The sequence below is a fragment of the Phodopus roborovskii genome, unplaced genomic scaffold (genome assembly GCF_943737965.1).
Source record: "Phodopus roborovskii unplaced genomic scaffold, PHOROB, whole genome shotgun sequence".
NCBI classification, from domain to species: Eukaryota; Metazoa; Chordata; class Mammalia; order Rodentia; family Cricetidae; genus Phodopus; species Phodopus roborovskii.
This window is the reverse complement of record NW_026126611.1, coordinates 6,725,460-6,795,970: the sequence shown is the minus strand read 5'-3', so window position 1 is coordinate 6,795,970 and position 70,511 is coordinate 6,725,460. Positions and strand designations below refer to the sequence as shown.

Here is a 70,511-nt window from a genome sequence, read left to right as displayed (position 1 = left end):
TGACTGATTCTTAACATCCTGGAAAGAAAACTTGGAAAGATCCCCACCTGTAAACCCAGTTTCAAAAGGTGGTATTCTGTTTATTAGTTTCCATTATCTTTTCCTAGGAAAAATAGGGGATAAGTTTCCATCTTCCAGCCCCAAGATTTCAGGGTGAAGAGGAATGTCTGCCTGGAATAGGCTGGGATGCCATTTCCCAGGGATCTAGAGATGCTGAGCAAAGCATGATGCCCTGACTCCACTGTAAAAAAAAAAAAAAAGATGCCATTCTTCTCCTTTGTAAGGACAAAGCTGGCACATTGAAGAGATTGAAATGATTGCGGGACTCCATGGACAAAAGCCCCCCTGAACCAGAACCCATGGTCTCTGGGCCACATTAATGAGAAGGACCTCATTTTCTGCCTTCTCCCTCCTCTGTTTTGTTTGAGACCAAGTCTCCCATATATCCCCAGCTGTCCTAGAACTTGCTTTGTAGACCAGGCTGGCCTCACTCATTAAGATCCACTGGCCTCTGCATCCCAAATACTGGGATTGAAGGCCTGTGCCATGCCAGGCTCCCGGCTCCCCACTCCTGTTTAATAATAATCTATTTGTAATCAGTCACCTAGTAGGGATAGTGGACGGGCCATCCTTGCCATTCTCTAGTGAACTTATCCATTGTGGAGGTGTTCTCATGTCGGTGCTTTGAAATCTGAATTTCCCAAGTCTTAAAGCTTGTTTCTCGGGCTGTCTTGCGCAGCCAGGCACCACAATGGCACAGATTAATGTGCATTTGTTTCTCTGCAGTTCTTAGAAACATCTGTGCCATCTGCTGAAAATACGAAGCTATTCGTACGCCAAGCAGCCTCACCCCTGGTGTCTTTTTAAGTTCCTGCCAAACGGACGGCCGCAAGTGAAGAAGGCGGCTCCACTGCCGAGCAAAACCCAGCAAGAACCCAGTGTCAGGCGCAGACAGCTGCGCACATTCCCGCCCATTCTCTTCCCTGGGCTCCTGCTCTCTCTGCACAGGGAAGCGTGCTCCTGCACTGCGGAGGATGTGAAAGCCAGCACTCAGTTCTCGAGTCGGGCTGGGAACAAGGTAAGAGGGCTCCTGGGGAGCTCCAGAACCACAAAGGCATATCAGCAGGAAGTAAGTCTGAAGGGCATATTCAACTGCAGCTTGTTTCTCTTTTCTTGTGCCGGTTCAGCCTCCTCCCAGCTCAGCACCTGAGAAACACAGGAAACCCATTTGTCCCGCTTTATTGAGCCCATGCCCCTCTGCAGGTACCTAGCGGTCTGGCAGTCATTCCTCAAATGTACAGCTACGAGTCCCTTGCTCTCCACTCCACAACACGGAGGAAGCTCAATAGATATGGCCTGGGTGCGCAGCAGTCCTCAGCCACTAATCCAGTTGCCTTCTCTCGACAGAGCCAGCCAAGCCCTGCCCTCCTGGGCTGTCATGGTAGAGAGGGCCTGGGGTCACCCTGATGCCATTCGCGTTCCTTGGTGGGAGCCGAGGCTAGCATAGCTGTCGGCTCCCCGTGGACTTACTTTGACATGAAGCATCCCAAGATGTTGCCTCGAGGATCTTGTGTTGAACCCACCAAGGTCTTGCTCTTTGGTCCAGTAGTAGGCACAGTTTTTCTTCACGGGTCACAAAAAGCTGAACCTGACTGACCCATGTTTGGGTTGACTTTTGTCTTGCTTTGTCATGTGTGTTATTTTTTCTCTCCTCCAAGTGAAAATGCCAGCAGCCCGAACACCAGCGTACAACTCAAGTGACGCACACTCCTATAGGAGGGCTGTTCTCAGGAAATATACTTCTTTCTGTACGCCATCGGGATCCTGACGTCTGCTTCCTGCCTTTCTCAAGTCCCTGCTGCTGACCGGAGGAAGCTAGGATTATGGCTTCTTACCCGTGGGAGATGTCTTTGTTGTAAGAGAGTGTAAAACCTCTGCTCTGGTCCTCACTCATCTGTTAGAAGACCCAGGGCCCTGCCTGGGCCTCTTCTCCAGCAGTTACGGCAAGCCCAAGGAGTGTTTGATGGCCGCAGATTTCACCACGTAGGCTGGGAAGGGAAGGTTGCCCTAAAAGCTGCAGGTCATAGAGCTTATAGAACTCTTAGACTCTGGTCCATCCTAGGCCCCTAGGAGTTAGCCTTGGCTTCCTTCTGCCCATCAGTCCCCAAATGCTGCACCTAGAGATGGGAGTCTTCCCTTGCTTACAGAGCTTCCTCTCCTGAGATGAGCTTATAAAGCATTCATTTTGGTTTTACCCACACCTCCTAGCAGGTGCTAAGCGGAAAAGCTAACTTTAGCTCCATGGAAGCTGGCAGGAGCGTGGACGCTGAAGAGGACTCGATTCCCACACAGCGGGGGGCTACCTTGCACACCCAAGCCCCCGTTTTCACAGAGAGACCCTTTCTTAAAGGGGGAAGGAAAGTTAAAGTGACTGCCTTCTGACCCAGGCAGAATCACAGCAGCAAATGATTGTGCAGGCGTCCTTAGGAGGAAGGGGAGGTCTGGGTTCGAATGAGATAGGATGGGGGATAAAGGGAGAGAGAGGATGGGGAGAAGGGAAGGGGGCGAGGGGTGGGAGGCAGGGATATTTGTCCAGAGGGAGGAAGGACTGTCCGGATGTAGAGGAGACAGATGTGGCACACGGGCAAACGATGGTTTATAAAGGTAAAAGAGCTTTTGATCGTTGGACTTGGGGAGTCAGGCTCAAGAGGACTAGGGGACCTTGTCCTTGGTGTCTAGCTTTAGGAATGTCACCTGACGGTTTTTAGCATGGCCCAGGGAATGGCGGAGGCAGAGGGCAAGACCATTGAGAGCCACATGCTGGGGTGGGCTAGTGTCCCTTCAGGTGCGATAGTGTTTGTTAGAGAACGGTGCTACCGTTCTCCACACACAGCTCCCAGGAAGAGCTGATGGGTGGGTCAGGCTCACCAAACCAATGAGCTTCTTAAAACTTAAGTCCCACAGACCTGCTCAGGTCCTGGTACGGAATGATGCCGGCCAGTCAGCCACGGTGGCGACAGCCCAGCTCCACCGCATGGTAATGGTCCCTGCAGCAGCTCTGACAGTACAGCTGTCTGTGATGTCAGAGGCACTGAGGCAGGCAGGCAGGCACTCTGCAGGCCAGCAGCCTTGGCCTCAGCAATGCTGACCCAGCCCACCTCGCTTCTTAGGGCATTTCTCATGACGTTGCTGAGACATTCAGATTTGCCCTGTGATGATTCAGTACCGGAGCTTGCCGAAACATTCTGGCGGTGAACAGAAGAAAAGGCAACCAACGTTCCTGATGTGCACTGGAGTCACCCAAAAGACAGGGAGTGGGTGTCCCAGCGTAGACCCGGTTCCTTGGGAGGCTGAGTCAGGAGGACCGCTTGAGTGCAGGAATTTAAGCCAGCCTGGATTGCATAGCAATAGGATGTCTTTAAATAAATAACTTAAGGGAGCGTTGAAAAGATAGTTTCATAATCAGAAGCGCTGTTCTGGAAGAGGGCTTGGGTTAGGTTCCCAGTGCCCACATGGCAGCTGACATGGGATCTCTAACTCCAGTTCCACGGAACCTACGGGCGTCTGTGGCCCCCAGGTGCACGTGGAGCACAAACGGTATATGCAGGTGAAGCATCCACACAGATAAAATAAAATCGAATCAGCCTTCAAACAAACCAAAAGCAGTAGATGGTGGAACGTTCCTGTAAGGCGGAGATGGGAAGATCGCAAGTCTAGAGCCAGCCTGGGCTGTGCCGTGAATTCGGAGCAGCCTGCTTAGAGTGAGTGCTTATCTCGAAGGCTACACAGCAAAGGTGGAGGAAGAAAGCCCAGCCACATGTGAGGCTTGAGGAATGGGGCCACAGGTCATCTTAAAGGGGGAATAAGTGACTCTTAAAAAACAAACGGGCTCTAAATCCAGAGAAGCTCGCTACAGCGTCCCCTGGGCTCTGTGTGGCTTGTTTGGTTTTCCATTTCTTCTCCAGTAGCAAATTCTTCCTGACTGAGATTTCATAACAGTGCATTCCTTCCGGGAAGGACAAGAACTTCAGAAGAAGCCTCTCCTTTGGGAGGAGAGGGGGACATAAACATTTCAAAATCTAATGCTCCCACCGTCTTTGAATTTAGTCTCTTTAAAATATCCGGTCTCTTTTAAAATGGAAAGTTTTTGTAAAGTTCCAAAGTCTCTTCAGAAGTTCAAAGTCTGTCAACTGTGGGCGTCTATAAAATCTAAGGAAGTTAAATACTGTCTTGAAGAGAGAGGGACAAGGGCACAGTCACACTCAAAACTAAATTCCAAAAAGCGTGAATAACTCAGAGTCCAATGTCTGCGATTCACCCACGATCCACTCCAAGGGGCCTGGGTGTCTTCTCCAGCCCCGCCCTCTGCAGCACACACAGCTGTCTTCTGGGCTCCAGCTGCCTCCACTCCCCTGCTGCTGTTCTTGGTGGTCACCCCGTGGTCCTGGCATCTCCAAAGCGCTGGGGTCTTCTGACGCAACTGGGCTGCGCTTTCACCAATAGCCTCTCCTGGGCTCTCTTCATGGTGCCAAGAAGCCTCAGCTTCCCCTAATGAGGCCTGTTATCCAGGGCCTTCAACCGCCCCCGAGGCTGCACCTTCCCTAGTGGCCTCTCCTGCCCCTCACAGTGCCAAGCCTCAGGTGCTCTCCATGACCCCTTTGTACTTTCAAAACCAGTACCTCAGCAGCCAGCACGAGGTACAACCTTTTCCTCTCTGGAACAGCATCTGTGTGCTGACCCTGAGGAAACCCTTCCCAGACGATTTCACTCAGTGATGCGGCTCTGATGTTAATCACCACAGTTTCTCAGCCCCAACTGACCAACATCAAGTGTCTCAGCAAAGCAAAGGTTTTGCGATACTGGCTCTGGTCCCTTGTTGACCACGGCCAATTCTTCAGCTAAGCAGAACCGCAGGTTATTACTTCCAACAGTCTAGAAGCGTCTTTGCTTTCTTCTGGACCCGCATAAGCCAGGCCTCGTCGTCTACGCAGCTTTCACACAGCGGTTATCTTCCGGGCTTCTCCAGAACAGACCACTGAGCTCTCCACACCCGATGGCTTTTCTAAGCTGAAGTCCTCCCCAAAACATGGACAGGTCTGTCACAGCTATGCCCCAGTATCCTGTTGCTGTTGTTGTGGAAACAACATAACCAAAACTACCAGAGGAGAAAAGGAAGATTTGGCTCAAACCTCCACATCACTGTTAACCCTTGAAGGCGGTCAGGACAGGAACTCAAACAGGGCAGGAAGGTAGAGGCAGTAGCTGGTGCAGAGGCCAGGAAGGGGTTCTGCTTACTGGCTTGCTTGCTCAGCCTGCTTATAAAACAAAGACACACCAGCTCAGGGCTAACACACCCACATGGGCCCTCTCCCCCCCCCCCCCCCCATTAATCACGAAACAAGCAAATGCTCTGCAGGATATTAAGGAGGCCTTTTCTCAATTGAGGATTCCTCTTTAGATGACTCTAGCTTGTGTCAGGTTGACAGAAAACTGGTCAGAACAATGAGATGGGGGCAGGGGAAGGTCAGAGGTCATTCTGGTTCTGATCTATGAAAATGTAAGGAGCAGGTTACCATCTACCAACCCAGGTACCACGCCCATAAAGCCTTCTGGTGGGTGTGGGTGTTCACTGGGAGGGGCTGCTTGGTCATAGGAGGAGGGCCTTCTTTAAGTTCATGTGGATTTGTTGTGATATCCTGTTTGTACTCTAGCAAATAAAGCTTGCCTAAAGAGCGGAAGGCGGAGCTAGCCACTAGCTAACCATAGAGGTCTAGACAGACAGGGAGGAGACAGGAGTTAAGGTGGCTGCGGGTCTGCCCCTTTGTCTCTCCGATCTCAGCTTTTAACCCTATATCTGACTCCGGGCTTCTGTTTTTAAGACCGACCGACAAAGTGGTCGCAGCTGCTGAGTAAAAGTTAGGCTGTGCCCTTGCTAGCACAGCGGGCCCTGATGTGGGCGTGGCCTTCGTGCTGCACCAGAGGACAGTGATACACTTCTTACCAGTGCTCTCCAGAATCAGCAGTGCAGACCCCAAACTTGAGCCTACACATGAATATAAGTGTTCTGAAGTAAGATATGTTATAAATAAAGTATATGGTACACTTACTGGTGCAGAAAGCTTTTCCCAGGCGTTCTGTAGCGATAACCTTGCTTCCAGTTGGCAGTTCCGACATGAATGCTCGTTGACATTTTTGTGTTCATTTTAAAATGAGACAAAAGTAGAAAGGGTACACTCAGTGGAACATCATGGGTGAGGTCATAACCTCCCCCAAGTGTTAGTGGCAACTGATCTGGATAACCATTTTTAATACACGTTTTTCTCGTGGTATCCTTGATGGCATGGCTGCTGTATCATTTAACTCCCCTGACCTGTGTTCATCTCCCATGAAAACAGGAATCACAGGCTGAGGCAGGAGGATTGCAGGTTGAAGGCAGGTATTGTCAAATGAGGGCCGGGATTATAGCTCAGCGATAGAGCATTTAGCTAATGTTTACAAAGCCCTAGGCTCATACTTAAGACTAGTGCCTGCACCAAAACGGTAAGTATAAAGCAGCCTGAGATGTAACTGCCCTGCTGAGCAGTCTCCATTTCCAGCGGCACCACTGTCCCTAAAAGGGGAGTGGATGCTATGGGTTCAGCAGCACTTTTCAGTTCCCATGGTAACAGTGCCTGTTAAGACTCCTGAATTGAACTCCCAACTCTCTGGGTTGTTTGGAAATTATTTCAGCATGTTTGAGGTGTGTGTGTGTGTGTGTGTGTGTGTGTGTGTGTGTGTGTGTGTGTGTGTCGGATCCAGTAGCAGTGGAGGCATACGTTTGGGTAGACTATCGACTGTCTAAGACTCGCAGCTGGCACATTCAGTGAGCATGTATGGTGTGTGCCTGCCACCATGATGCTTGGCTTGGGAGGCACCTGTGCTTTGAAGAAGACAGTGCCAGCCTTGCAGTTGCCAACTAGTCTGTCTCTGAGGATGCTGAGTCTCAGCTACCCAACATCTATTATCCCAGAGCCCTGGACAAGGGTTCACACCTGTACCTCTGCTTGTTCCTGTTCCACGGAGCTCCCCACCAAGTCCTACTGTCTCTTGCTGCTGCTTAAAACCCTGTGGTTCTTCTCTCTCACTGACATCTGCAGAGGCCTCTCTCTGAGTTGCCTACCCTCTCTTCCCAGGCCAGTCCACTCAGCAACCAGAGTGGAGTTTTTTTCTTGTTTGTTTTGTTATATATTAAGTAAAATGCTAGCGTTGTAGTATTAAGACCATTTGGCAGCATTTGTGTGAGGGGGAATGGTGATAGGCATCTCTTCATGTTTCTGCATTGCAGAATGAACACTGCCAGCACTTTGTAGCCACACATGGACTGGGCAGCTAACTACAGCTGATCTCTCACAATTCTGGAGAGTAAAGGATGAAATGAGGCTGCCAGCATGGTGAGGGTCTAGCGAAGGCCAGCCGCTCACTTTTCATTGTCCTTTTTATTTAAAAAGCCCTCTAAGATCGCTTATGAGGCCATCCATGAGTGTCACGGTCCAGCCACAGCCTGGGTTCAGGTCCTGAAATGGAAGGGGCATTGGCGCAAAGAAATACCCAACCACCAGACGGGTTTCACATGAGTGGCTGGCCCTGAATCGCTCCAACCGTCTCTATTTATACATCAAAAACAAGTATGTTTTTCCTTAATAACAAGTTTTCTCCATCCTCCAATGTTAACCTCTGGCAAAAACAAGTACGTCAAATGTTTTTCCCAACTTTTACATCAAAACATCTTTAAGCCCAAAACAACACTTACCATTTTGCTAGCTTGGCCAAATACCAAGCCAGGTACATCCTGTATTTACAAAACTAAAGCTGATAAACATAGACACACATTTTCAAGAATAATATCGTTAAAAAAATATTTACAGAAATAGGAGTGATCTGCCTCCAGCCCTGTCAGCACTGACTCCAAACAGCTCCCTGGGTCAGAAGTGACAGCTGGCATCCCTAGAAAAGAAACCTAAGAAGCATCAGCTCCCAAAGAGAAATGTTTGAGAGAAAATGGGATTTCCAGGAATGATCATATCTGTCCCATGCATGATTGACAAAATGACACTAAAACTGCCCAGAGAATCAATGTCAGAGAGAAGAGAGTGTGCAGCCGGTGTGGTCCCAGCAGTATTCTATCCCGAAGTCCATTGGTCCTTGCCAAGTGAGACTGTCCCCATGGGCTTTTGCCTCATCTGGAGACTAGATGGATAAGCACTCATATACTGGTCCGAAACTAGGTGACGGGACTCCCAATGCATGGTGGCAAATTAAACACATATCAGCATGATACATAAAAGAAAGCACGGAATGACTAAGGATGAAAGGGGGAATAACTTCATACAGACTATTGTAAAGAACAAGACTCTAGTGAATGCTGTCTGCCATGCTTTTGGACACTTGGAAATTGAATCATTAGTGGAAAACCTTCCTGAAAAGAAATGCCGAGACAAATGATTTTACTGGTGAGTGACTTCAAGTCTGAAGGGACATCTTCTATTCTTCACATACTTCCAGGAGAGGGGTTGGGTAGAGAAAAACATGGCACACTTGTCCCTGAGCAGCCCAGCTCCCAATGTAAAGCTCTTGGATTGCTACCCAGATAAGACAAGACCCCACCAGGATCCGAAACCAGATCTCACTTCCCGTTTTCTTCCTCTTCCTCCCTCTAGAAACTAGTATTACAATTACAGACTCATCAGTCAAGGTCAGGACTGACTTATGTTTGGGTTTCCTTTTGGGTTAACTTAGCTAACTGAAGACTGTTGAGGGCATGTGCCTTTAGGCCCAGAGGCAGGCAGATCTCTGTGAGTTCAAGGCCAACCTGGTCTACATAATGAGTTCCAGGACAGTCAGGGCTATGTACAAAGTTTCTGTGTTTAAAAAAAAAAAAAACAAGAAATTTATCTTTTTTTTTATTATTATTCTCTCTGGAGAAATTTGACTCGACTCAATAATTTTTATTTCTGTAATGTACTTAGATACACAATTCTAGACAGAGACAAATAGCTACATCGTATACTAGGGTACTGTGATACATGGATAGCGTAATAAAATACAGGAGGGCAGATTATCAAAGGACAAAGCTGCTTGCATTCTAGAAATAACTAAGTACATCTTATATTCCATCAGAATAACAACAACCCACAGGACAATGAACATTTTTCTGAGGAGACTCTGAATCAGTGTCCAGAAACGGCAAGTTATATACAGTACAGCCGTGATCACTATTTAGGTGTCCCAGTGGAACTTTATTGGTGAGACTTTAAAGTCTGGAGGGGGCCAGTGAGTCTCCAATACAGACTCAAAGTGAAAAGCACAGGGTTGGGTCTGGAAATGGAGCCCAAGGCCCCATGCATGCACTGGGCTATACTCCTGACCCCTATGTGCCACCACTTCCAGTGATGGGCTGCTCTGTAGCCTCATCAAGACCAAGCAAGTGTTGGTATGTATCTAGAAGGAGATCTGGCTGTGCCCCTACATACTACATACATAGTTAACCTCTGACTTTGGATGTATATGATTGTGAAGGAAAAGAATGAATGCTTTTTCCTGCGTTAAAATCATTGAAGTCTCACAGATGGTTCGGGGACCATCGGGAACATAGTTAATTCGAGATGAACTAATTCTGTGTAAGCATGCCAAAACATGACACAAAAAGCATCATGACCAAACATCACCCCCGTCCATGCTGTGTAAATACTAAAAAACGGTACAGTCTATCCAGGAATGAAATCAGCAGTATACTTGGAGATAAAAGTGTTGGCTAGTCACTGCAGAAGGAAAGCCTCTCCAGCGTACAGATAGGATCTGAGACACTGGTGAACAATTTTTCTGAAAGCCTCACCTGTCTCAACTAGGGAAAATAAAATCAGGCCTGTCTCAAAAATGGCAGATACCAAGTAAGCGTGCTGGAAAATGGTTAGCCAAGCATCGGGTGCATAGTACGTGCTCAGAAAAACTGCCCCTTATTATTGCTGTTGGTAGAAACTTTGCATTCGGAGTGTCTCAGCTAAGAGCCATAACAGCGGGAACCTTACATGGTCTCTCAGGAAGGAAGAAGCAAACCATCACATTTGGCTATTGCCCTTCCCGGCTTGTTTTCCAGGTGGTTTTAATGACCTTTATTTAATTCATCTCAGAGAATGGAAATGATCTGAGCAGTTGTTTCCATTTGATGGTTCTTTGTGAAGTCTCATGTGTTCTCAAGAGGAGCAGTGCCCTTTAGAATGTAAATCAACCTACCAGCCGAGAAGCAGGGGTTGGCCTTGTAGATGGAACATTCTGCTCTTCCCCTGAGACTTCCTGTGACTAGGTCTCCTGTATCCCAGGCTAGCTTCAGTTTCTTCCAGCCGCGGATTCCCCTAAACTTCTGCCTTGTGCGCCCCACCTGCCCCCACCTCCCAAGTGCTGAGGTCATAGCACATGTCACCACACGCATGACACATGTGGTATGTCTTCTGTTGCCGCTGACACCTTTTAAAGACGCATCAACAGTACATTTGTACAATGTATATTGACTAATTTCCGTTTAGGTGAACATTGTGCTTAGACAGTGTGTAAGGATTTACTAGCTCCAGTATTTTTTCAAAGCCTCATTAGCATTGTGTTTAATTTTTATTTAATTTCTGTGCACATGCAGGTGTGTGTGGCGTGTATGAGTGTTGCATATTCATGAGTGCATAGCTGTATGGGAGTGTGCATGCGTGTTGACGCTACACATTGGTGTTGGGTTTCTTTCTTGATTGCTGTCCACCTTATATATTGAGGCAGTTCTTTCTGTATCCATACCTCCCTGCTGTGGCTATTCTGGCCAGCCAGCTTCCTGCAGGGACCCCCTGTGTCTCTCCCTCCTTTGAGCTGACATTACAAGCAGACTACCTCAGTGTTTACATGAATTCTGGAGATTTGAACTCTGGCAAGCATCTTACCCACTGAACCTTATCTCCAGCCCGTTTGTTTATTTTTAAAATCATCTGGCTGTGTTGCTTAGGCTAGTCTAGAACCCTTGGCCTCAAGTGATGCTCCTGCTCCAAGCAGATGGATGGAACTATAAGTAAATGACATCATGACTGGCTCCTCTGTTTTTAATAGAACCATGGGACACTTTACTGTCTCAATAAGCATCAAACCATGCCCTGGAGAGTCCAGGGTTCTAAAAGGTCAACTCCGACTGAGAATCAGTTCAAGAGTTCTTCGGGTCATGAACATAGGGAACCTGGAAGCCCGCCCCCACAGTGACACACTTCCTCCAACAAGGCCACACCTCCTAATGAGCTTACAAGGGCCAATGACATTCACACTACCTCATGAGTTCATGTAAAATGAGTTAACTTTTTCCATGTTTGATGTTTTCCATGATAAGAATGTTTACAATGTTTATATTCTTTTTAGCCTGGTAGCTTCATTTTTTTACTCTAAGGATATAATCTGAAATAGAAAGATTTATCCCAATGCACTATTGAGCATTACTTATAACAACAAAAACATCAGAATGAATGAGAGGGAGCAGTTCTGTGAATTGTAATACACTGCTCTGTTTGAACCCTGATAAAGATGTGCCATTGTCGTTCACTAGCGAAAGAGCCGAATTCCACATAGTAAGTGCATCACAGGTCCAAAAGTGTGAAATACTTAGTATTGAGGGCTACAGAAAACTCTGGGTCTGGCAGGTATGAGGAAATACATATGCATTGTGTTCTAGATCATAAGGAAGCTACCCCAGGACTCTGGAGGCCAGTGTACATGCCATTATACACACCACACACACCACTCTAGCTTAAAGTGATGGCTGTCTTGTCTGAAGTTGATCAAGCAGAGTGACAAGTGACAATGGTCTGGCCCAGTGACTTCTGCATAAATCATAAAAAATTAAGCAATTTCAGACTGATTAATTATGTGAATATTATATATTAAAAACTACCATAATATACAACATAAATGTTCACATTCAGCATAATATTCAACAAACGGAGGAACGTGTGCCATTTTTATGATATTAAAAAACACACAAGACATCATGTCCAGTGATAGAAACCAGAATAGGGGTCAGTCTTAAAAAGTGAGTCCTGGAAAAGGGTACAGCAGCCTTGTGGAGAGGCGGGCCAGGCTGTGTCCTCCGCTCTGTGTTCAAGGCCAGCCCCAGCTATTTGAGAGTCTGCCCCATGCACACGTGTGCCTGTGTGTGTTGGGGGTACTGGAAGGCCACTGCATTCATGAAGCAGGAACAGGGGTTTTCTATCTATAAGAATGGACATTCTTACAGATATTCAGAAGTTATGGGAAGATTTATGACGCCTAAAGGTAGAGCTTGGCTAGTCAACAAAGAGTTAAAGGAATTTTTTTGTTTGTTTTTTATTGTGCACACTACTAGACTTGTGGGATGAGAGACTTCTTTCCCCAGGCAGTATTTTGAGGAAAGGAGAGTAGAAAATGGCATATTTCTTGCACACCACCCATTATCCTTTTTTTGGTGGTGGTGGCGGGTCAAAACAGGGTTTCTCTGTGTAGTCTTGGCTGCCCTAGAACTTGATGTGTAGACCAGGCTGGCCTACGCCTGCCTCCCAAGTGCTAGACTAAAAGCATGTGCCACCACTGTCAGGCTTTTTTTTTTTTTTTTTTTTTAATATAGATTCCTTTTACAATGTTTTGTGCGTCTTCCCTGCATGCATGTGTACCTCATGCGTGTCTGTGGCTATCAGAAGAAGGGAGTTGCATTACAAGAAGCATTACTAGAGCTACCATGTGGGAGCCGGGAACCGAATGCAGGTCCATTGTAAGAGCAACAAGTGCTCTTAAGTGCTGAGCCATCTCTCCAACCCTAGCGGTTTATTTTTGTAATGCTTTTTTCTTGCCCAGAATGGGAGATCGAGTGTGGGATCTGTCCGCGGTGCTGAACGCGGTTGTCCGTTTCCAGCCTTGGCCATTCCCTGCAAAACAGGCCCCCGGGCCCGCCCTCAAGCCGGTTTCCCCCGGCTTATCTCGCCACTTTCCTCGGTGCAGAGCCCCAGGGAGGGCGGCACTGGGGTGCTGATAATCTTGGGCTGGGCCTCCCTCCCCCGGGCGGACCCCTGGCAGGCGGGCGGCGGCTGGGGCCTCGGCTGGCGTGGTGGCGCCGGCGCCTCCGTGCGCGCCCCCTCCCCGGCTCCTGGCCTCTGCTCCTCCCCCTGCCCGGTCCCGCCCAAGTGCGCCCGAGGCCCGTGCCGGTGGGGAGAGGGCGAGGGCGGCGTTCCGGAGGGCGGAGCGCGGCGCGGTGAGGCGCGGGCATGGACGCGGAGTACCCTGCCTTCGAGCCGCCGCTCTGCAGCGGCCTCAAGCAGCTGTGCCAGCGGCTGCGGGAGGCGTACCGCGAGCTCAAGGAGGACCTCGCCCCGTTCAAGGATGACCGCTACTACAGGTAGGCGCGGAGGGCCCGAGCCCTGGGTCCCCGCCGCCGCGCCCCAGCCGCGGAACGCTGAGCCCGGGACGGGGCGAGGGCTGCAGGTCAAGGGCGGCCCCGGGCGGCCTGGTCCTGGGCCCTTCTCCATCCCAGTGAGGCTAGCCTTAGGAGGACTGTGCTTTCGTCCCTGCTTGGCTCCTCCCTCATGTTCCAGTCTCCCCTGCCTGCTGCCTAGCGGTGGCCACCGCGGCCTGGCCAAGCCCTGCTTTGGGGAGCCACCGACCCCCCCAACGCCTTTACACACACACATACACACACTCACACCTGAGCCCTGCTTTGGGGAGCCACCGACCCCCCCCAACGCCTTTACACACACACACACACCTGAGCCCTGCTAACGCCTACACACACACACACACACACACACACACACACACACACACACACACACACACACACACCCCTGAGCTTAACGGAGCAGGATACGCTTTCGCCTCTGTGCTGGGGAGCTCAGGCCCAGGAAACTCCAGCCATAGCTTCTTCCCTTTCCAGACAAGATGGGTGTAGCATCCACGTTTGAGCTCCTCCTCTGGAGGAGCTGTGGGCGTGGGTTTGTTTGAGCTCTTTCTGTCCGCTCACCTACAGTAGAAGCCAGAACTGTGGAGCCTGCAGATGCTTGGGATGCTTGCTGAAGGGCACCTTTGCCTTCCACCCTGCGCTGTGCTTTCTGGAGGAGAAGTGTGTCTGTAGCCAAAGGCCTTGCATGTAGTTCATGGGGCTCTAGGGAAAGGGCTTCCTCGGGTGCAGAGGCCTAGGTTGACTGACTGTGTTGCTGAGTAGCTGTGTGTGCTGGGAATTACCTGAATCGAATCTCAGTCTTCCTCATCCGTGAAATGGACAGCTTGAACCAGGCTTCTGCAGGTGTGAAGTCTAACATGTGAACAGTTTGCACAGTTTGGGTAAAGGGTTGTATGCTGGGCTAATAGTTACACTGTTCTCCAAAAGCTGAAACCTAAAAATCCCAGGGGCTTCCTGGAGCTGTATCCATTGCTACTGAATGGAAAGGCCATTAAAAAAAAAAAAACAGATGAGGGGACTCATCGGGTAAAGTCCCTTGCCTTGCAAGCCTCATGACCTGAGTTTGCTCCTCAAACCTATGTAAAGGTAGGAGAAAACCAGCTCTAAAATGTGTGCCCTCGCATCTACAAGCATGCTGCGGGCATACATGTGCCTGCGCTTCACACATCGTAGACACATGTGCACACACGTATCATAACGAAACTTAAAAACGTTTTGTAGTGTAGGTGATATGGTGCCAAGACCCGGTGAGCCCCGTGTTAATCCCTCTAATGAAACCTCCTAGGAGACCCAGCAGGGAAAGGAGCTCATGGGCATTTCAAATTGTACTGTTGAAATAAGATAACCTCCCATCTCTTTCCTGAGTGTTTCCCACCGCTCTGTTCCATGTCTACTGAGAACGTTTCTTTGGTGGAGGTAGCAAATAAGGGCGCGGTCTACATGCAGGTAGCAGAAAAGAGAGTAGACCACACACGTGGTTAATCTGCAATCGGGTCATCCAGCTGGTACTGAGTCTCTCCGGTGACTGCTCTACACGTGGGAGACTTGTCCGTGAGCAAGAACGACTTGGGACTAAATTGAGGCATTTATAGAAATGTGGGATTTCCTGTTGCCATGCAAGCCAGCAAGACAAACCAAGAGATGTGATGGCAGGACGGGACTACATCAGGTCAGGTGGTCAGGGAGAGTCTTTGAAAGGAATGAGCAGCTTGCTAGGTGGGGGGTCATGGATGAGAATGTCAGGAGAGGAAGAAGTACTAAGTCCCTGGAGCACGTGTGAGCACGATCTGTTCAAGGCACAGACGGAAGGCAAGAGGTTACATACCATCTTCGGGCAGCTCGGGTGGATTAGAGCCTCCATGTCAGAAAGTAAGACCGGTTGTTGTGATAAAAACAAACAAACAAACAAACCACACTGGCAAAGGCAGCTGGAGGGGAAAGGGCTTATTCTGGCTCCCAGGGATATAGTTCATGATGTCCAGGAAGCCAGAGAGCATCAAGACCACTAGCTGTATTCACATCATAACCAAAGTCAGGCAACAGAGAGAGAATGTGCAGCAACCTTTCTCCATTTATACAGTCTAGGGAATGGCACTGCTCACAGTGGGCAGAGGTCCCCACCACAATCAATACACTCCCCCAGGCATTCCCGGGGTCACACATACACACACACACACACACACACACACACACACACAGGCTTAGCCAGGGGCCCCCCTCACACACACAGGGATGTCCAGGGATCTCACGCGCACACACACACACACACACACGCTTATCCAGGAGTCACACACACACACACACACAAACACAGGCATGTCCAGGGGCCCACCTTCCAGACGGACAGTCCTAAATTTTGTCATGCTGACAGTTCATACTGACCATCACACAATGAATACAGATCGCACCAGAACAGCAGCATGAAGTCACTGGGGTCACTAGCGGCAATGACAAGCACTCTGCCTGCCCTGTGGCAAGCCTGTGAGTCTTCGTCATCTGAGTTAGAGTCTGAAGACAGATTTGCCGAAGTTGGAAGGGTGCTTCGCACCAAACTGTCCTCAGCCACCACACTGAGTCTCCACATCCCTGGGCCATTCCTTCGCACCCCAGCTGGAATGCTCTGCCGCAGCAGATTTGCCACTACTCTGTTGGCAGCCACTCCCCCTCACGTGCTTGTTCCCTCACTCATGATTAATGACTAAAGCACACTGCCCCCACCCCCAGGAAGACCAGGGACTAACCTCACAAGGTCGACAATTTTCCTCTAACGGGGTAAAGCAAGGAACACAACTGTTAATGGCTGGTCTCCCGATGATGGCTGGCCCCTGTCAATTGCAAAATCGGCCCCTAGTGGAAGCTGCAGCCATGTGATCCTGGGTCCTGGGTTCGATTCAGTCCTTCAAGAACCCCCCCTGGATTTAGAGGAATCGCTGAATTCCACCATGGAATCATATCAGAAAAGTAAAGGCCCTGGCTGCCACCTTACCAGAGATGTTCCATGTGAAGATAATCCCAGAGATGTCCTTAGCCAGAGATAACAGACACCAGCCCAAGCCAGCCTGCACAGTGAGGCCAGGCAGCATTGTTAGTCCAGCAATGGGGGCGGGGGGAGGGGCTAGCCATCGGGGCAGCTACTTCTTGTTCATATTCATGGGTCATGGGGAGGAGCTCTTCCAACACACCCCCAGTCACGGCGTCAGTGGAGAAGTCAGAGCTGTTGACAAGGACCTGTAACTGTCCTATACTTCAGATGGGGTGCAAGTGGGTGTCATCTCTGCAGAAGATTGGCATTGTCTGCAAAGGCAGGGTGTACACCTACCCAGAGTTTCCGCTTGAGTACGGTGTCCTTCAGGGACACAAATAGGAGTCCACCAAGAGACAGGAAGCTGTTCATATCAGAACAGGTCTGTGCTGACATCAGTACAGTATAATGTTTCTAAGCCGGAGGCCAACTGAATGTTCATCCACGTAGAATAGATGTGTTGCACTTGCTCCATAATTCAATATTATATGGCGATAAGCACTTCACAGCTGCGCGTAGCAAGACTCTCACAGCTAGACACTATCCCCGGCCTCTTACTGTGTCTCTTAAGGGCTTGCCACTAAAGAGACAACTGCTCCAGAACCCCAAGTGTCACCTGGGAAGGTTGGCTGGCTGCACACACATCCTTTCCCTGCCAGGTCCCCAGTGAACGCCCAGGCCTGAGCCTTGTGGATCCCTCCAGGCCTTGCCCTGTGTTCTGAAGGGTTTGACCCTGAGGTGGGACCTACTGAGACTTAGAACTCTTGCCCTCTGCTGCAGTGACCCCCTGTGCCTAGTTCTACCTCTATGATTTCACGGACTCTGTTAAGGTCTCCTTGGTGCTGTGTGAATTAAAGTGGACCCTTCGTTTGCTTTAAGCAAAACAGCACCATTAAGCACCTTGTGGGAAGAATCAAGCGTCCTGTAAGAGGGTCTGGGGATGCTCCTGTGTGCGTGACTTGGACGTGCTACAGAGGGACTTCATGCAGGGTGGCTGTGTGAATTGAGGAGGGTTACAGCATTGGAACCAGACACTAATAATTCTTATTACCTGCATGGCAGCTTCCAGATCAAAGGGAGAGGCTAGGCAGAGGTTCCCTGATCTGGGCCTCTGAGTCATCCAGGACTTCTGAGTGTCCCTGTCAATGAACACAATAGAAGACTCAGGTGGGACTGAAGCTTAAGTCCGAGTCCCAGGCAAAGCTGCCCTCTGTCTGGTCACTGTTGTTCACTGAATGAGGAGGAGCAGTGTGACATCCATCGGCCTCAGCAGGGAGGAAGATGAGGGGATGTCTGTGGCAGCAGGAGCCTCTGCATGCCTCCCCTGGACCCACTGCCAGTGGAGTGTGGAAGGAACCTTTACTCAGAATGCAGGGAGAATTGCTGGGCCCAAGCTGTGTAACCAAGTCCTGCCTGTGTCCACGGCTGGGGACTGGGCAGATCCGGGCTTACAGGGGTTTGATGGTGCAGAGACACAAAGACAAAATACTGGAGCTGCTTGCTTTGTGGTTCAATCAGCTTTGATTATTTCTGTGAGGGCCTTAGGGTGAGCACGTTATTTACTTACTTATCCCTGACCTGCAACCCTCTGCAGTTCGTGCCGGCCTTGAAGTCGAGATCGTTCTGCCTTAGCTTCCCCAATACTGGCATTATAGCCACGAGACACGGCCTTGGCTTTTCTTTCTTAAATATCATCTTTATGTATTTATTTTAGTTATTGTTGATTTACTTTTAGAGTCCTAATGTTGCTCCGGTTGGCCTGGAACTCACCACGTAAACCAGGTTGGCCTCAAACTCAGAAATCTGCCTGACTCTGCCTTCCACATGCTGGGCATTTTTTTATTTTTGAAGTGTGTGTGTGGGGGAGGGGAAAGATAAGTGTGTGGTGTATGTGTATGGTTGGGAGTGTGTGATGTGTGCATGCATGCAGGTGTCATATGTGCATGAATGTGGTGTGTGTGTGTGTGGCTATTGTGTAGGTGTGGTGTAAGTGTGTGTGGTATAAGTGTGTAGTATATATTTGTGGGTGTGGTGTATACGTGTGTGCAGGTGTGATGTATGTGTACAGCTGTGGCTTATGTGTGCCGGTGTGTGAACACATGCATGTACACAGAGCCTCTCCGTCTTACTCCCTTGACACAGGATCTCTTAGTGAACCTGGAGCTAGGCTGGTGGCCAACAGGCCCCCGGGATTCTTCATCTCTACCCCACAGGGCTGGGGTGACAGAGTCTGCCTACACAGTCCTGCCTGGTTTTTCTTTAACTATTTTTTTTTAATTTAAATTTTTTTCTTAAATGCTTCCCCCTCCCCACCTCCCTAAGCGCCCAACCTTATGTTCTTTCCTGCCTGGCTTTTTACATGAGTGTTGGGATCCAAGCACTCCTACCCACTGAGCCGTCTCTCCAGCTTCCCGACCCCTCCCCTGGCCTTCTCTCTCCAATATCCTCTCACGGGATCGATCACCTGTCACAATCACATCTCTTAGCCTGACTTGGTCAGTGTGGCCCAGGGGTCCACCTGTCTCTGCCTTCTCAGAGCTGAAATTACAAGCACAGTCACCGTGCCTGACTGCTCATTGTGGAGTCTGCAGGATTGAATCCAGGTAGTTGTGCTTGTGTAGCCAGCCCTTTATCAACCAAAGCATCGACACAACCCTCAAGGCTCTTTCTAAACTAGGTTATCGCATAGTTTCTCTTTTTCCTATTCCCAGTTGTCTTAATAATATCAAGAAGGCTTCCGTAACTTTAGAACTTTAATGTGATCCAGATGAGCAATGGATGAAAAGCAAATTGTAGCAAACAGATGCGTCTGAACCAAATCTTCCCTTCTAGGACAGGGCATCAGGAGGCAAGCTCTCCCCAAAGCCCCAGGTCATTGCTGTACCTGCCTGCCCTGGAACTCTCTATACTCCATCCTCCCCTACCCTGTGTGTTCCCGAGTTGTTCGCTTTAGTCCAGAGCCAGGAAACCAAGGGAAAGCCCCCATCTGTGTGTTCAAGGCAGAAGCAGAGGATTCCGTGACTCTGGGTCCTGTAGCTGGGCCGATCCATCCTGTGCCTAGGACTGGCCCACCTCAGCCTTACCCTGCCTCAGCAGTTTATGGATCCTTACGATCTAACTGAGCAGCCTTTGGCTTGTTACACAGGAAATGTAACACAGGAGCTGAGGACCAACCATCAGCCAGATGCCTGCCTGTTCTTGCTCTCCCCCTTCTCCCGTCAGAGACCCCCCGTTGTGAGTGTTGCCTCTGTAATGGTGGGGGCCTTAGGAGCCGCTGGGCACTCCCTGTCTTGCTCTGCTCCTTGTTGAATGAAGGAGCCAGAGAGATCTTGGAAAGGACGAGGAGGCTGTGCTGTGACATCTGTGTGGCCAGCAAAGAGCCCCTTTAGCCATTTGCTCTGGGATGGCACATTGAGCAATGCTCTACTGCACTTCCCACCAGACGTCAGCAGCTTGTCCCTCAGTTTGTGACTGCCCTGATGAGTCTAGGGTGCAGGCCCATGTTTGGGGGGAAAGGGTAGGTTGACCTCTGCCTGGTCTCATGGCCAGCGTGGAGACCAGAAGCTTCTGCAGGTAGCCAGCTTCTGTATCCTGGGGACTGCAGAGTAAATCATTGCTTTGTCCTAGTCCCCAGCATTAAGAGCCATGCCCATGATAGCCAGTGACACTCACCGTCACTCTCTGCTGGGATGACACCCGCTGCTTTCGAATATTAAAGGGAGAGCATCCATAGAAGCTCGGAGATGCAGCTGGCCCCCAGGAAGAGCTGCTCTTGATTAGCAAACTTGCTGTGCAGAATCTGGGGGGAGAGCACCCGTCCCAAGCCGCACTTCAGACCTGCTGTAACTGGGCTGAGGTTTCTTAAAGGTCCCCAAGTGATCTCCCTTCGGCACACTTTGTGTCCCCTTTGTCCTAAGCCAATCTGCTCACCCGCCCTTTTGTTTTGTTGCCCCAGTCCTGGATCCATACCAGGGTCCCCTACACATGCTCAGGCTGCCTGCTCTGCTGGAGGGATTCACACCCAGGTAGGCACTCACTGAGGTCACTGTGGAGACCAGGTCACCGCCCCCAGAAAGCCCCAAAGGACTGCATTTCCATAGCAACCTCCAGTTTCTGAGTGCAGGATCCCTTTGGCCAGTTCCTCAGATCTGACCTTGCCCAAACTCAAGCTGTCCCTACTTTGGCTTTCCACCTGGGTCCTCACACCAGTCTGCTTCCCTGGTGGAACCCACACACATGGTTCCCAGCCTCTGCCACCACAGACCCTGGCCCATTGGTGCTGACAAGGGAGGCTCGCTTGTCACTCATGGGCTGCCCGGTACCTACAGGCACTGGCCCTAGGTTGTTTGCCTGGGACGGGTAGTCATACCGGATGTGTAGGCAAAAACCTTAACCCGGGGCCACAGGTGGTAGGACCAGCTGAGAGACGTGTCTTCTGGCCGCTGTCTGTCAGGTCTCTGTCACTATCCTGTAGAGCAATCAGCTATGTGTGGTGAAATTTCCAGCCACCTCAGACCCTTGCAGCATGCTCCTCTGCCCCCTTTGTCTCCAACCCCTCTCCCCGCTTGATGAAATTAACATGGAGACTGCTGTCCCTGGTTCTGTTCCTGACGGAACCAAACTTTTTCAAGGACCTTTTCCAAGACACGGTTGCCTGGCGACTCACAGAAACAGCCCACAATAATAAAAAGCAGAACCCAGGCCGTGACTTGCTGCCGCGCACTTTGCCTGCAATCTGAGGGGGTCTCCACGATGTGGGGTAGGCATTTTGACAGCTGGGATCAGATGGGGATGGACTCCGGCACTTAGCCACAGAATACTCAGTCGGGTGTTACAGCTAGAATGGAAAGGCGCTCGGGAGTCACAGAACGCCACAGGTCATAGTTAGCAGCTTACAGCCCTGCTCCTGCAAGGGAGGTTGAAGCTGTCACAATTCTGCTCCCCTTCCTTAGGGGAAGGTCTCCCCAGGGCAAGTGTCACAGCCCTGCTCCACTCTGGCTTCGGGAACCATTCTGGCGAAGGAAGGTCTCACCCAAACCTCATTCAAGACTTATTGGGAGGAAAGAATCCAGGAGAGTGGCTGTTCTCTTCCACAGCAGAGGAGGCAGCCCAAGTGCCATAGATAGGTACAGGGTTTATATAGGGGCTTTTAGGGGGCGGAGTTTTTCCAGGGAGATTTCCAGGGTGGGGATTGGTCAGATCGCACTCCCTGAGCTCAGATTGGCTACATCTCATGCTCAGGGATTGGTTGGCTTTTCTACAGCAGGTTTAGGGGCAGATCTGGCTCTGGTTTCAGGGCCAAAGTGTGTTTTCTTTCACGGGTCCTTTTTAGCCTCTTGGCTCTCATTTTAGGGGCAGGGTGTATTTCTTTCACTGACGCTGGTTGAAGGGCCAAACTGTGTGTCTTTTGGCTCTGCTCAGGATGTGTTTCTTTGGCTGGCCGTTCTTCCCTACATGTGGCACTTTCAGAGTTTACACTGTGAAAAGTCTCAGGTCAAGGAGAGCCACTAGCTCACCTTAGCCAGAAGGTAAGGGCACTCACGGGCCCTACTTTCGTGTCTCTGATCCCACGAGAAGGCTTCCCCATTCTCTCAGGGTTAGAAAGCAGGCTGGTGTACTGCTAGTCAGTCAGCAAGTCCTCCTGAATCATTTGACTAAGGCTCATGTGCACAGTGCCTTCCAGGCTAGGCCGTCAAGTCTTGGAAAGAGAAGGGGCACTTAAAAAGCGGTGAGTGGCAAGGGCAGGGATCGTGGCCGGAATGGCACCGCTCAAATACTGGGCGGAACTAGCATCCCTTTCACCCTGATTGATTGGGACTGATGAGTACAGGCTCCCGTGTCACCGAGGGGGCAAAGGCTAAGGGAGATACAGGAGGCAGAGGAGTTGGCCTGAGTCCTGCAGGCTGGAGGACGGGACACTGCACTGGGCATGCTCGTCTCCCTCAGCTTCGGGACTGGGCTTTAGTTTTAATGGTTGCTAGAGAGACACAAGGTCCTGGTACATACACGGTAGCAAACTTCAGAGAGATGCTGACAGTGCCTTGCTTACTTCCCCTCTCCTTTCGGAGATGACAGAAAGAGGAAGCAGCCGAGTCTGGGGACTTGGACGCGGACTCTGGGGTCAGTGCTCTTGGGGTTGGTTTTTGTTTTTGTTTTTGTTTTGGCCTCGGGGCTGGCTCATCCGCGCCGATCACCCACGTGACAGGTGTCCAGCGCGAGTGCTGCGGGAGGCCGCTCCGCCCTGCTCCCCCCCCCCGCCCGCCGCTTCCGCGCACGTGACTGCGCGTCGCGCTCTGATGCGTTTTCCGCGGGCGGCCGGCTGCTCGGTCTCGCGGGTGGCTCGGGCTGCGGCTGCGGAGGCTGCGGGACGCCGGGCGAGCTCGGGACGCGCCGGCGGGGGCCGAGGGCCCGGGGATCCGAGATGGAACCGTAAGTGGCGGGCCGTGGGCTTGGGCGTGGGGCCCCCCCGGGGGCCTGAAGTTGGGGTCCCCCAGGCTCGTGCGCGCCGCGGGGCGCCGGGAGAGGGCGAGCGGGTCTCAGCGGGGACCCGCGGAGAGGGCTGGACCGCAGCTGCCCCGCGTGCAGAGTCGGTGAGGGTGCACCCGCCAGCTGGAGCTGGACCCCCCAGCTGCGATCGGGGTCCTCGGCTGCCCCAGACGCGCTTCTCGGTGGCGTTTGGTGACGTGGGCACGCCGGGGCTGGCACAGCCTCGTTAGATCTCTCGGCTGCCGAGTTTTTTACGAGTTTTACAATCTGCTGACTTGGGGCCCCGAGTCGTTCTGTGAAGTGCGGAGGTTTCTTTTCTTTTCTTTTCTTTTTTTTTTACGAGGAGAAACCGAACCCCAGGGACGCCATCCCTAAAGCTGCTGTTGACGCAGCTGTCGCCTGGGTGTGCACCTGAGTAGCGGTGAGGGAGTGCCTGGAGTCGGGGCGGCGTGGAGGTTGAAAGGTGGCCTTGGGCGACCGGGTGCCCATTCGGGCTCATTCGGGGTTCCGGGAGCAGCAGGGTAACTCAGGAAGCGTTTTCTCCATGCAAGAGCCCGCGGTGGAAAGAGTCTTTCCTCCTCCTTCCCGAGAAGGTTGACTTGGGTCACTTCGGCCCATGGAGGAAGTCCTGACTGACTCGGGTGGATTAGAGGCCAGCTGGAGGTGAGTTAGGTCTGCACAGACGAAGGTGGTCTTTGTGTAGCAGAGTGGCGGCTGCATGCTTCAGGGGTGTCCTCTCAGGCCTGGATCTGAGAGTGTACCCCATCCTTAGCACTTTACCGGCTGGGGCGGGCGCAGAGAGGCAGAGGATGTGGGGGAGTTGGGCCTTGACCAGGTCCTAGCCCAGAGGAAAGCCATTACTAGGGGAAGGACCCTGGGAGGGATTGCAGACTGCAGCTTTGTTAAGGGTTGGTTGCCCAGAGTGTGGCATTTACTGTCTAAGAGGCAGCCTTAGGCTATGACGGGCAATAGGGTAAGGGTGGTATGTATCTCTTAGGGTAATTTTTGTCTTTTCCTGAATGAAAATGATGTCTAAAAGTTAAAGAAAACTCGAGTGTTAACTGTGTGGCAGAGACTCCTGTATCCCCTTTAAAATTCCCTGTGTGTGTGTGTGTGTGTGTGTGTGTGTGTGTGTGTTGGTGCCCCAAAAGGCCAGAAGAAGGTGTTGGGCTCCCAGAGCCAGAGTTAGAAGTGCTTGTGACTTGATGGGAACCAAACGGGCTACTCATATTACTCGAAGCTACAAATAAGGGAAAGGAAACAGGCTTATAGCAAGTCTCCTTTGAGACGGTAGCTTCCATAGTCAGACTCCACAGCCCACACCCTGGGCAGCAGATGATGGCAGCTAATGTGTGCCCTGTCAAGGGTGCTTGGGAGCAAGGCTTCATCCTTCTGGAAACTTCAGGTCCCCGTTTCCTGGGTGTTACAGTTTAGGGGCCCAATACTGTAGAGGGACAGACAGAGTGATTCGCCCCAAGTCACCTTGCTGACCCATGGTGGAGACGCTTGCCTGCCAGGGGTATGGACTAAATAAACAACCTGGTGGTGCCGGACTATGGCCTGTGTGATCAGCATCTGGCCTTCCTCCTTCTCCTGTTTGGAGGGTGTTCAGTGACCTAACCGGCATGTATCTGGGTGCAAACCACTGGGCTTGTGGCCCAGGAAAAACATGCTTGAATTCATGCTTCCTTCGGAAGCCTAGATCTTTGTGTGTTAAGATGCATTAGGCCTCGAATGTCCCCACGATGCCTCTTTGGAAGTCTGCTCAATGGTTTGCAGTCTATTCGACTTAGCTGATTGACAACACTTCGTCCTTCTGGTATTCCCCCTTAGCCTTTCCTGCCAAGTGTTGGTTATTTTAAAAGATCAAGATGGAGAGGGACCGTAGAGAGTGTGAGGGGACAGTGGCTCCCTTCCCAAAGCTCGCCCCTCACATGCTGGGTGTGCGTTCAGATTCGGACTCTACCTCCTGCTGCCCGCCCCCATCCCTTACTTCCCCTACTTTAAAAGGCCTGCTAATACCTGTTCTCCAGGGTTCCTCCCCAGGTGACTAGCCTGTCATCAAGCAGGTACACAGGAAATGCCAGGTTTCCCCTCACTGGCTGGGGCTAAAGGTACACAGTGGGTCTTCAGAGTTACTATGCCAGGGGTCCAAATTTTGTTTTCTCTAAAATAGGGGAAAAGCTGGGTATGATGGACCATTCCTGGGGTTCTGGTCGAGACTGGGAGGCTAAGGTAAGAGGATCTCCTAAACCCAGGTGTTTGAGTCTAGCCTAGGCAACAAATTAAAATCCTGCTTGAAAAATGAATTAAGTTGTAGGGTAGGGTAGACCACGCAGAGAGCGGCAGGCAGGTGGCTTTCTGAGTCTGAAGCCAGAGAGTTCTACATAGCAAGCTCCAGGCCAGCCAGGGCTACATGGGGAAGAAAACCAGTAAGTATAACAAAACAGAAGGAATGCCACCCTCCCCCACTCCAGCAGAGACACGTGTGCACAACTGACAACCAATATGATTGGTTATCGTGTTAAGTTTTCATTACATTACTCTAAACCCTTTGTTCGATAATTCCACAACCTGCAAAACAGCCTTCCAAGCACTCGGCTTATTCTGTCCTAAGAGGGATAAAATGCCACTCCCATGGTAGAAAGTGAGGATCCGGGCTTGTGGGCACCAAGCTAGTACCTTGAACCAAAAGAGAGATTGTTTTTATGCCAACTGCGGGGTGTGTGTGTGTGTGTGTGTGGAATAGACTCAACTAAAATATGAAGTGGAGCAATAGATCCAAAACCCTTTCCCACTGAAGTGGGAATCTGGGTACCATTTGACCAAGTAGCCATCCGATCGCCTGTGTACTCTCTCCCTTCAGCCTTCTGTTTTCCGTACATTAGAGCCTGTCTGCCTGCACATGGGCTCCAGTGGAGCCTGCAGGTCAAGGCTGGCTGTGTCCCTCGGTCACTGTCCACCTTACCTTTTGAGATGGTCTCTCTTTCTCACCGAATCTGCAGCTCACAGATTTGGCTAGAACGGCTGGCCGGAAGCTTCAGAAATTCACTGGCGACTGCCAGTGCTGTGCATGGATTTGTGCTGGTCTCTTGCTTGTATGTCAGGGCTTTACCACCCAGGTCACCTCCCCAGGCTTGTAGCTTCAGGCCTCTCCACCGTTCTAGTGGCTTGAAGAGGTAAGTCTTGGGAGTAAACCTGCTTCCTTTTAGGTGATGGCTTGGGGTCCTTTGTAAAAGCGGTGATGTGTTTTCCCTCTGCCCCCAGCCAGCTCCCAAATCATGGCAGGGAGACTTATTATCAGTTATGAGTGCTCGGCCTTAGCTTAGGCTTAGTTTGCTAGCTTTGATAACTTAACCTGTTTCTCTTCATCTATGTTTTCCCTCTGGGGTTTTTTCCTTTTTTCCCTTCTGTTTATCACTGTTTCTTATGTCTGCCCAGAGACTGCATGCCCCGGTCATGCCCCTGTCCTTCTCCTTTATTTTCTTCTTCTCTCTCCTGCCAAGATTTCCCTGTCTACTTATTCTTTCTGCCCGCCAGCCCCACCTACCCCTCTCCTGCCTGGCCTGCTGGCCATTCAGCTCTTTATTAAACCATCCAGGTGCCCGGGGCAGGCAAGGCGAAACAAATGTAACACATCTTTGCCAGGTTAAACAAACACGTCTTCACAAAGTTAAATATTCCGGGGCAGACAAGCCAGCACCCGGAGGTACCCTCTCACTCTCCACAAAGCTGAGTCCTGCCTTGTCACACACTTGGCAGTCAGTCATGAGTTCTTGTCATCTGTTCTTGTTTTATGGGCTGTGAGGGGCCCGTGCTGGAGAGAGAGACGTGCTTAGTGGGCATAATGGCGGTGACAGGGATTCAGAGCCGGGCTGATGGGGGGGGGGCATGCATGAGCCTTGAGGATGGTGTGGGCGTGAGTCAGGCCAAAGTGACACAGAGCTGCTGCGCCTGCCTTCAGTGTAGAAGGCAAAAGCGCCACAGACAGCACTGAAGGTGGCCTGGGGGAGGACAGTTAACACCTACAGCAGCTGGTGGGTTTTCATGGCAGGGAACGTAGCGGAGCCCAGAGGAGGAAACGGTAAGACCAGGCCGGGCAGAGAAGGTGGAGACTCAGAAGTGATCGGACGCTTACCATATAGGGCACAGGGCAGCTCTGGGCTGGGGAGCGTGGAGATGCCAGTGAATGGTTGATCGCTTCCAGTAACACCCCGAGACCCTGAGAGGTGGCCTGCTCTTCCCATAGTGGCTGGGGTCTCTCACTCGAGTCGGGAGAGTTACCTGGGAGCTGACTCTGGTTAGCGGGAAGGACAAGGCCTGGTGGCAGGGGTCCGTGTAACTGAGTCTACGCTGCAAGCATGTTCAGATGCTGACATGGGGCCTTCCATGCCTTCCTGACTTAGAATTTTGAGTTTCATTTTATCTGACTGGGATCTGGAAGGAGGAGAGGCATACTCTTAGGAAGGAAGCGTTTGGCTTTAACAGATTTTCTTGTGAAAAGCGGCTTAGTCTCCTGTGCCATCAGGCACTTTCTTAATGTCTCCTTATTCGGCTTGTTTCTCGGCTGCTAAGTAACCAGGCATTGAGGACATCAGTGGTACATTTGTTGGTTGAGATGGGATTCTCTGTGTAGCCCTGTCTGTCCTCATGATTACCGTGTGGTCCAGGCTGGCCTTCAACCTAGAGAGACCCACCTGCCTCTGCCTCCGGAGCGCTGGGATTAAAGGCGCGTGCGCCACGATGCTTGGCCAAAGGATGCATTTTTAACTCCAGATTTAAAATCTGACCTTCCTTTGGTTTCCCTGCGTCCATTTGCTTGGTGCCTAATCTACCAGCAGGGCCAGGTCACAAATGGCTCTGAGATCCCTGAAAGCCACTTTCGGTCCATAGAGAACACTGTTCCCGCCACCTGCCACGTTCGCCGCAATCGCATCATTAATGCTGGTGAGATGCTGTTAGCTAACCCTGTTTGCGCCGTTTCCACAACCCCGTCCATTTAGCTTTGTGTAAATTTTGATTTCTACGTGGAAATGTCGTGTGTAGTTGCCTAGAAACCATCCCTTCCTTTCAGACTTAAAAACAAAAATATATCCAAACACACTGTACAAATAAACAGATACCTGGGTCACAGAGAGGCACACGAGGGACACTTGCTTTTCTGCCAAAATTCGCATTCCACGGGGCTTTTTCAGATGGGCATTAACTGGGTCCTGTCTCCCAGAGCCTCCTCCCTCCAGGGAAGCCACAGGGGCTGCCAGATACCGTGTCTGTGACAACCTGGGCAGGCCTGTCGCCTCCGAATCTCAGCTTCCCTATCTGTAAACTCGAAGTGTGAACCCAGCTGAAAAAGCCACACCTGTATTGAAGATTCTGCAAGATGGCGGTGGCGGCTGAACAGCGGCAGGGCTACTGAGAGCCAGAGTTCTCCCACGCCATCCACCACCTTCCTGCGTGTCTGTCCTAACATCCTTTCTACCTCCAGGTGCAACCTTTGCAGTGTAGTAACGGCCATGATGACTGGTTTTATACCAACCTTGTAGGGAGTAAGGTTTTTTCCTCCCGCTGCTGGTCTTGTCCCGCCGCCGCGCCAGCCCCAATTAACACGCTGAGACTCTGTATTTGATATAATGCTGTTGGCCATTTACTTGTTTCTTATCGGCTAGCTCTGTCTCAAGTATTAGCCCATTTCTGTTAATCTAATATTTCCACGTGCTTTCATCTCACCAAGGAATGGGGTCTGCATCTCGTCTCCCCAGCCTCTCCATGTTGACTCCTCCTTGCTACTTCCTGGAATCCACCTTGTCTCCTAGTCCCACCTGTCTTGCTTTCCTATTGGCCAACAGTGCTTTATTCATTAACCAGTAATGAGAATTTACAGAATATTTACAGAATGACATCCCCCATCACAACCTGAACAGCTTGGAGTCATCAGAGAGAAAGGAACCCAGGCAGAGGAAAAAAAAAAAAAAAAAAATGCTTCCATCAGATTGGGCTGCAGGCAAGCCCGTGGGGCACTTTCTTAATTAGTGACTAATGTGGGATGGCCCAGCCCATTGAGGGTGGGGCCATCTCTGGACAGGTAGTCCTGGATGCTAAAAAAAAAACAAAAAAACAAAAAAACAGGCTGCGCAAGTCGTGAAGAGCTCCCTCCATAGCCTCTGCATCAGCTCCTGCCCTGGCTTCCTTTGATGATGAGCTGTGATGTGGAATCGTAAACCAAATAAAAAATAAACCCTTTCCTCCCAAGTTGCGTTGGTCATGGTGTTTCATCACAGCCATGGTAACCTTTACTAAAACACAGCCATTAGGTCCCACCAATCCCAACACTAAGAATACCATCAGTCAGCACCTGAAGCCTACAGCAGAGACTTCCCCTTTCCCTGTAACCCGCCTGCCTAGTGTCCCACTAATGTACTTGGGAAATGTATTATTGACTGATAAAAGGTGTTGTAACCACTTGCATGGTGGACGATATCATCAAAGTAATATGAATCCACATACCTGGGCCATGATCACGCATGTTTAGCTCAGACTACACTCCGTCTTATGCCCTTTTGGAGTGAGAACTGCATTTTACAAAGGAATCTGGCTCCTTCGCAGGGGCCAGTTCTGTCTCTACTACACGAGGCCCTTGGGACCCTTAATCTAGGCTAGCAGCACAGGCTCCCTCCAGCACCTCCTCCCATCATGCCTCTGTTGGAGGCAGAGTCCCAGGGAAACCTCCAGGCTTCCTCGTTCACCGAATGATTGGAGAGTGATCTGAGAGTCAGCCAGGGCCACCCAGACGGCTGCATGGTCATCAGTGCCACGTCACTCAGAGTGGCCCTGGCTCCCAGGCTTCACCTTTGTGCTGAGCCTGCCCAGCCCAGTGGCTGACTGACTTCCTGCCATCTGGAGCCTCAAGCACGTGTGGAAGGACCCTGTGCCTTGTGAGCACAAGTTGGTAACCTTACCCTGGGTGTGCAGGCCCCGCCTCCGTCAGGGTGGACTCCGCCTTCCGTTTGCTTTCAGCTTCCAAGGCAAACAGCAGGGCCTTAGGCCATAGGTACAGCCATCAAGCAAACACTAAGCCCCTCTCTTGGGGAGGGAGGTCATCGTCTCCCTAGGACTCTAGTGGGGTTTTTAGTAGTGAAACTAATTGGAGTACAAACAGGGCTCCTTTGCTCAGGACACTGCCGCCACTCTGGAGGACACAGCTTTGTACCTACGGATTGCCAGTGTTTTTTGCAAAGCTGAGGGTACTTAGGCATTTCTTTGGTGTACCTGCCCAATATGCTATTCAGAGTGCCGAGCAGCAAGCGTTTTCCTGTGTGTGTGTGTGTGTGTGTTTTTTTTTTATTGTTGGTTTTAAAGATTTGTTTTCATTTTAAAATTACATGTAGCATGTATGCACGGTGGGCCTGAGGTTGTGGTTGTTGTACGTGTAATTTTCTCTGAGGCCAGGAGAGCATCAGATCCCCTAGAGGTGGAGTTCCAGGCGGTTGTGAGCCGCCTGATGTGGGTTCTGGGAACTGAACTGGGGTCCTTGACTAGAGCACTACACGACTGTAACCGCTGAGCTGTCTCTCCATGCTTTGTTCTGAGGGAAAGCGTACATGTGTGCTGTCATCAAGCCTCTGAATGGCCTGTGTTCCTGTAGGTCACGGAGGGTTGTAGCCCCCCACCGCCCCCACACACTCCATGAAGGAGTTAGAAGCTCTCTTCTGGGAAGGGTAGGCTGCTCCTCACCAGAGTGGGGAGCTTCTCTTGGCAGCTCTGAGGGACTCCGAGCGTGAGGCAAACCAGATGGAAATAGCTGGCATTCTCAGTCTGCTAGGCAGTGACGACTATACCTTGTCAGTCTGGGCTGTGGCTGCACCCTGGCAGCTAGAAGTGAGCTATATAAAAGATTAGGTCGGTTCTACGGCATGATGACACTTCTCCTTGCCATGAGAACAAAAATTCCTTCTCTGACGACATGAGGCAGGCCAGAGAGGCTTTGACACACAGCGTACAGCTGACCCACTCGTGAGAGGTCACCAAGGTCATCTGGGCTATTTAGTAAGGGGTGGTCATCTGGTTTTGGAGCAGTGTGCGTCTGAGGCCGGCACGGGGCTGATGCAGCCTGCGATGGTGCTGGCCTGGGCAGGCAGGGACTGTGTGAGACCAGACTGTCCTCATCCCCAGCTTCTGCTCCACAGGCTGGCGCCCATGCGGCTCTACACGCTCTCCAAACGCCACTTCGTCCTCGTGTTTGCCGTTTTCTTCATCTGTTTCGGACTGACCGTCTTCGTTGGGATCGAGGGTAAGTCTTCCCTTTCATCGTTTCTCCATTTACGGCCACCTTGGTCTGATGCTGCCAGCCCAGCTGTGCCCTCTTATTCCAGCCGGGCCTCAGTGAGAGACACGAGCCTTCTCCCTGAGCCCACAGGCCAAAAGGTTGCCACACCCCGAACCTTGTCTTCTCAGGAGGTGTGTGATGTAGGCATGCCATCCTCAGCAGCCAGGACAAACAGCCTGGGTCAGTTTGTCAGTGCTGGAAGCTTCTTCTAAGCCAGGCTGGCTTTGAACTAGCTATGCAGCCCACCCAGACATTTCTAGAGTCATTTTGTGTCCCGGGGGATCCAGAGCCCACTGACTAAGGGGGAGACAGACCATGTGAGAGTCTAGGTGACTAGGACTCGGGGTGTAGGGGTTGGACAGGTGACATCTCAAGCTCTAGGACTGTAGGACTGTGCGAAGACCACCAGGCAGCAGAAACTGTCCTAGCAGAAGAGTCACATCAGAGAGAGAGGGAGAGACTGTCAATCTGTCTGTCTGTCTGTCTGTGTATATCCAGATGTTGATGTGAGCTGACTTCCTCTGTTACTCTCCACCTTGTATTTTGAGGCAGGCGCCCTCACTTGAACGCAGCCATCATGCTCTGGGGCCATCTGGGCCCTCTGAGCCCTGAGACTGTAGCAGGCCTTTGTAGGGCTCAGCATTTACTTCAGTTCTCAAGCTCCCACCTCAAGCCTTCTGCCCGCTGAGCCATTCCCCACCCCACCCCCAAAAGTCACAAAACAGAGCCACAGAAGCTGAGTGGTCCTCACAAGATTTCAGAGGCTGGGGTCTCCTCTGTCTTACCTGCAACATGGGCAGCGGGAGCCAGCCTTGGAGAGAGAGGCACTCCCCTCCCATTCTTTTTCCTTCAGCTTGTTCGCTGAGGGCGGTTTGTGATAGCCGTTCTAAGTGATGGAGGTGCGTAACGCCGAGTGTGCTTAACGCCGAGTGACAGGCATTAAGGCTTAGTTATATCCCGGAGGTTTTTGAGCCTCAGAAAGCTAGTGTCTTACCTCAGCTGAAGTTAGAGTGCTGGGTGGCTAGAAGAGGCTGGGGGCAGAGAGTGACCATTGGGCTGCTTGCTCCATGCCTGGTGGCAATGAAAATGATACAGTTGTGACCATAGCAATCATAGCCAACTTCTCCTACCTGTTAAGTCACCAAGGGCTTAAAGTTATACTAATCATAATACAGGGTTTGCCCATTATCTCACATTTCAAACTGTGCTTTCATATTGGTAGGGGAGGCATTAATATTGCATGCAGTCTCAGTGGGATATTAGCCAGCTTTTGTTTACCCAGGCCACTCTGTCTCGAACACCCCAGATTGTGTCCAGCCTTTACTGTGAAAGGGAGATGAAAATTGATGCCCCGAGGCTGAGACAGGGGTGATGTCAGTTGCCCATCACTTTATCTCATCACTCAGATTACTGTCAGTCTTCTGGAAAAACAAACAGTAAGGAATGTGTGTGTGTGTGTGTGTGTGTGTGTGTGTGTGTGTGTGCATATGCGCATATATGTACCCATTATATTACTATAATTGGGTCTCCTTACTGTATACAATTATAATACAGTCTATATATATAATTACAAATGTAAACAATTGTATTTATATCAAGGTGTAAATGGTTTTTATAGTTATTAGATCTAAGTATGTAATACAGCTATGAGATATAGTATGTACTATATAATTATAGAATATGTAATATTTTTATAATGACATAAAATAAAGGGACTGGCTCACACAGTTCTGGATGTTAAGGGATCCTCAGGTCTGTAGTCAGTTGGGAGCCACTTGGGCCTCATCGGGGCCCAGGGGCCTGAGAACCAAGGGATGAGTAGTGTGAGCCCCAGTCCAGGTCTGAGTGTCAGGCAGGAGACCAGATTCTCCTTAGTGTGTCTGTTTAGGCCTCAGCAAGCACGTTGAGGGGGCCCGCCTTCCCTGGGTAGGGCGGTCTGCTTTATTCAGTCTGCTGGCTGAAACATGAGTCTTACCCAGGAAGTCCTCACAGACACGTGAGAGGAGTGTTTAACCAAACTCCCTGTGCCCCCCTCCGCTCCCCTCCCCGGAATTAACTCGTGAAAGCAGCTGTTGTTAGCACTCTCTTCTTAATTACTTTATGTGGCAATGCTACTGTTGGAGAGTTTGGGGAGTTTGTGTCACTGCCTTATTATGCAGATGTGGAAACTGAGGCTCAGAGTGCCTGGTTAACGAAGAGCCCAGGTGTTGGTTCTTAAGGCTTCATCCCCCCCCTCCAAGCCAGCCAGAGTAAGATTCCCCTGCTGTGGAATGGCCCTCTCCATACTTGGAGACAGCCTCACAGCATCCTCTCTGAGGCAGCCAGTTGTGCTGGCCAACTTGCATTCACTACATCAGTGCAGTTTGAGTTTGGTTGAGGACTAATGGCAGCTGGCTAGGGCAGCCTCGGAGGCAGCCCAGAGAATTGGCTTCACGGGCTAAGAAAAATCTCGCTGTGTAGGCCCAGCTGGCAGAAATTCACAGAGATCCACCTGCCTCTGCCTCCCAAGCGCTGACATTAAAGGCGGGCACCACCATACTTGGCAGGAATATTACGTTTTAGACAAATCCAGCTATAAATTAATTTTAAAGTCACTTACGGCCAAAGCCCTGGAGGATCAATCAGTAAGAATCAGAGATGCTAAGGATTCTGGGAAGACAGTAGCGTGGGAAGGAATGTTCTTCCACACCTAGACCAGCCACAGCAATAGAACCTTGCTGGTGAGCTACTTCGGGATCCTGGGGTCTGTCTGTCGGAGGTTTGTAAATCTCTGGGGTGGCAGCTGACATTACACCGTGACTGATTTTAGCCATTAGTGCTGTGCAGGCCCTCACTCCCATGCCGGCTGTAAAGCAGAGATCTCGGTTCAGATTCTGAATTGGTCTGCATGCAGCTTGGGGGAATGAGGAGGGACAAAAGGGCTCGGTCCTCAAACTGGGGGCCTGAGCTCTGCTCCTCAGTTGCTGCTTCTGGTCACAGAGGTGTGGCAAGGCAGTGTAGCTTATGGGGGCTGTGGGCCGCCATCAAGTAAACTGATAGCCACATTGTAGAAGTCTTAGGAGAAGAATGAACAGGCGGGGAGAATAGCTCCCAGATACAATGAACGGTGAGTGTATATATACACACACACACACACACACACACACTCACACACACACACACACACACACACACACACATCCAGGAAGCTTAATGAGCTCAAGGGGGCTAAATCCAGGCTCATCACTGCAGCTGAACTATATAGGAAGCCTAAACCAGATGGAACCCTGCAGAAAGAGGGACTCATTACAGATAGAAGGTCCCCAGTGAGGCTGCTGGCTCTTATCTAAATTGTTCAGGGCAGGAAACAGACAGATGTATTCAAAATGCTGAGAGAATTCTCAACCAGGCATCCGCCTGGCAAAAATGTTCTTCACAAGTGAGGGGGAGAGGTTGAGTGTGGTGGCACATGCCTGTGTTTCCAGAATTTGGATGTCTGAGACAGGAGGATCGATCATGTGTGAGACCCGGTCTCTCAGTGAAATTGTGGGGGTGAGACATTCCCGGGCAAACTAAAGCCGAGGGCGTGGCTGCTGCTAGCCCTGTGCTACAAGTTCTGGAAGGGAGCCCGTAGGTCAAAGGTGACTGTTGTAATTATAAAAGCTCACGTTATTCCCACATCAGTGTGAAAGACACTTTCTGTTTTCTGTATTACTTAGAGGCTATTTTAAAAGTGCTTAACGTAAAAGCAGCTCTTACTGTGCATTTGCAAGTGCACACCTTGTTTCCTACATAAGAGACTAAGTCATTAACAGCATTTTATAGTTATAACAGCGATATAAAATAACAAATAAGGACTGTGGCTGCAGTTCAGTGGAGGGTACTTGACTATCTAGCATGTTCAAGACTGTGGGTTTGCAGTTTGATCCTCAGCATGCCCCTCCCCATTGTGTGCAGTGTGTATGTGTGCGTGTGTGTGTGTGTCTGCGCGCACACGCATGCATACATGTTCATGTGTGTATTCCTAAAGATCGTGTTGTCACAGTTGTTAAAAGATATGAGTTTTTGTATATCCATCATATTAAACTGTTATAAACTCCAATAAGAATACAACTCATGGGTGTAACGTAAAGAACGAAAAACCGTGAGGCTAACAGGAAGCAGATGTAAACAGAGGTTTAAAGGAAGCAGGATGGAGCCCTCCTAACCAATGACTAAATGTATGCCGGTTAAATTCTCCAATTAAAAGCAGAAGTAGGTAGAATAGATTAAAACACAGCACGAGGGGCTGGAGGGTGCTCAGAGGTTAAGAGTGCTTGCTGCAAACCCACACGCACCTGAGTTCAGATCCAAACGTGTACCCGCAACCCCAGTACTGTAGGTGGGAGAGATGGAGGCAGAGGGTCACGGGCGGCTTGCTGGCTTCCATCCTAGGTGAAAAACGTGAGGTCCAGGTTCAGGGAGAGACCCTGCCTCCGAGGACTAATGTGGGGGTGACAGAGAAGGACACTTGTCTGGCCTCCCCTCGGTGTGTACATACACCACACACACTCCATAGTGCTCACACGTCAATACATACACAAATATGGCACAGACTAAATTTCGTCTATAGAAGCCTTCTTTTCTAGCCATAGACAACAATCGGATTGAAGAGAAAGGGTGGAAGAAATATTCCATACAAATAGTATCAGACGATTGACTCCTTCCCCCTGTGATCTCTGCATAATCAAAGGCGAGGTCATGAGAAGCTGTGTGTACACTTGTGTTCACAGGAACATATATATCCACAGTAGCTAAAATGGTGAACCAGTTTACATATCCATTGACAGATGAATGGATAAGGGAAATGTGACATGGGCTACAGCTGAACGTTATTCACTCTTTAAGATGACACATGGAGAGGACTATTGTGTGATAAAACCTTTCCTGGAGAGACAACACACGTTAACTCGCCATAGATAGGGTTCCCATGATAGACCAAAGTGTAGGTACCACCAAAGCCCGACTAGGGGCTCCTTACAGGAGCAGAAATGACAGCCGCATCACCAAGGCCCGCCCCAGTACAGGTGACAGCTCACAAAAGCTGAGAAACTTGGAGCACACCGCACAGCGTGCAGGCAGCTCACCAGGCTGGAGCGGTCCTTTCCAAGTGGTTCTGGTCTAACCTCTTCCGGGCCGCTGCTCTGGTTTGTCTCAGACTCTGCAGCTGAGGCCTCTTCTGACATCAGCTTCTTTCCCTTTGGGGACTCAGGGCCGTTTTTGCTGACTCTGGCAGAGAGGGGCCTAGCCTAGTGAATCTGGTCAGTTTCAGGGACTTCCTGGAGCTCTTTTGAGTTGTTCACCTTTCTGTTTAAAGAGATGCCCGTAGGGAACTGTCACACAACCAGTGGCAGCCTGCTGCCAAGACTCACATCTCCAAAGGAGGGCACCAGCTACCTTGAGCTGTCACCTGATCTCGATACGTGCACTGGAGCACACATACACACAAATTGAAATTAGACGATTTAGACACATTGCAGCATGAGTCGTGAGGACATTGTGCTAAATGAAGTAAACCAGGCCCAAACAGATAAATCCTGTGTGATTCTATTCACCCAAGGTCCACGGAGAGGGTTACAGGGCGGAGGGGTAGAGGGGGTGGGGCGCCTAGGCCGTTGATGGTGCAGATTGGGTTTTACAAGAAGAGCTACAGAGATGGATGGCCATGTCTGCACTCTGCAGATGTACTTAATCCTGCTGAATTGTACTCTTAAATGTGCTTAAAATAGTAAGTTCTTGGCGTTTTTTAATTGCAGTAAGATCGGGGAAGAAAGAACTTAATAAAACATCTATTTCAAGAAAGCCCTATGCTAGGATACCTGTCACTTTATCACTTCTGCGGAATAGTTCTAGAAGACTGGGTTAGGTGGATGAATGCATTAACTTCATTTCTTAGTGATGTTTCACGGGGCTCTTACAATAGAAAGAGCGCAGAGGAGAGCCCTGGGGAGGGAGGGAGTCTGCGGAGACCCCACCTTAACATGCATGGAAGTTGTGTCCCCAGCAGAGCACACACCTAGTCCTTGTTTGGGCATTTTACCTACTTACATAAAATCTCTTAAAGGAAAAAAAGAAAAAAAAATACACCACCACAAGAGATCATTTGTGTCTACTGTGTAAAGTCTTTCTCGAATTTAAAACAAAATCGGTACGTTAACCACGCTAATCCCTTTCCCTTCTTGTCTTTGTTACTCTTAGGGCCCAAAGTGATCCAGACTTCCGCTGCTAACTTTTCACTGAGCAATAGCAAAAAGGTAAGAAGTGCATGGGGGGGGGGGTGTTCATTATAGACTTGCGGTCACTAAGAAGTGTCCCTGCCGCAGGGTCTGAGGGTAGACCGCCCTTGCCATTCTCCCGGCTAAGCAACGCAACAGCTCTTATTTCATGGTCAGGCTCTCGTCATCTGAAATTCCCGTTTCTAGGGACCTTGGAGTCCTCGGGAGGATGGCCGTAGGAGGGTGTTGGTGTTCCCTCCCAGGGAACTACGGCTCACGTCTAGCTGGTGTCAGCTGTCCTGATCGCTCGTGTTGGAAAATCCTGCTGCACTCACCACTTTAACAATGATACTTAGACATATGACCCTTCCTTTAAAAACCATAATTTGGGTATTTGTACATGTGTGTGGAAGCCAGAGGTCAGCCACAGGGTTTGGTCCTCAGGAGCTGGCAACCTGTCATTTATTTTGTTTGTTTGTTTGCTTGTTGAGGTAAGGGTCCCTTCCTGGTCTTGGGCTGGCCTGCTAGGCTAGTGAGTCCTGTGTCTGCCTCCCCAGTGTAGAGATTACAACCGTGTTGCACCCAGTCTGATGGCTGCAAGGGCAGAACTCACATTCTCGCACTGGCAGGCGAGCGCTTCCTAGACTTTTTTTTTTTGGCGTGTGTATTCAAGACAGGACTTTTTCCATGTCCCTTCCAGCAGTAGCAGCTCTCTTTGTTGGTTGGGTCCCCCTGCGTGAGCTCATCGTGAGTGCCTCCTGGGTGCTGGGATTGAAGGACTAAGCCACCATGCCTGGAGCTCCTTATGACTTTTAAATGGGCAAGAAGAACATTTGTGTGCTTTTAGCTGTTGCTACTGCCTGGGAGCGACCTCTGGGTGGTCAGCCGTTAAGGTTTCTTTGTATTCCTCGTTGTCTTGAGCTCTGGGCAGGGGGTCTGGTTTGGAGAGGCAACCACTATGAGATTTCTTGACAATCATGGGTTTCCCAGTCCCTACTCTCAGGGCCTCTCTCTCTCTCTCTCTCTCTCTCTCTCTCTCTCTCTCTCTCTCTCAGTCATCTCATGGAACTGAGGGTTTCTATGAGAACATCTTGTTTTCAGAAAGATAATATCCACCGCCTCCCACCCCGCACACACGCACACTGATAGCTTCCACTCCTCCATGGCTTTCACACAAGTGTGGTCTCAGAAAGTTTGGAGGAGACCCCGACAGCCTGAAAACAAAACAAGACATTCACCTCCACAGTGGAGGCCTGCAAATCATGCTGGTTTTGGAAGTGTAGGTAAGCACCTTCACCGGCTCCCTGCCCAGCCATGGGACAGCCTCTGCCGTGAGTTACCACGTCTGTGTGTTCAGGAGGCCATTGAGACCATTGTCACAGAGTCCTCTCACTTTCCTCTGTGGGTAGGTTAGGACTTCTCTAACCCTGGAAGTCACAAGCATCAGCCAGTGGGCATGCCCAGGCTACCAATACTACAGAGATGGTTATAGAGACACATAGCCAGGGATATGAACAATGCTCCCTGGTGTCCTTTACTACTGTGTCTGTCAGTCTGCCATTTCTAGTGGCTTCCTGCGGTGTTGAGGAGGCTCTGGTGGCAGGAGTTGCTGCCTAGTGTCTTGAAGAGGCAGGTGGGCCATGCAGCTGGTCCTTTCTGTAGGAGATTGATACCATGTGCTCTGCAAAGGGAAGCCACCCAGCTCTGTCAGGGCTCATGCTCCGAGCTGTGTGTGGAACATGCTTTACACATTAAGATGAGGTGTTCAGGGGCTCTGTGAACAGGGCATGTGATGACTTTATTTTTCTGCTTCAGTTAAAGCCTATTCAAATACATTCAAACCTGCTGTCTACATACAACCAGCAGCTATGGCTGACGTGTGTGGTGGAGCTGGAACCCTCAGAAGGTATGCAGCCTGATATTTGGGGTGGCTTGTTGTGTTTGGTACAAATGCTCATTCTCAAGAGGAGGGAAAGACTTTCCAGTATGTATGCTACAGATATGTGTAGAACGATGCCCAGCTCTGACACTAGGAAAGATCGAAGCTCCTCCGCGTGTCCCAGTGGGAACCAGGGTGCAGCTCTGTAGGGTGCGGGCAGCTGAGTTCAGTGTGGAGTTGGGAGAGGATTACCCCAAGGCATGTTTTCGATCCCCAGGGATACTGGGTAATGTGTGGGAACAATTTGACATGGGGAGAGCCTTGGGCTGGGGGGGCTGGGGGGCCTTTGTTTTCAAAGACTGGCCTCTGCATCTGCCTTGACCTAAGTGTTAACTTCCTCCTACTGAGAAGTGAGGCAGGTGGTCTCTGATCAGCTGAGGCACTCCAGGAAAGAATTGGAAGACCATCCCTTGACCACAGTAAAAGAAGTAAGAAAAAAGCAAGTTTAGGAGGATGGTCTAAAAGAAGGATCAACACAAAAGCGTTAGCTATGGTTATTGGAATGGGATTGTACTGTTCAGTGAAGCCACCTTTATGTGGGTTTTTGTTTGTATTTTTGTTTGTTTAAATACTTGTTTGTGTGTAGGGGGATGCACACCTGTGTGTTGGTGCCTGTTCTTTTGAGCCATGACCTCTCCCTGAACCGGGGCTCACGTTTTTTTCCTCCATTTTCTCCACTAGAAGCCAGAAAGCCCCAACGATCCTCCCATCTCCTCTCTACGGTTCTAGGGTTACAGGCGCGTGTGGGACACCTGTTGTACAGCTGGACACCTGTTGTACAGCTGCTCGAATCTGAATTCCAGTCCTAAGCAGGAAGCTCTCTTAAACACTGAGACAACTCTCCAAACTGTTCTCTCTCTCTCTCTCAAAACCTATTGCACTTATTTATTAGAGACAAAGTAGGTCAGAGGATAACTCCAGGGAGCTGATTCTCCTCTTCCACCGTGTGGGTCCTTGCTATGGAACTGAGGTGGTTAGCCAGGTTTAGCAGACTTCTTTACCTGCTGTACCATCTTAACAGACCTGTTCTCTTTTTTTATGATAAAAATATAATTAGACTAATTTTAGTGGGAAATGGAGATCTGAATCTGCCCTGGTATATAAAGAATTTCATGTACCCTCCTAACCGTGCACCCTGCCGTGAAGTGAAAAGGCTGGTCAGGAATGCAGGGTTAACGTAACACAGGTCGCGAAGCAATGGTGGGAGGTAGCAAAGGGTTCCTCCTTTGCCAAACGATGCAAGACTTTCAAACGTGGGGGTGGGGTGGGTGGGTGGTAATGTAGCCTTACGATGCTCCTGGGCGGTCTCTATGTGTCCGTCAGTGGGAAGTTCCTGGCCTGGCCTCGCCCCATGTGGAGACTGAATCTCCTTCTCTTGTAGAAACTTCTATCAAAACCAGCTTTTCCATGACTGTGAAAGTCAATGGTGTGGCTCAAGACGGAACCACAATATACATTCATAACAAGGCTCACAATCGGACAAGGACCCTCTCGTGTGCAGGGGTGAGTGTGCTTGACGTCGCTACCGTTAGTCATGTGATAGCTGCACACGCTGCCACAGACCTGCTTGTCCAGCAAACGGCCATAGCTTAGCTAGGTGACGGCTTCAAAAGTGGGTCCAAAAATATTAGGTTAGCATGCAAACAGTGGGTTTCCAGTGCAGTCCGCAAACGCATGCCGTTATGCTGGGTTCCCATCCACCCCCTTTGCCTTCTGCCCCCTTTGCTCCGGTTCTCTCTTCCGCCACTCACACACACACACACACACACTCACACTCACACACGCATTCACACACATTCACACACACACTCACACATACACTAACACACAACACACACTCTCACACACTCACACTCACACATACACTCACACACACTCTCTCTCACACTCATACACACACACTGACACACTCACACACACTCACACACATTCACACACACTCACACACACATTCACACACATTCACACACTCACACATACACTAACACACAACACACACTCTCACACACTCACACACACTGACACACACTCACACACACATTCACACACACATTCACACTCACACACACTCACACACACACTCACACACAGGACCTTCTTTCTGCTTTTGTACAGTATGTCCTATCTCCTATTTCCACTTGTCTCAAGATTGCATCCCGCCCGTGAGCCTCATTCTACTTTTATGACCTACACACAACACATACAGATACACGAATGTGTAAACTCACAGACGTAAACTTGAGTCTAGGTCTTGCATATAAAACATGCACTATCTGTCTTTTTTCAATCGGGCTTGTTCTGCTTAGCACACTGCTTTCCAGTCACATCCACTTTCCCATGACCCTCATGATTCCACTTTCTCTTCTGGCTACGTGAAATTCCATTTTGTATACATGCTCCATTTTCTTTCTCCAGCCATCTGTTGATGGACATCCGGCATTTCCCAGCTTCGTCTGTGATGTAGCAGTAAACACAGATACAGCAGTGTCTCTGTGGTGTGTTGACGTTGTTCCTGCTGGCATACCCCGGGACTGCTATAGCTCAGGTCCACTGAAGTCAGTAGCAGCCGGCCGTGGTTTACACTCCTATGGCTCATCTTTCTGCACACTCCTCACCAGCCTCACCACTATGGCTAGGGTGGGATGGACTCTCAAAGCACTTTTAATGTACATTTCCCTGATGAACTCAGGTGTTGGGCACTTCTTGAAGCATCAATCATTTATGTTTCTTCCTTTGAGAGCTGTGTGCTCGGTTCTTTAGTCCATTTGTTGATTGCATGATTTGAGTGTTAGTGTTTAGTTTTTGTGGTTCTTTATCTATCATAAGTAGTAACCCCTTATCTGATGTGTAGTTGGCAAAGACCTCCATCCTCACCCAGCACCACCATTCTATAGACTCTCTTCACTCTGGCGAGTGTTTCATTTGTCACACAGAAGCATTTAATTCCATGTCATTACACATACACATACACACACTCACATACATACACATACACACACGTATACATACACAGACATACACATACATACACACACACACTCACATACATATACACACACACATACACCATACTCACACACAAGTACACAGACTGCCATACTCACACACACTCACATAGACACACACACAGGCACACTCACATACAACACACACATACACACACACACACACACACACACACACACACGGGCACGCTCAGTCTGCCACAAACCCAGAGTCCATATGACCTGGTAATTGCTGTTGGTAGGCAATGTGGAGGGCCAGGTCTCAGGTGAACCTCTGCTTCTTTTCAGGGTCAGTCTTGATCACGGTGGCTTTGGGTGGTTTATACTGGGTATAGGCTGCTCTGATCCCTCTGTAGATGGGGGACAGAGTGCCCAGGCCTTTTTGGGGTCAGCAACCACATTTTAGGATCTGCTGTGGGATATGGTGTATGACTGGGAGATCTAGCCTAAGAATAAATTCTCACACCTTTACTTATTGATACTGTGTTCTGTTCAGAAGCCAGTAACTCAGACACCATCCCTGCAGCAGACTCGACAGGTCCCCCTGGCAGCAGGAGCCCTTGGAGAGGGTCAGAACAGGCCGGGTGTTGATTAGAGGCCCAGCTAGACACGGAGTATTGGAGTGAGTTGCAAGGTTTCACACTGAGTGTGTTCTGTATGCCGCTCATTAAATCCTCACAGGAGGTCCACAGGGTAGGAACTACTACCAGATTCTACTTTATAAAAGAAGAAACAGAGGCTTCAGGAGGGCACAGCCATTGTCCAGGTTGACACAGATACTAAGTGGGAGGGACAGGATCTGAGCCAGTGCTCTTTTATCCGGAAGCCACATGCATCCTGCCGAGTTACTAACCGTAAGAATCCTGCCGATTTCTCCCGGCAAGAAGACATTTGAGCAGGGAAGAGCTCCTGTGTAGTGGCTAGTCCCCTTCTCCTGGTTCTTGTCTGCTGACTGTAAGGGTTCAGAGCCCCAGCCTGAGGGTGCTAAGCTGTGGAAGACTGAGCTGTGCTGGGGTGGGGGCTCACACCTCAGCAACAACAGCCATACCCCTCACAGACAGGGTGGCATCTAGGAAGCTAACTGACCCCTCACCCTGTGTCCCTCTTCCCACCTAAGCAAGCAGCCAGCCTGAGCCAGTTCCTGGAGCGTATTCTTGTCTGTGGGGGATTAAGCCCTTCCGGCTTGTTCTGGGAAAGTCACCAGAACCAAGGTCCCATCCTGTGTGCAGGAGGCACTCAGTCAGTCCTGCCGGATAATAAGGATCATATGTTAAAGTCCCAAGAATCTTTTCCTTGGCCACCAGAATGGGACACACAGCTGTTCACCGTGACTGGTCATCCTAGCTGGCCTGTCTGAGGCATTTCCCAGCACATAGGACTTTCAGTTCTTGGCTTCAAGGAGAGCAGGCTGTCTAGGGGCTGGGTTATATCGATGCTCCCAGGATGTGCCCATCACAGCTGTCTTCAGGGTGGACCTCCAGAGCATCTCTGGGACCTTCCTGCCCGTGTGGGAAACCCTGCACGGTTTACACTGGTCATGATTTGGGACATCTCCTCTGTGTCCTTAGGCACTTTTATTACTGCAAGGAAATTGTCCTAACCAAGACAACAAGGAATCTTTATGTTACTTGAATATTTGCCACCCTCTTAACACTTTTGAAATCTGTTTGTATGTTTGTGTGAAGTGTGTGTATGTGCATGTTTGCACGTTTTTGGTAGAGGTCGGAGATCGGTGGTGGGTGTCTCCCTCAATCATCCTGCAATACATCCTTAGGTATTAAGTTAGGCCCCTTCACTTGAGCCCAGAGCTCACCGTTGGCAGTTTGCTTTAGGGATCCTGTCTCCTCCAGAGTGCTGGGACCATGGGAGGCAAAGACGGGGATTCTGGTCCTCATGTTTGCTTGGCAAGCGATTTCTCACCCAGCCACCTCCCCAGCCTTTGTTTCTAATTTGGTGTCAACAAACCAACACCCTGAGGTGATGAGGAAGCTTTGGTCACTTCGCTAGCTGCTTCATAATCAGATAGAGCATGGCTTGACCATGAGATGTACGAATCCGCAGGTGGCTTCACTATGGTATGTGTGACAGTACATATGAAGTGAACTACACTCCTAATAAGAACGCCTCTGCCAGAGAGAGAGAGATGGCCGGGACGTGGTGGCGCATGCCTTTAATCCCAGTACTAGGGAGGCAGAGGCAGGCAGGTCTATATGAGTTTGAGGCCAGCCTGGTCTACAGAGCGAGTACCAAGACAGGCTCCAAAGCTACACAGAGACCCCTATCTCGAAAAACAAAACAACAATAACAACAAAATGCCTCTGGCTGCAGAGACAGCTCATGTGAAGATCATTTGCTGCTCTTTCAGAGACCCAAGTTCACTTCCCAGTACCCACATTAGGTGGTCCACAGCCTCCTACAACTCAAGGGTTCTGATGCCCTCTTCTGGCATTTTTGGGCATGTGCACATGAATGTACACACACACACATGCGCATGCACACACACACACTTAACATAAAAATTGCAAAGGATTCTTTTACTTGTAAGGAATGTCTCTAACAGCTGGGCAGTGGTGATGCACACCTTTAATCCCAGCACTCAGGAGACAAAGGAAGGCGGATCTGTGTGAGTTAGGGGCCAGCCTGATCTATAGAGCATGTTGCTGGATAGAGGGCTACACAGAGAAAGGAAGGACGGACAGACTGACATGTCTCTTTCTCACAGCTCACAGAAGGTATACTGGAGACCTTGAATCTGCCCATTCCTGGTTCTCCTGAGTCCTTGGGGACACCTGTGATGATGACAATCACAGCAGAAATGGGAGTTGGGGACGAGAGCCCCTTTGTGGAGAGGGCAGGCAGGCAGCACTGAGGAGGAGGTCACAGCTGACCCCTGCTCTGACCTGGGAGAGAGGGCTCCTGTCCCCTCCAAGGGGCCGCCCAGCTGGCTGGCTGTGGAGGGATTTCCTGCCGGCTACAGGATGTGTGTGCAGGCTCTCCTGTGCTTTTCTTGCTGCCCCTTGGAGTGAACGGTGCTTATGGCAGCCAGCCCATCCCGTCGTCGTTTGCTCCCGTTCTGTGGCAGGCTACAGTGGAGAGTCCCACTGGGGGAGAGTCTGCCCTGTAGAGGGGCTCCGAGCCCTAATCCCGAAGAATTACAGGGTGGGGCTCGGTAGCCTGGGAAGTGTCCACATCTACCATCCACACGATGCACTTGTCGTTGCTTGTAGTCTTTGCCTTCATTGTGGGGACAGGGACGAGGGAAGCAGATCCGTGTAGGAAACAGCAGGCTGAAATTGAGGAGAGAAATGCGCATGGTCACGGCCTTGCAGGGTGGGCGCAGGCCAGGCAGGCTGTGAGGACGGCTCTGCTGGCTGAGCGTACAGTTAGTTCCCTGTGCAGTAGTACATGGTGCGTGTACAGACGACGCAGGCTTGTGTGATACCTTGTCACCCATCATCCACAGCAGGATCATCCCGATCACTGTTAGTCAGGCAATGCTCACTGGGCACCCGCTTTCTAGGAACCATCCTCGGCTGGCATCTGCCTCTCTCTGAGTGTTTGGCGAGTTTCTAGATGATGCCTTCCGCTCAGCTGTTGGAACAAGTCACTTAGGGTCTGTAGGTGGAAGGTCCTTTCCACTCGCCTTCGCGACGTGAACCTCTTCTCTTTCAGAAATGTGCAGAAATCATCGTGGCTCACCTGGGCTACCTGAATTATACACAGTACACAGTGACCGTGGGATTTGAACACCTGAACCAGCCCATCAAGGAGATGAACTTCACGGTGAGCACATAGACAGCTGCACACCTGTGTGGCTCCCTCGTCAGGTGGTTGGGTACACTAGTGCCTCGTGGTTTCTTTTGGAAAACCTGGATTTTTTTTTTTTTTTTTTTTTTTTTTTTTAGTCTGTGGAACCAAGAATAGCTTAAACAGCACAGAACCCAGAGACGCCAGGGCCCACTCAGGCAGCACAGCCCACATGACTATTAGGGGTGCAGATTCATACTTGAATTTTCTCCTTAAGTATTTTAGGAAATACTTCTCACACCTACATGTTTCACACGTCTGCTTTCCTTTCATGCAAAGATTGGCAAGGCCGACTTTTGATAGGAAGTTTAGAATTCAAGTGTCCTTATAATGATTATAGAATAATTTATCTGACGTTTTCGCCACTTAAAACCTTTCCCAGAAGTTCTCAGTGTTTAAGATTTTTTTTTTAAATCTGTTCTTTTTGTTTGTTTTCTGGTTTGTTTTTCGAGACAGGGTTTCTCTGTGTAGCCCTGGCTGTCCTGGAACTAGCTCTGTATACTGGGCTGGCCTGGAACTCACAGAGATCCGCCCCAGTGTTGGGATTAAAGACTTTTTTTTTTTCTAATCTGTTGTTTAATTTTGACATAAAATTTGTTAAAATTGTACAACATTGTGAGAAAACAGAAGGGAAAAGCATTTTAAATTCCTCAGTGATGGTCTCTGAAAGTTGGGTGTGTCTCCCTGTGCCCTTACCGTGGGATACTGTTTCTGTAGGTGTTTTCCCTTCGGGTGGAGATCTGACTCTTGGTGTCTTGCACACACACAGCTTACACAGACCCCAGTCCCGTCCCGTCCCGACCGGTCCTGTACACACTCGCCCTACACACACACACACACCTCTGTTTCCTCTTGCAGTGGAAGACATACAACCCTGCATTTTCCCAGCTGGAGATCTGGTTCCGCTTCGTGTTTGTGGTTCTCACGTTCATCGTCACCGTGAGTGTCATTTGCCTGGGCGGAGGGGCGGGGCGGGGTGTGGGGGCTCTGGCCCATTCACTGGGGATGAGGCTAGTCTGTGAAGTTCTAATCAGTACCGAGCCAGCCATGGAAACAGGGGCGGGGCGTAGAAAGCGGAGGCAGAGTGTGTGTTTAGTGGCTGGCTGACGGTCAGCTGCTGTACGCCCTCATGCTGACAGGGTTGGTGGCATCAGAGCCCAGCGTGTGAGGAGGCACAGCTGCTTGTACTGAAGGTGTGTGTGTGTGGGGGGGAGAGAGGCAGGGCGCGGGCCTTGAATCACGCGCCTTAGGGTGGCTGTGCCGTGCCTGGGGCCGTGGAGAGTGAGGTGAACCCCTGGCTCATTCATGGTTGGGCTCTCAGAAATCCTCCTTTTTTTTTGAGGGCTACCTGGTATCTGGATTCTCTTGGGGCCCAGAGATTGGCAATCACAGCCCTAAGTTGGTTCTCAAATGGAGAAGGTGCCTGAATGTCAGCAGATAACCTTTGCTGGGAAAAAACTGCCCCCCACCAGGAAATTTCAAGGGCTCAGAAAACTACTAGTTAGTATTAGGTGACAGGGAAGAAAATGACCTCTGCGTTTAAAGACATTTCCCCCAAGGGCTCCACACACAATGGAGGGGTTTGAAAACACGCGCAGCCTCTGGCTGTGGCATGGCTTTACCTGCTGCCTTTTCCCTGGGGGTCCTGACACCATCCTTAGTGCATGGTGCCATCCGTCAGCTGTGCTGCTCGGTAGGCAGGTGACCTGGTGGCATCTACAGACGTGCTTGCTCTGGGGAGTCCTTTGAGCCTCCGTGTGGGAACAGGCTGGGCTGGACTGCAGCAGCCCAAGCAGAAAAGCGAGGCGTGGGCCTATTTCCCGTGTGCAGGCAATTCATGGCCCCGTGGAAGCAGTCTGTGGCCCAAAGCACCTGTGACCCCATGCAGCAATTACACTTTACTATGCTGGCCGTAATGGATAGTGGTGGGACCCCAGCAATCACTTTAACCAACCAGCGATGCCTCATGATGGAGTGGCACTCACCCTGCGGGGGACAGGGCCCAGCAGGCAGTCACGGGGCCGTTTGCTTTGCAGTGCCTGTTTGGACATTCCCTGCGCAAGTTCTCCATGAGAGACTGGGGCATCGAGCAGAAGTGGATGTCCGCCCTCCTGCTGCTGCTGCTGCTCTACAACGGTGGGTGCCCTTTTCACCTCCCAACTTTCGCCCCCTCCGATTCCGAACTGCCAGTCATCCTGAAAGGTGGCCGGGAGTGTCTGCAGGGAACCCCTGCAAGAATATGTTGTGCCACACCCCTGCGCCCCGGGCACCATGTTCCACATCCATAGCAGATGCTTCAATCTCGAGCAGACACAAACTGCCTGGGTAGTGGGAGCTTGGACAAGACGCAGACACAGACGTGGCAGTCCTGGGATTTGGCTGAGGTGCCCGGCTGTGCGTGAGCAGCTGTCTCTTCCTCTGTCCCCAACCCAGAGAGCATCTGCTTCATGAGCTGGGCTCTGGAAGTTCTCAGGGCGTGGGAGAAGCTGACATGGGCAGATGGCGCTCTCTCTGTCAGGGTCACTGCGTTCAATCTGCTCAGTGGCTTTAGACATCCAGAAAACAAACTCACCTTTGGTTTGCCCCCTGCCCTTCAGCTCTGACCAGGAGCAAACGCAACAGTGAGCTCTGAGCTCGGAAGAGGCTGGGGATTCTGTGCTGGTTGCCAGCCAGCTATGTTTTTGCCCATGTTCTGTCTGCTGCCTTCCAGACCCGTTCTTCCCACTCTCCTTCCTGGTGAACAGTTGGCTCCCGGGGATGCTAGATGACTTCTTACAGTCTCTGTTCCTGTGTGCCCTGCTGCTCTTCTGGCTGTGCGTGTATCACGGGATACGGGTCCAGGTAAGCAGACAGATGCTGGTCGTCCTTCAGAATGAGTGGTACCCTGAGACCCTCCCCATGCTGTGTTAGGAGTGTTTGGGGGCTCTGTTGGGCTTAGTCATTATTTGGTGTATTTCTTACTTTTCTACTTTTTTTTTTTTAAGGGAGAAAGAAAGTGCTTAACTTTCTATTTGCCTAAATTTTTCATCGTTGGACTGTTGTGGCTGGCTTCTGTTACACTAGGAATATGGCAGACGTGAGTATTGCTGCTGGGTGGAAATATTGATAGCAGCAGGACGCTTCTTTATTGAGAAAGTGTTTGGTTTGCTGGGACAGCACCCAGGGGCGCCCAGCAGAGGCATCGGCGCTCCCTCCTGCCTCTTCAGGCTTCCTTACCTTGCACAGCTTTAGGCTTGATCCTGTTAGTCTCACGTGACCCTAGTTAGACTTGTTCCCCTTTGTGAAACAGCTCCGCTGCAGGAGCTGTGCGTCACTGCCAACCTCCCAGACACACTGCTCGGTGCCTGACCACGTGTGGCTTTTTGTGACTCCTCGTGCCTCAGGCCACAGTGGCGCCGACAAGACTTCACACCATCCAAGTCACTCCTTCCCTGCCAGCCCAGCCCCCAGTGCCAGTTCTGAAACTGAAGTTCATGCACGCTTATACTGCTTTTTTATCCTGCCGCCCTTATGTGTCTCACATGCCCAAGTGTGCCATTGAAATAACTCCTGGAGCTGGAGAGATGACTGGGCACTCGGTGTGCTGCTCCTCCAGAGGGGACCTAAGTTCACTTCCCCGCCCCCATATCAGGTGGCTCACAACCACCCATAGCCTCCACCTCTGGCCTCCCCAGGCACCGCCCTTATGTGCACCTACCGTCCCCCAAGCACATGGTACACGTAATTGAAAAGGCAAGTCTTTCATTGAGGATAGCTCTTTAACTGTGTGTAAGGGATCTGTAAGAAACAAATCCCGCACCTTCACCCTACCGGTGAGCGCGTGCCACTACGCCCGGCTTAATGCTTGGCACTTTCCCTGTGTAAAATGCAGAGCTGCCATTTAAAAATCCTCCAGTGGTGGGAGCAACTACTGTACGTTTACAAGCAAAAGAAAGAAAGAAAGAAAGAAAGAAAGAAAGAAAGAAAGAAAGAAAGAAAGAAAGAGAAAGAAAGAAAGAAAACCCGGAGTCAGGAGAAGCGTGGAACACAGAGCGAGCTTTCTCATTAGTCTGTATTTTTAACATCTTCCTTTTAGATTTAATGAACTGCATGACCCCATGTACCAGTACCGTGTTGACACAGGAAACTTTCAGGTAAGCACTGTTTGTGCAGCCTCACGTTCGTTAACCCTCTTTATGAGGCGGCTGGTTTTGTATCTCTAGTCACGCTGTTAGTGCAACTTGCCAGTGGCTGCTTGAAAACGAATATAGGAAGCTGAGGAGTGGAAGGATCTGGGGAAGGTGGTTTAGGCTGGGGAGATTTGGTAAAGCACTTGCCACACAGGCATGAGGGCCTCAGCCAGACAGTGCTGGACTGGGAGAGAGACTGCCCCAGGATCCATTTGCGGAGACCAGAGGATTCTGGGATGCGGGGCCTGGGGCAGGGCACCCTGGGAGGAGCTTAGCTCAGAGAGTCCATATTGGGTGGGAAGGTGGGGCTTCAAACCAGCTACAGGTAGGGCCAGAGCTTCAAGGGGTTTTCTGGGTGGAGGGTGGGTCCGGGAAGGAGCGCTACAGCCCGTTTCACGAAGAAGAGTCAGCGAAGACTATTGGGAGTGAGCCTCACAGATTAGAGGACTTGTGGGGATGGACCGGTCTGCCGTCGATTGCACTTGTCTGGCCTGGTTTGTTCATTCCTGGCAAACTGAGGCAGAGTCTGGAGCCACACCGCAAGGATACGCAACCTAGGCCATTGCGGGCTCACCCAGGGGCTGAGCCCCCTCTGTTTGTTCATCTATAAAATGGGTCAATAGTGGCATCTCCCACATCATACAAGGGATGCAGAACTCTTGGCCAAATGTCACAGAGAAGGCCCCTGTCCTGAGTTGCTGGCGAGCCCTTCCCTTCCCAGCCAGGCTGTGTGGGATGGAGTTGCGAGGGCTCAAGAACAGACAGAAGTCCACACCCTTCACTGAAGAACACAGCAGGGATCAAAGGCTGCTAGGGTGCTGGGAGCAGCTGTCCTGCACAGCAGAAGAAGAGTCTGGCCCCTGACCTGCAGCCCCACCCTCGAGGCTGTAAACTGAGAGAGGGACCTGCTTCAGGGAGCTCAGGAAAGGGGGCAAGCTCCTACTCAGATGAGCCTCGTGGGCGAGAAGGCTCAAGGACAGCACACGATGCCTTCTCATCAGAGCCACTAACCTGGCCCTCGGACAAGGGCTTTCCCATCCTCAAGCAACGGAAGGGAATGCTTCCTGACCTTAGGTCTCCTAGAACCTTCCATTCGGCCCCTCCTTTCTCAGCAACAGCAGGGCTTACATGAGGCCAGCTGAATCCAGCCCTATGTCCTGTCAGCATAACCTTTGTCCTCTGTAGCACAGGGACAGGCCCCACCCCAGGCAAAGGCTTCAGTGGCTGCCACCAATTGCCCAGCATCCTCTGACCTCAGGTTTCTAGATAAAGCACTGGTGTGTGAGTTGGAGTGACCTTGGCATGAGGCGCTTGTGCTTGGGGGAGCCCTTCCTGGCGCCGTGGCAATGGGGTGACCTGAGGCCCCGGGTCCCCTCTAATCACACTGGGCCTCCACCCCTGCCGGTGCCGACGGATAGGCACTGCGGTGCAGCCTCACCCTCCCCTGTCTCCTTTATTACAGGGCATGAAGGCCTTCTTCATGGTGGTGGTCGCTCTGTACGTCCTATACCTCCTCTTCTTGATAGTGCGGGCGTGCTCTGAGCTCCGTCACATGCCGTATGTGGGTGAGTGCCACTCTGGGAAGCGTGGAGCAGCACGGGCCACACCCCCAGAAGCCATCAGGGAGGATCTGCAGTTTGGAGAGAAGCCTTTAAAGTAGAAGTCGTGGTCCATGATGCCACAGGGCTGTGAGAACTGCCAGGGACCTATAAGTAGCACTGTGCTTGACCAGAGCAAGCACAAGATTCAGGGCCCCCCCGCAGTGTGTGGCCCTTCCCCAGCCACCGTCGGTCACACAGCGCATGCAAGGGCGAGGGGGCTTTGTTGATCGAGGTGGAGCGTGTTAATGGGAGCATCTCCTTCTTTTTCAGACCTCAGGCTAAAGTTTTTAACTGCATTGACCTTCGTAGTGCTTGTTTTTAGGTAAGACAACAGTGTGTGTGTGTGTGTGTGTGTTCCAGGGTGTGCATACATGTGTACGTCAGGCTATGCTTGGGTGTGCGCGCACGTGTCTGGGTGAGCAAGCCTGTGTGTCTGGGTGTGCAAGCGTGTGTGTCTGGGTTTGCAAGCCTGTGTGTCTGGGTGTGCAAGCCTGTGTGTCTGGGTGTGCAACTTGTATGTCTGGGTATGCACACACGTGTGTGTCTGGGTGTGCGCACCTGTGTGTCTGGGTGTGCATGCACGTTGTGTGTCTTCCGATTTCATTTTCCACCTTACTGTTTTTTACATTAACTAACTCACCGATGTGCTGTGTGTGTTGGGGCGTGCACATGTGTGTGGAGGTGGGAGGAAAAGCTGCAGGAGTCGATTTTCTGCTGCTCCCCCCCCACCCCCTGTGTGGTCCATGGATGAAACTCAGGTTGTCAGGCGTGGTCGTGTCTTCCTGCTGAGCCATCACTGGGTCCCGAGCTCACTGATTGGTTAGGCTGGCTATCCAACCATCTCTGCTCTCCTCCAGCCCACTTGCCAAGCGCTCGCAGATCCTCTTCACCACTCACAGCTTTCCCTGGCGCCGGAGATCTGAACTCAGGTCCTCGTGCTGGCGTGCCAGGCCAGGGTCCCGCCCAGCCGCCAGGACTTCATTTCTGGATTCATTAGTACCGTATTTCCACCCTGTTGTCTCGGTGTGCAGTTACCTCGGGGTACTCGTGGCCACACGCGTCCACAAAGTCAGCCAGGCTGTGGTGGCGCACACCTTTAATCCCAGCGTGTGGGAGGCAGAGGCAGGTGGAGCTCTGAGTTCGAGGCCAGCCTGGTCTGCAGATGGAACCCCAGGACAGCCAGAGCTACATAGAGGACCCTGTCTTGAAAAACCAAAAGAACCCAAAGGTTATATAACGGCCCGGGTGACAAAAGTTCCACCATGAGTGTCGTGGCTGGTGAAACCATCGACCCCACGACTGTTCCCTCCTCACTCCGAACCCCGACAAACACATGCAGTCCCCCGCACCAGGGAAGTGCACCGTTGAGGGCATGCCTGAGTGGTGTCTGGGCCTCCAGACCTTTGGTACTGAGGACAGGCCTAGGCAAGAGCAGACAGCAGCCATCAAGGAGAAGCCACTGTCTGGGCAGTAGTGGCCATCCACAAAGCCTTTCCCCCAGGCAGCCGTTTCTCTGAGTACGCTCCAAGAGATTGTTAAAGCCACACGGTAGGTGGCCGTTCTGCTCTTTCGGTTGCTTGGACAACACATAGTGGATGCATGACTGTGGGAGTCATGTAGGTATGTGTATCAGAGTGTCCTGTTAAGTGTTAATGGGGTAAGCACATGGTATTTTACAGTGTTTCCCTTCTCTTCCAGCATCGTCATCCTCTACCTAAGGTTTGGGGCACAAGTGTTGCAAGACAACTTTGTAGCAGAACTGTCGGCTCACTACCAGAACTATATCCTTGACCCAGGGGGATCCAGGCCTGCGGGCTGCCCTGTGTTGGTAGTTAACACCTTAGCTTTGGACATTTGCCAGGGGTGGATCAGCCCCTTATGACCTGTGCTCAGCAGGCCTCGGGCAAGCCTTGCTCTCTCTCAGCTCCCTGTTGGCCCTGGGAAGGGTGGGTTTCATCCATCTCCTCTTTGTTAGGCAGGAAGCTCCCACACAGCAGGGCCGAGTCAGTGCCCAAGGTTAGTCCCTGTGTGCACAGCCTGGATCCAAACCGATGACCACACTAGCCCGTCCTCAGGGCCTGGCGGCTCTCTTCTTAGTGGGGCAGTCAGCCAGCCCTGAGCTGCTGGCTCCCTCTAGCATTGAGAGAGGGAGCCGCCCTGAGGACTGGAGGCCTGTGTGCCACCGGCATCTTCCAGGCATGACTCGGGTGCATCCAGACGCCAGCATCACTGTGGCGACAGACGCTCACTCAGCACTGGAGCTTCAGGCCCCACTGTGCCCACATCCAGGCCACATCTTGTTTCTCCTGGCTTCCCTGCCTGTGGTCGGGCGAATGGACTATGTGTGTTTTAGGATTAATGATGGCTTTTTTTAAATTGTCACTAAGCTCTACACTGACTTCTTGGGTCCTTGAGGGTCTGCAGTCTGGAGGAGGTGGGGGAACTCTGAGCTTCGGTTCTGCGTTTCTTTGTGTCAGGAGACCTCAGTCCCCTTCCTGTTCTTGGGGCGTTACGGACCCAGAAGGCTCCTTGTGACATCTGGCCATGAGCTTGACCCGAGGCAGCATGGCATGACCTTATGTGTCCAAATCTATGCTTCTCCCTTGACCAACACCACCAGCGGAGTTCCTGTCTTTCTATGGCCTGCTGAACTTTTACCTGTACACGCTGGCCTTCGTGTACTCTCCATCCAAGAATGCTCTGTATGGTGAGCCACCTGGGGTTCGGGTGCTGTGCACATATCTGAAACACAAGTTTCCATGGCTCACGTTGTCCCTGGGTACAAGTTTCCATGGCTCACGTTGTCCCTGGGTACGGGGCCCTAGGCCAGAGAGAAGGCAGGCGAATGTTAGGTAGCCTGAAGTTGAACACAGAGCACAGTCTCACAGCTGAGCACGGGACACCTCGATGCTGTGCCTATGATGTCATACTCTCACAGCACGCCCACCGCTGCTGAGTTTGTTTGAGACTTTGGATCTAGCTCCTTCAGACTTCTATCTGGCTAATAACAAAAAAAAAAAAAAAAAAAAAAAAAAAATGCACTCATTAAAAAGATGTTTATTGATTTTTCTTTTTTTCCCCCAGAGTCCCAGCTAAAAGACAACCCTGCATTTTCCATGCTGAACGACTCTGACGATGACGTGATTTACGGGTAAGTCACTGTCACCATGTGCCTTCCAGCCTGGCTCTGTCTGCTTACTGAGATGATAGTTTTACTGTCTGTCTCCATGGCATTGGACTGTTGGCTGCCAGGGAGTGTCGGGGGCTTTGCAGCTCTATTTTTGCGTGTTTCACGTGGATTTGGTGGCATTGCATTCTGTGGGATGCCTGCAATGTGTGGTACCTACAGAATAGGTTTGTCTGAATCGGTGGGTGCTGGGAGTCAATGGGGAGAGTAGACAGCGTCAGGTGACTAGAGCCTAAGAGAGAGGCTTCGAGAGGGGTTCGTTGACTAGAGCGGAGTGAAGGGCTACCAGGTGGGGGCTGGAGAAGTAACTGAGTAAGCACCTGCTGTATAAGCGTAGGACCCAAGTTCAGATCCCAAGGACCCATGCAAAATGCCAGATTCTGAGCTGGGCATGGTGGCTCACATCCTTAGTCCTAGCACTCAGGAGACAGAGACAGGCAGATCTTTGAGTTCAAAGCCAGCCAAGGCTACATAGTGAGACCCTGTCTCACAAAAACAAAACACAACACAAACAAAAGCCAGACCCAGTGGTCAGTGGTACACACCTATAACCCCAGCATTGGGGGTTGGGGACAGGAGGCTCAGCAAGCAGCCACTCTAGATTAACCAGTGAGCTGCCAGTTCCGGAAGAGATCCCATCTCAATAAAGAAAGAGACAAATAAAGAGACACCTGGTGTTGCCCCCTGGCCTCCACACATGTGTACACACACAGGAAAGAGCAGCCCGTGTGGCAGAGTGTCAAAGGTCTCTCTTGTAACAGGAGTGACTATGAGGAAATGCCCCTGCAGAACGGCCAGGCCATTCGGGCCACGTACAAGGAGCAGTCGGACAGTGACTGAGCCCTGGCAGCAGATGGGGCAGCAAGGGGACGGAGGCCGGCCTTAGAGATGCGCCCTGGGCCTTTCTCCTGTAAGCAGAAGTTTCCTGTTCCTTATTTGTTTACATATTTTGAAAAGAAAAACCAAATGGATTGAAATGTTGATGAAGAGACTGGCTGACCGAATCCAAAGGCAAATCCTTTCACAGAGACACCGGACAAGAAGGAGCCGGTATATGCTGAGGAGGAGAAATTACCCAGTTAATAAAAAGAATTATGTACCTTGTTCCTCTTACAAAGCAATTTGCTAACTCTGAGTCCGTGGGATGCCTGATGACCGCGGTCCCAGAATGGCAGCCTGTCCTCCATGTCACCTTCTCTGAGTGCTCTATCCTCAAAGGAAGCTGGGCTGCACCGGCCTCAGTGGGCAGTCTGCCGCCATCTCCACAGACACATGGAGTGGTCACTGCGCTGTCTCCCAAACATCTGGAAAGATGGCCTGGACTGCATTTGGTGAGCCTCGTACAATGGAACTTTCAGGAATGGTGGGTGGCGAGGTTGCAGTCTGTTACTGCCCCTGAGTTGAAGTGATAATAACACAGTTGGGTCAGGGTATCCGTTTGTCTGTCTGTCTGTGTGTGTCTCAGACAGGAGAAAGCTAAGGTGTTTACAAGCCGGTAGCCCTGTGGGCTAGGTCTTGTGCCATGGTGCTTTTGAAGGGTCCGTGTGCAAAGGTCCACACATGTGGTAGGACTGGGCGGAAAACGGGTGTCCCTTCCCGTTCCACGTCCCTGCAGCTCCACTGAAGATGAGACCCCAAAGAGCTCTGCTTTGGTTGTTTTTGTTGCTTTGTTATTGTTGTTTTTAATGAGAGCCACATGAAATATTACTATATTAGAAATTCCTTATTGCCGAAAAGGTTCCCATTTTAACATGTGGCACTAAAATGACGAGAAAGTTAAACATTTTGAATGGCTATGGAGACAACTTCAGATAAAGGAACTTACTTAGAGGTCACTGTCCTTGGAGTGTTGCCCCGTGGAAAACGGATGCCACTGCACTAGTGAAATCCAGCATTGGAAGTCCTGAGTGCCACCACCTTCCATCACATTCCATGGAGTCTCCCCACACACAACCCCTTTGTGAACACTGGGTAATGGTAGCCATACTGCCTGCCTCTGTCCTGGTAAATCCAGAGGCCCAAGAACAGGTGGACCCCTCTTCAGGCAACACCATGTTCCCTTCATCTATGCACCAACTCAGATTTCTGCTGAGCTGCGGGTTACTGCCCAGGTGGGCCAAGACCCCAGGGATGCCTGGAGACTCTTCCTTCCTCCCGCCTGTCTTCTTAAACCTCAGTGCACTTTGAAACGGATTCTATGTGCACTGTTTAAAACAATTTGTACACGTGAACATTTGAATGAAAACTATAGTTGCAAAGCTAACATGTTTACATGATTCTTACACTTGCAGTACTGTGATCACTCTGATTCTGTGTTCTCAGAGATACTGGAAGATTCTTTGTTACCAACACATACAACTTCTAATGGACCACTGCAGCTGTCGCTCATGGACACGGACTTGTGCTATTCCAATATATGATCGTTCACTTGTTTTAACCATTATAAAGGAAATCCTCTGTGATTTAGAATGATATTTATCATTCAGTGTGAGATATTTTAAGCATCTATGTACAGACTTGAGGACTTTTAAAAACTGCCCTAAGTGTAATTATAAACTGATCCTCCTGTCTGTGAATCTAAAAATCCAGGATTTTTTTTTTTTTTTTTTTTTTTTTTTTTTTTTTTTGTAGTTGTTGGAAATAGGAATTACCAAGAAGCACTTAAGGGGAAGTAATCATTAAGTAATTGTTTTCACATTTTCTTCCCTAGTGTCATATACATCATGTGTTATAAGCTGTGTGAACTCTGCTTACAGATCTAGAGGCTTCAGTGGGTAGGCTGAGGCTGTAGGTTCGAACACTAAACTCTGCCAGAAACTTTTGATAGTAATGAGAAGACTGATTCGCTCTAAGGGAATTAAAGTTTTATAAACGTAAGTTCCAAATTCAAAGGGCTAACAAGTTCTTTCAGGGTAATGGTTTGAACAATACTGCCCTTGGGTATTTTTGATATTGGTCCAATCTAGGGGAACCTAGAAAATAAAGGGTTGTCTCTTGGCTTCCCCTGAGAGAGCTTCATTATCCCTGTGGATAGTGAGTCTGCTTGATTTATTGACAAATCATTGTAGCGGTGCCTTCAAGCCCCACTTGTATGGCCAGAAAGGGCATATGTAATATACACTTGAGGCTCGAAAGGCAGTCTCTGTACAGTTCCAGATTGCAGTGAGTTTAGACGTGTAAAGCTAGCCACAGACGGAGTTTACAAAACCCCATGAGTGGAGCGTTAAAAGGGCCTTCTCTGTGAGTGCTCCGTGAGAAACAGAGCCAACACCTGGTTTGTATTTGTATGTGTGAGGGATTAGAAACCCGTTGTCTTAGTGGTTAGATTTCCTTTGGGCAGGGGGACTGCAACTCTTTTTCAGGCTAGATGAAAACTGATTTAGTCTGCCACTTTGCTGAAGTTTATCTTGGTGTTTTGGGTGCTTCGAGGAGTAATAGCCTTCACATCCTGTGACACGGAACAGGTATAACTCTGGCACAGAGGCCTTTCTGCTACTGAAAACTGACTTTTTTTTTTTTTTTTTTTTTTTTTTTTTAACAAATGTCTGTAAATATTTGTTAAGTAAAAGACACTAGGCTCTAAATCCAGAAGGAACACTGGAACTGTGGATTAGGTTTGGGCCATGTGTGGAGCAGTGTCACCTGGGCAGAAGAGTCAATGAGCAAATAAATGCTTATTTGTGGAAAACTCAGGAAGACTCATTTTTGGTGAGCAACCCAAAGGATGGCTACTTCAGCTCATGGGTCTGTGGTTAGCTCACTCCACTGTGGGCCAGTGATAAGGAAGAATACGGTGCCGATACCTGCTACTGTAACCCTCGTCCTTCAGCGGGTTACCTCTAAAATTTCCAGCACCTCCCCAAATAGCGCTGCCAGCTGAGGACCAAACATTTGACTTAGGCACCTGTAAGAGACATTTCACTTCAAACTATAAGTGCTTCATTCTGACAATACCCCTTGTGTGTTGACGCTGATATATTTCTAACTTTTCATCTTTTATGTGTTACTTGCTTTTTACATGAATACTTTACAAAGAGGATCCTTCAGCCCAGGGCACTGGGAGACACCTCAGCGGGTGCTTGTGAATTTGGATTTGCAGTACCCATATAGCAGTGGACATAGGACAGGTGGCTCCTGGGCTTTGGTGGCCAGCCAAGCTAGCTGAAACAGTGAGCTCCATGTCAGTGAGAGACCCTGTCTCAGAAAATAAGCTGGAGTTGGACAAACATAGAAGACACATTCGTGAGTGTGCACGCATTCCTGAGTGCACGCCCACACAGACTCATGCACACACACGCCAAGCAAGTGGTGATGGCAACCCGAGTGTCTAATGTGGCCCACAAGGTGAACCCCAAAGAGGTCAGCAGACAGCCTGGTCTTTGGGGTCCCTTCTCACTAGGATTTGTTACTCGGAATTTATTACACTGCAAGCCCTTTGCGATACCCAAGCAACTGCATTACATGTGAACACAGTAATTCTGAAAGCATCCTATAAACTCCAAAATACTAAACATGTGACTGCTGGTGGAACTCAAGAACACGGGATTAAAGGCTGTAGTGTACTGGGCTAAGCATGCAGGAGGTGGAGCTCGCTGGCTTGTCTAGCTTCTACCCTTTGGATTCTGGAAAACAGGAACTCGGCGTAAAGGATTGCCATGGGGCTGGGCTCCTGCTCCCACAGGTAAAAGCAACACAGTTCTGTTCTAGAGGACCAAGGCAGAGCTGAACCTTCCCCCTCTACTAAGACATTTTCTGGGAAAGAATCCAAGGAGTTTTTTCTCCTATGCTGTTTTTTTCTTCCTGGTTTGTGACCCCCCCTCCCCTCCCCAGATGGCCAGTGCAATGGAACTAAACTGATGGGGTCAGTGAAATGGCTCAGGGGGTAAAGGAGCTTGCCACCAAGCCTGACTACCTGAGTTCCAATGTCCTCTGTCATCTGTCACACACAGATGAATGTAATTTAAAAAATTAAACTGATGGGTAGAAACATCTTCCATTGTTCTATGTCTTTGAGGGAGGCTCATGTCACACGTGTCTATCATGCATCCGAGGTTCATGACCTCTCCGGCTCTGCCAGTATACCATGTTTTACCATCACAGAAATGAGCCCATGGCCTACAGAGCTCCTGGCCTTGCACTGTCCTGAGACCATCAGCCAGGGCGGTCAGGGACACTCCTGTCATCATGCAGAAGACTGGAAACACCTTTTAAAAGAAAAATTCTGAAGGCAGTGACATAGATTCTCATGTGTGATGCTCTGGACTACAAAGAACATAGAAGCTTTAATTTTGAATAATTTATTGTTCTAACAAAAGTATAAAGTATGGAAAATTAGTGTATCTGAATCATTTCAGGAAGCAGAGAAAGTTTCCTCCTAGCAGGCTTCGGTTTTTAGCACCTTTGAAAAGAGACAGAGTTACAAGTGGCACGGCCAGCCTCAGGTGACAGGTGGCTGCTCATCTGCCTGACGACGCTGTATGGTTCCTGTGACCGTGGGGTCATTTGGTTTATTTCTCTACATTTTGAAAGTGCCACAAAACACAAAGAGGAGGAAGGTGTTCGCCCAGCTCGTAGCTCGTGGTAAGAAGAAACAGAAAGGCTGAGACGGGAGGGAGGTGCGGGCTGGCGAGGTCAGATGGACAGTCCGAAGGCACTGACTATACAGTACATGGTCTTGTTCTCCCATCGCACTGTGCAGCTCCCTGCAGGGAAGACACACACAGGAAATGAGGGACCCAGGAGACCAGTGCTCCAACGCTTGCTCTGACCTCCACAGAGAGAACGTGACTTCGCTGCCTGGCTCACAGATAAATGGGCAAGTGTCTACAGGACACTGGGGACTTTTTTTATTTTTTTAAGATAGGGTCTCACTATGTAGTCCAGGCTGGCATCAAACTCTCAGGGATCCGCCTGCCTCTGCCTCTCTAGAGCTGGGATTAAAGGTGTGCACCACTAGACCAGGCAATGGTAACTTTTACACAAATGCATCGGGGAACACAAGATGTCTACGTGCACACATCACAGGACACGGCTCCTTAGGACTGCACATCTCTGCACCCGGGAGCTTTATGTGCACACATCACAGGACACGGCTCCTTAGGACTGCACATCTCTGCACCCGGGAGCTTTATGTGCACACATCACAGGACACGGCTCCTTAGGACTGCACATCTCTGCACCCGGGAGCTTTATGTGCACACATCACAGGACACGGCTCCTTAGGACTGCACATCTCTGCACCCGGGAGCTGTGGGAAAGTTGGAGAAATGGGCACAGCAGGGTTCCCCAGGAGGGTGAGAAGCCTACCATCCGTGGAGCTGTCCCAGAAGCAGGAACTTGCAGTGTGTAACCCAGCTCCGTTCTTCTGCATAATCACACAGGTCACTTCAATTAAAAAAAACTTCATTAGAAAACCTGGCAACGTAAGTTCACTCTGCCCACTTTTAAAGGTAGGCAGATCACATGGCTGATGTTCCTAAGTTAGAGGGGCAGACTGTCTGGTCTCACTCTATGACAAATTACATATTTCTTTTATCTTAACATGTTCTAGCCAGGCGTTGGTGGTGCATGGTTGTAGTCCCAGCAGTCGGGAGGCAGAGGCAGTTGGATCTCTGTGAGTTCAAGGCCAGCCTGATCTACAGAGCGAGTTCCAGGACAGCCTCCAAAACCACAGAGAAGCCCTGTCTCGAAAAACAAAACACAAACAAAAAGCATGTCCTAAATATGTCTGTTTGACATAAAGCCCGCAACAGTGGTATCAGCCTGATGGGCAAAGTTCAGTTGGTACACGAGGGACCTGGTCCTGGAAGGACTTTGATGGAGCTTAGGTAAGAAGTGCTAAGTCAGCTTTCTTCTAGCACCAGACATACCTCTAATCAGTATTTAAAGGCACACAAGAAGATCCATTACCAATGTATTTAAATGGCTTCCCCAGCTTGGTGAGTTGGCTCAGAGTCTGCTCTACGACATTTGTGGTCCACTGATTGACTTTGCTGTGCTGGTAGGCATTGCCACCAATGGCACTTTCTATAGCCTAGGGGGAAAAGCACAGGTCACGGAGAGAGCCCAGATTCCACACCCACCCACCCTCCCACCAGCCATCCCAACTGGCCCATGGGAACTAAAGGCAAACCCTCAAGATGCAGGCTTATGCTTCATCTCTGGGCTCTGCAAGTGTGGCTCTTCAGCTGTGTTAGTTACACTGTATCCCAGTTATGGTTACACTGGCTGAGATCCTTGTGTTTTACAGAATCTGTCAAATGTGTTCCACATTTCCACTAAACATGATGTTAAACAAATGATGTTCACGCTGCTGTTAATATCTAGAGGGAAGCAACCCTTTTTCTTATGGAGGCTGAAAATATTTTGTTTTGCCAATTTCTTTAAAGTATACTAGACATTTTCATCAAACCATAGCATATATAATTTAGCAGTGTGTGTTAGATGATATTTTACTGGCTGTCCGTGCAAGTGGCAATACACAACCTAACCAGCCTAGTGCTCCCAGCCCTCAGGGGTTACCACGTCACACGTGTTCAGGGGCTTCTGGAGAATGCAGCTCACTGTCCTCTCCTGGTACACTTAGAGCCTCCCATCCAGTGACTCCCTGGGCCTTTCCCCAGCAGCCTCACTCCAGATGCCAGTGCCGCTCCAAGAATCTCCCTCACCCCCCCCCCTCTTCTAACCAGCTGGGACCCAGAAAAGGAAGGTTTTATAACAGGCTACAGTAAAGAGCATTCCCTGAGGGTCGTGACTAGTTTTCAGACATGAGGCCCAGGGGCCCTCATTGCACGGTGGTGAAGGATCAGGGTCTGGCCCTGCAGGCCCGGTGCCTCAGAGAAGCCATGATTCCCAGCTGCAGACTTGGGGCTCCGACCACTCACGTCAGCACAGCTCCTAGCTGCCCTATGTTCTCTGCCTACTCTAGGCTGAGAGTACTCTGTGGGCTGGCAGTCCGTGGTCTGGCTTAGTATCGCCAGACAAACACTGTCAAAGGAGGAAGAGCAACCCTGTCTAAGCACCGCGAAATTCAGTTTGTAGGGAGAGAGGGAACCTGTAAGTGGAAGCCACTCACATTCCTCCTATAATACTTGTAAATGGCTTGAGGACAGAAGAAAGCTAGTGCCAGGCAGAAAAGCTGAGTCACCTCACCCTCCCCTGAGGACTGCTACTGTGTACTTCAGCCACCTGCTGCCTGGTAACTGACTCTAAGTGGATGCAGAAAACAAGAGGCAAAACCCATCCCTAACGAACCCACTCTGCTCTCCCGGCTCTGGCTTAACCTACCACTTCCCACTGCCCACCTCTTCCATGGGAAACGCTGCAGTCAAGAAACAATAAAAAACAAACTTAGACTCCCTGCAAAGCACCAGAAAGATCACGCCCAATGCTGAGCAACATACATAAGAGAGAGAAATCATTTTGGTTTTGGATACTTCTCACAAAGGTATTTAAGAGCGTAAGAGAAATTATTAAAACCCCTAATTGTATCAGCAGGTCCTGACTTGTGTGGGGCAAGCTGTTACATTCTCTTTTCTCTGCAGCTCTGCCTTCTCATCAAACACTGAAGACATTTATCCATGTGGCACGAGTCTTCCATGCTGCAAGGTCACAGACTCAGCCTTGATTCAGTACAGATAATGGGAGTGACTTTTACTTATTTGTAAGTAAAAATTTTGAAACGCTGAAACACAGAGGCTCAGTGGCTGTTGCGATTTTTCCCATTTTGACTCAGATGGCATTTCCCTCATCCATGCTGTCCTGCCTACTTTTCTGTCAACTTGACACAAGCTAAAGTCAAGAAAAAGCCTCCCTGAGATCAGGGCATTTTCCTAGTTAGTGACTGATGGGGAAGGGCCCAGCCCACTGTGGGCGGGGCCATCCCTGGGCCGGTGGTCCTGGGTTCTGTAAGAAAGCAGACTGAGCAAGTCGTGATGAGCACGCCAGTGAGCAGCACCCTCCATGGCCTCTGCATCAGCTCCTGCCTCCAGGCTCCTGCCCTGCTTGAGTTCGTGGCCCTGACTTCCTTCAGGGATGAGCAGGGATGTGGAAGTGTAAACCAAACAAACCCCTTACTCCCTTGCTTTGGTCATGCCCCCATCAATCAAACAGCTGGAAAGCAAGCATCCCCTCTTACCTCCTTTACAATGTTGCTCACTTCATCAACAACAAATGCAGTCTGTTAAGGAAGAAAACATAGTTAAGTTTTGTTTAAAAGGTCTTTCTCCACAGCATCGGTAATGACATGACTTAGAGACCAGGCTGTCCACCGTGTAGAGGACTGCACTACTCAGAGCCCGAGGTGTGCTGCAGCCGAGAGCCATAGGGTCGGGTCTCTGCAGGGCTAACGCTCAGGTCAGCACTGCTCAAATCACAGTGCAGCCCGAGCTCCACTCCACACGACATTCCTCTGTCCTCCTCCTGCAGCCGGCTGTCGGGACCATTAAGCAGTACAGGCGCTATAATGACTTACTGGACTTCCATTCAAGCTAGCTGAAGAAATGTAAGTAATCCATTTTGACAGCCCGGGCATTCTCTTCCCTGAGGCAAACGGATTAGGTATAGGAGTGTGGTGTGTGTACACCACTTTTCTCTACCCCGTGAGCCGCCGGCAAGGCCGAGCTTACAGTTTTCTCACTTTTAACATAACGGGATTTGAGTGGGTGTAAGGGACATTAGCTGGGCACTAGCCTACCCGTGTGCTGCTTACGTGAGAACAAACTATTCCAGGTTCTGGGACACCTTAGCCCTGGCAGTCCCTGAGGCCTCTGCCTTCCTGGTAGAAAGACAGACCATCCTGTTTTGTTGAAGATGCTTCCTGGTTGCTGGCCACTGAGGGCCCTGCCCTGTTCCAGTATTGGGTAATGCCCCTCTCTCTACAAGAGCTGACCACCCAAAGCCATCTCACTTGTTAGACTCCCAAAGTCCTTTGGAAACAAAACTGAATCTTAGAGAGTAAGTCAGTCAGAAGGCTCTTCCGGTGACTACGCTGATCCTAAGCCGCAAACCGAAGTCATTGTGCAACTTCCCATACAGTTAAGTACAAGAATGGCAGAGGGGAAACTGTATGGGACCCACTGGGCGGTGCCAGCTGCTACAAGAGAGTTAACTGAGCTGAGGACAATCTGGGGACTCAGGGCAGGCACAAGAGGCTCAGCTGAGAAGGCTGATGGTTAAACTGTGGTGCGCATCCATCCTCCTGCTGCTAACATCCGTGTAAAGCGCACATCGCTCTGTCCAGACACGTCACTGTACGGATGCCATCATCGGTTAGCCAGTGCACATGTACAAACTGGAATTACAGTGCAGTTTTAGGGGCTTTCTCTTCACAGGGTCATTTCCTTTTCATAAAGTTCCACTAGTTTTTCGCCTTATGTCAGTTTGCTATCTGGGTAAAAGCTCCCCCTCTGCTGGATGCTTCCAGATCGTGGCTTGAGATTACTCACTTGGTTTCCAGCAGCGTTCAAACACAGAACGATACTGCCATAAAGTTTGTGTTGAGAAATTAGCCCAAAACTGGAAGTCTCCGATAAATATGCAAATGGCTTATTCTTCCCTCAGAATATCCTTAGTTAAACTATACCTTAGAAATGTCAAAAGCGGGCATGTTTTTTTTTTCTTGTTTTTGTTTTTAATTTTTGAGAAACTGTGTAATTTCTGGTATTTTACTGAATTTCAACAAAAAATTATTCAGGAAGAAAAAAAAATGAGCAGCTACAGCTGGGGCGTCCATTCAGCTGTTTCCTGGATGCGTGTGGGAACGATGGAAAAGCCATTTTGGCAACACATCATCAAGGCAAGTGTCCAGGGCACTAAGAGGCTTTCATTCTTCCCCCACAAGAATGGGCGATCGCGTTACTATCACAAACTGAAATGAAATGTACCCAGAGAGAGGTAGGGAGGCTCTGAAGGACAAGGTGCGGCACCGTGACCAGACAAAGGCAGGTTCTGTTTGCGCCACTGCACTTGGCAGGCGGACAGCGGGGGCAGCAGACCCACACCCCTCCCTCCCCAGGGTCCGGGAGCCGGCCCTGCGCGCCCGTGTCACCACGCACGCCACCGCAGGACGCCCCTTTCCCAACCGGGCCCGGCTGGGGTCCGCAGCGGCGCAAAGGGCGGAGCGATGTCACCCTCGGTCGGGGCTGGGGACCCGGGCGCCGCCGAGCCCCGCCGAGCCCCGCCGCCCGCGGGCATCGTCAGCCTGGGCATTAGCAGCGGCGGCTCCCCAGGCGGGGCCGCCACCCTCCCGTGGCCCACCCCCGACGTTACCTCCTCGGAAGCCTGGAAGTCTTCCATCTTTCCTCCAGCGCGTCCCCGCCGCCGCCGCCGAGTAGAGTGGACCGCGCAGGCGCGCCCAGGCCCCGCCCACTCCCCGCCCCCGCGCCAGGGACCCTGACCACTACCAACCGCCACCCACGCTCTAGGGCCCGGCCCCGCCCACCGAGGGCCCCGCCCACCTCCCGGCTCCTCCCACCAGCGACTCCGCCCACCGCTCGGGCCCCGCCTGCTGCTCCTCCCGGGTCTCCAAGTAGCAGGGCGCGGGTCTCAATCCAAAGCAAGCGTCAGAGCCGCCTAACCGCTCGCTAAGCGGTGGCAGCCCAAACCAAAGGAGGGTACAAGAGCCACTCCTAGACGGAAAGCACGATCCTGGCCCGACCTCCCGCTCGCACCATAGAAACTGATTGTACAAAGGCTCGACAGTACCAGTACCGAGCACCGGTTGCTTCCCCTTGGGGCCCTAGGTCCCGCGTCCTCCAGCTATCTGACGAAAGTTTGGTGGCGTTAGGCTTTCCATATGCAGTCGTTGAGAGGTTTTCCTTTGAGATCCACCCTTTAAAATGTTTCATGCCGAACGTTTTGTTAAACACAGTCCACTCCCTAGCTTTCTTAACCAGAGTGAAAGAGGCTCCTTTTTGTACCCACGGCGACGGGCAGTTGTTCTGACTTGGGATGAAGTGCACGCTCCTGCTAGCATGGACCAGATGCTTAAGCTTTGGCTTTGGCGTGTGTTCTGTTTTTATTACGCACTTAAAACTGGAGGGTCACCCCTGACTTCCCCCGATGCCAGCTGTTGGAACCCCTGGGGGGGGGCAGGTGGATCTCTGTGAGTTCAGTGCCAGGACAGGCTCTAAAACTACACAGAGAAACCCTGGCTTGAAAGTCCCCCCCCCCAAAAAAAAAGGATAGAAAGAAAGAAAAATGGATCAAAGGCCCCACTTAAGATCTGAAACTACTACTAAAGGGAAACTCAGGAGAAACACTTCAAGAAATAGGCATAGGAGAAAGACTTCTGGAAAAGACTCCAATAGCTCAGGAAGCTAAAATTGAAATTTTGCATAAAGTTGAAAGGCTTCTTCTGCCCATAAAAGGAAATGAAGGATGAAAAGAGGCCACAGAGCGGGGGAACTCTTTGTGAGTTGCACCTCTGACACGGATTGCTATCTAATGTATATAAAGAACCCAAAGAGCTGAACACCAACCCCCAGTAACCAATCAGTACAGATGAGCACACTTCTCAAAAGATGAAGGCTCCCCATAGCAAGTAAATACACCAAGAAAATGCTCAGGATCCTCCGCCATCAGGAAACTTGGAATCAGAACCACACTGAGACCATCTCCCCTGCGTCAGAATGGATATCGTTTCGTTATTATTTTAAAGAATGGGTATCACTAAAAACAACGACAACCGCAGTCCCTAGGAGCCACGCCTCAAGGAGGTTCATCTGGGTCTGCCTGTGTCTTTGGGTCCTGGCTCCGAAAAGAGTATTATTTTTCTTCTCTTCAGCCTTTCCTCTCGGATGCTGACTAGAGCTTAAGCGTGCTTTTAAACTCCTCGCGCATGTTCTTTTCCTAAAGTGCCCCCTCCACGGTGTGGCAAGCTGATGCCACGTGGCTCACCTCTCTCTATTCCTCTCCGCAGGGTGGCCCCGCCTGGCCCGCCCTGGGGTTTTTCCTTTTAACCCCTAACAAATTGTCCCCAAGCTCCAAAGAGAAAGAAAGGGAGAAATTGAGTGCTGGCAGGGTGTGTAAGTGCCAGTGGGGTGTAAACTAGGAAATCAGATGACGATAGCTATCTAATGAAAGCTATCACGTGACCAGCTAGCCCCAGGGACACACCTGCAGGGATGACGATGCTACACAGACACCTGCTCATCCAAGCTGACTGTGATCTTCTCACGGTGACCGCATCATGCAACTTACTTAGGCGCCCTCCATCACCTAAGATGGAATAGAAGAAAGAAATGTGTATATACTCAGCGGGGTTTATTTGGCCATAAACAAGAGTGAAATTATGTCATTTTCAGGAAAACAGGATGAAAGTGGGGATGTCCATGCTGATAAAACAGGCCCGAAAAAAGAAATGAAAAAATACCACATTTTCTCCGGCATGTGGGAACCTCAATTTATATATGAGATGAGTATATATGTATAACCACACATACAAATGACATGAAAAAATGGGGGTACTATTCGGGAAGAAATAATAGAGTCAAATTACATGGTATACTTGAACAAAAGTGTCATTGTGTATGCCGATGAGAAAAGACATCAAAACCTCCTCACACCAGGCACTGAATTAGAAACAAAAGTTGCCTTCTCACTACCTGGCTTCAATTCACCTGTCCCAGTGTCAGTCTTGTGCCCGGGTTTACAAGCGCTGCCAGCTCGGACACGGCTTTCCCAGATTCATCTGCGAGCCTTTAGTAGGTGACCTCCTCTACCTGTCTGCTTCCAAACCCTCAGTCCTGCACGATCCCGCCAAAGTCTGTACTACAGACTCTATATTCTCCTTCTGCTAGCGCTGAGGTCCTCTAGGTAAGTGTCCAGAAATCAGGTGCAAAGCAAGGTGAATGCTGAGCATGGAGTCTGGCCACAGTCTGATTGGATGGGCAGCGCCATAGGCCAGCTTTATTTGGCCTTCCTCTTGGGGTGTGGGTTGGACTGCTGGGTACATTGACGAAGGGACAGTTCGATGATGCCACCATGCAGGCATGGCACCAGGCACCCCAGGATGTGACTTTTTTTGGAGACGGGACCTTTAAAGGGGCTTAATTAAGATAAAATGACATCCTTTGTGTGGGCCCTAAGCAGATATGACTTGTGTCCTTATAAGGCATTCAGGACACAGACAGGTACCTGTGGACTACCATGTGGGGAAGGGCTCTCAGAGGGGAAGAGGGGAGAGAGAGAGAGAGAGAGAGAGAGAGAGAGAGAGAGAGAGAGCACGCCCAAACTAATTTTCTCATAAGGAACCCACTCTTGAACTAATGGGTCCACTCCTAGGATGCAGCTGTTAATTTAGCCCTGAGAGTAGAGACCTCATGGCCTTCTTTTCATGCAGTTGATGCCTACTGCTGTGGCTGTTACATTTGAATAAGTTTGAGAGGGGACAGCCATTCAGAACATGACAAGTTTACTTATGATTTGCATACTGTTGTGTGTGCATGTTAGCTAGCCCTCAAAAAAAAAAAAAAAAAAATTACCCTGAAATGCCCATTTCTGTCTGAGAAGCTGTTCTTTGTGCTGTCACTAGTCATACATCTGAGGTCACACACAGGAAACACAGTGGTCTCTGCTGGGCGTTTTGGGGAAGGGTGAGACATTCCACGGAAGCTACTTACCTCCCCTCTAGCTTGCAGAGTAAAATGCTTGTGTGAGCTCCTTAGCGTGGCATTAGGATGTCTCCACTGTCTGGGTCCTTGGTGACATGGGATTAGCCACGGACACACTTGGGACAGCCCAGTGCATCATCAGCATCATCCAGTGCCAGGCGGGAAGGAAGGAGACACATGTCAGAGGTTGAAGGACCAGCTTCCTCATCAGGGCTCCTTCCAGATTAAGGTAGGACCAAGCTTCGTGTGTGCCTGGGAGTCACGGTTTTGTGAGCAGGGTGGGTGACATCGCAGTTGTTATAACCCTCCTTAAACTGGTGGCAGGACTAAGCAGACTCTTGGTTAGTTAGCACGCCTTGTGATCGTATTGAATAGCGGACCCTGAAAATGCAATGATGGTTTAAAGGGTGTGGAGAAAGTAACTTCAGATTTAAAGAACACAACACGAAACAGCATCCCAAGGCTATCTCAGGCAATAGGCTGTCATCTGGGGTCTTGAACTTGTGAGGTCTTGCGTAAACAGTTTGTTGGTCTTCAACCAAATTCACTGATTTAGAGTGCTCACATCAACTCTGACCTTTAGTTTGAAGGCAAAAGATAAATACGACTTTACAATAAAGAAATTGTTACCCAGGGTTTATTTAAAT

The 70,511-nt window shown here is 50.4% G+C and overlaps 2 protein-coding genes across 2 annotated transcripts; one reads left to right on the top strand and one right to left on the bottom strand.

Moving 5' to 3' along the window:
• Positions 1–13,245: 13,245 nt before the first annotated feature.
• Positions 13,246–56,330, top strand: Tmem181 (transmembrane protein 181). Its single transcript, XM_051206045.1, has 17 exons — positions 13,246–13,420; positions 31,172–31,275; positions 37,528–37,583; positions 39,360–39,450; positions 40,865–40,986; positions 46,161–46,271; positions 47,154–47,234; positions 48,332–48,431; positions 49,006–49,136; positions 49,280–49,371; positions 50,371–50,428; positions 51,927–52,029; positions 52,336–52,387; positions 53,764–53,846; positions 54,683–54,772; positions 55,150–55,216; positions 56,014–56,330. The coding sequence occupies exons 1-17, from the start codon at positions 13,290–13,292 to the stop codon at positions 56,090–56,092; spliced, it is 1,551 nt and encodes a 516-aa protein (XP_051062002.1). The 5' UTR covers positions 13,246–13,289; the 3' UTR covers positions 56,093–56,330.
• Positions 56,331–60,533: 4,203 nt separating this feature from the next.
• Positions 60,534–66,575, bottom strand: Dynlt1 (dynein light chain Tctex-type 1). Its single transcript, XM_051206084.1, has 5 exons — positions 66,521–66,575; positions 64,389–64,430; positions 62,162–62,285; positions 61,559–61,636; positions 60,534–60,954 (listed from the first exon to the last, which is right to left on the bottom strand). The coding sequence occupies exons 1-5, from the start codon at positions 66,545–66,547 to the stop codon at positions 60,884–60,886; spliced, it is 342 nt and encodes a 113-aa protein (XP_051062041.1). The 5' UTR covers positions 66,548–66,575; the 3' UTR covers positions 60,534–60,883.
• Positions 66,576–70,511: the final 3,936 nt, after the last annotated feature.

Excerpts from the sequence above, each read along its gene's own strand:
- Dynlt1 (XM_051206084.1), bottom strand. The coding sequence starts at position 66,547 with ATGGAAGACTTCCAGGCTTCCGAGGAG. Across the intron at positions 62,286-64,388 it reads TGAGCAACATTGTAAAGGAG|GCTATAGAAAGTGCCATTGG; the intron begins GTAAGAGGGGAT and ends TTTTCCCCCTAG. Across the intron at positions 60,955-61,558 it reads CTGGGACAGCTCCACGGATG|GGAGCTGCACAGTGCGATGG; the intron begins GTAGGCTTCTCA and ends TCTTCCCTGCAG.
- Tmem181 (XM_051206045.1), top strand. The coding sequence starts at position 13,290 with ATGGACGCGGAGTACCCTGCCTTCGAGCCGCCGCTCTGCAGCGGCCTC. Across the intron at positions 52,030-52,335 it reads CCGTCACATGCCGTATGTGG|ACCTCAGGCTAAAGTTTTTA; the intron begins GTGAGTGCCACT and ends CTTCTTTTTCAG. Across the intron at positions 52,388-53,763 it reads TTCGTAGTGCTTGTTTTTAG|CATCGTCATCCTCTACCTAA; the intron begins GTAAGACAACAG and ends CTTCTCTTCCAG.